Below are 66,622 nucleotides of genomic sequence, written 5' to 3' on the forward strand. Positions count from 1 at the left end.
ATAAAGAAAAAAAAGTTAAATAAACCTAAAAGAAAAAAAAATTAAATTGCTAAAAAACAAAAAAATATGGTGACTGATTGTATAAATTAACCTAAAATTTTTGTTTAAAATGATTATTTAACGTACCATGTCATCTTATCGTTACAACTTTATTGACAATTAACAGCTCAGTGACTAAAATATTTATTACACTGCAATGAAGTTTTTAAACTCCAGCTGAGTTGAGATTAACAAGTGTTTTATAAAAATTGTTAGTTTTTTTTAAATTATTTGTGGAATAAAAAATAAAATTATTAAAACAAAGTTAAATAAGTTTTATTTTTAAAATTATTTTTGGATGATATATAAAAATTATTAAATTTGAGTTACAAACTTCAAAGTGTTGGCAAGGGGTAGTTGATTCTTTCGTCGTCGTCAAGCATTGATGAAATAGGACAGCAGAGAGTTTGAGTATATCAATGACGGAGCTAGCAAGGCAAACCCTACAGCTTTGAGTTGAATTTATATTACCAAAGTTTCAAACTCATTTATATATTTGGTGAATTGACTGCAATGAATGAATGAAGGGAAATTGGAAAATATGTGAAAATTAATTATTAATAAAAATATGTGAAAATTAATTATTAATAACGTTGTTTTCTCTTGTAGTGGTGACTGGTTAGCAAACCTTATGCTGGAAAAATTATTTAAAATAATTACATCATAAATTTAGAATAATTAAAATAAAATTGACCTAAACCATGATTTATCTCTAAAATATATTATTTTTCTTTATTTAATTATTTTTCAATATATATTTTTTATATTTTTGCAAAAAACTTTTAAATATTTCAAATTTCTAGACTATATAGATATTAAATTTTGAAATTTTCTAAAATTTAACTAAATTCTCCATTTATAATTTTTTAATTTTTAAAATTATATTGAGATATTTTACAATTTTCAATTTTTTGAATTTATATATAGATATTAATCCTAAACCCACGTTTTGCATTTTAATTGGGAAATATGTCAATCAATTTTAACACCATTAATGTCAATTAGATTAAATTCATTAGCAAAAGATAGCTTTAGGGACCAATTTGAGTTAAAAAAAAAGAACTTTTAAGTACTAAAGTGCAAAGAACAATATATTTTAAGAGCCAAATCATGTTTTAAGCTAATAATTTTTTTAAGTATAAAAATTAAAATTTTGAAGCGAATAAAATGGCAAAAACCCGAGGCTCAGACTTGGCTCTCTTCTTATGCTCCTAATTATTATCGATTAATAAAAAGAAACAAATCTAAAATTTCAAAATTTCCAAACTCCTCCACCTTGCCATTAAATCTAGATGTTTCTATCCAAATAATTTTACACTTAAAAAGCATTTTATTCCTATGGGTTCAATTATTTGTCTAATCGAGTGGATTTAGATAATAGGCGAAGTTAGAAAATTTTTTAGAGGGTTGAAATTAAATTTTTATTTTTACGATAGAAAAAAATAATTTTATTATTTTAATTATCTTCATCTTTTAATTTTTAAAAATTAAATTAAATTATTATTATTTTAGGAGGTTAAAGTATAATTTTATTTTTATTAATTTAAAATTTTAAAATTTTAAAAGATTTAAATAAAAAATTATTTTAGAGGAACCGGACGTGCCAGCCCAAAGTTTAGATTTAATTATTAAATTTGAGATAAATTTTAATTATTTATCAATTCAATCTAAATTACTAGTAAAATAATAGAGAATAACTAAATTATAATAAATAATAAGGAACTTAACAATTATTGGAGTGGGCAGTTAGTTTATGGATGTGTTGCGGAAGAGTCTTTTACATAAACAGATTTATCCATCGGTAGAGATATTCGTTGAGCGAGTGAACCAAAATTCAAAGACACGTGAGTTGGACTAACCAAGCCAATACCCCAAATTTCAATAAAGCAATTAATGTCACATCCATTACACTTTTCTAGTGTTCTAATGACCCCACACCCTTTCCCTTCACACCATTTGTCCTTTTCAACTTCATGTCCACTTGGATCTCATTTTCCTAATGGAGGAAATTGTTTTCCTTTTCCTTTTCCCTTTCCCTTTCCCTTTCCCTTTCCTCCCACTTTATTGCCCCTTAAGATTTTAGAAAATATTATTCATTTTGGTTTTAAGGTGTTTATTAGAGTGAGTCTACTATTTTGTAAGCCTATTAAAAGAATAGATACTAGTAATAAATTTAAAAATTATCCCATACCTAAAACGAGAATCGAGCCTTCAACCACTTATTAAAGTAGAAGAGATACTTGTCATTCACTTCCATAAATTTAACTAACTCAAATATAAACTCTATTTTTCACAAAGTGATTGTCTTAATCTTTAGTGTTAAGAGATTACCTATATTTATTGGTTTATGATGTGATTAACTGAATTCATGTCACGGGTTAATTTAACATCAATTTGAGAAAAAGAATTACTTAAAATATTATTTTTTAATAAAATAATATTATGTACGTATAACGTGATTGATTGAGTTGATATCACAAATCAATTTGATACGAAATCAATTCAATTAAAAAAATGAGATCCAAATAACACTTTCTTTTTTTTTTTTCCTTTGATGGTTCATGAATACCCTTATCGAGAATACTATTTCTAAGACGAGATATATTTTTAGTGTAAAATGTTCCTTATTAATCCACTTAACATATGTTAGTAAAGTTCCCAACTTTAAGCTATACTATAAACATATATATATATATATATATCAAAGAAAAGCTAAATTTAATCTATTTTTCTACTTTTAAATATTTTTAATTTATTTTTATTAAATAATATTTTAGTAAAACTAAATAAACACTAATTATTATCATACAAAAATTAGTTAGATAAATTTTAGAATCTTTATTATGAAGAAAATTTAGAATTTTTGAAAAAAATTGTATGTAAAATAATAATAAGAGAACCGTTATGTTAATATATAAATATTATAATATATAAGTTATGAAATTGACGCACATGGATGGTACCCACGATATTGACATGTGCTTACTTGTTAGTAATTATATATTTATTTTTAGTATAATAATTTATTTGGTCCTTCAATTTTATTTTATTTTTTTAGTCTTTAAATTTACGTTGCTTGACAGATTATCCCAAAATTGATGAAGAATTTAATGTCGGTTAACCTTATTAACTTGGCATCCACATGTATGCCACATAAGCTATTATTTTAAAAAATATATAATTTTATATTTTAAAAATATTAATAATTTTAAATTTTAAATATTAAAAGTTTTTGATAAACAACACAAATTTAAAAGTTAAGATAAATAAAAATTAAATAAAGAGTTAAAATTAATTTTATAAGTTGAAGGACCAAATAAGTAATTATTCCTTAATTTTTTTTATAAAAGTTGATGGTTTAAGATATAGTTGTTATGATATTATTATTTATTTGATGAATTGACGAAACAAGTTGCCCACCGCCTTGGAAGCATGGAGGGCTGCTACTTGAGAGTAGGACAAAATAAGTTACAGCTAAAATGAAGTTAATCACTTTTTTTAATTATTCTTGAAATAAAAAAGATTTAAATATAGGACTTCACCATTTTATTTATTTTACCGACTTAAGTTTAGATTATCTTAGATATTTATGTTTTGCCAATCTTTCGGGTCAATGTCTCCATTATTTGGTACGTCGTCATGTGAAGTGCCACATTGATCGATTAAGGTAATTAATTATTAACCACATTAACAATCTTGTTATTAACAAATTATTAGTATCACTTGATATATTGTATACACAAATAATTATATTAAATCAATATGAAAATAAGTGTATGTATCGCTTAAATCAAAATCAAAGTTTTGTATATATAATTGCACCGGATCAATAATCTCATTTTTAACGAGTCAATAATACTCTATCGTAAAAGAATACTCATAATTTCTTTTTTTCTTTTTAAATTTATTGTGAAGGCACTGTTTATATAGAAAGAGATAAATTTCAAAACTATACATGAGATATAATTTAATATGCAATTGCATATATGAAACTTTATTTGATCTAATTATTGTAAATTATTAACACAATTATTGATATGTTATAATAAACGTTAATAATAGCAGTAGCATTATCGTAAAGAAAAAGAAAAAGAAAAACACTGAACACTTTTTTTACATGGAAACACTTTTCGAAAAAAATCATGGGCAGAGGAGAAGAAAATTCACTAATGTTGAAAAACAAATGATACAAGAGAAGTTCTGAATATATTTATTTAAAGGTTGAAAAATCATGTTCTAATTAAAATCAAATAGAAGAAGAACAGTTTTATACAGATTCAACTAGTGTTGTATGGTCCGTATATGCCCTGCACCCTCGATCACAACCCCCACCCAATTTTGTGCTTAATGGTGATCTATGGCAAGCGAACTTCAACAAGTGACGGGATTTAGGCCACACAATCTTTAACATGATACAACATCATTTTATGTTTATATATTGCATACTTAAATAATTAAATTATCTAATATAAAAATAAATTGATATATTTATTTTTAAAATACGTATGATCAAATCAAATTTAAAGTTTAAAATATATATTTGAACTATAATTAGAATTTTACGTGAATAATTGTATCAAATTAAAGTTTATATGTACAATGGCATATTAAATTCAATAATACATTGAAAAAAATTAGCATTGGAAAAATATATATAAAAAAAGGACAAATTGCAAAACTATACCTGAAGTTTAATATAATGGGTAACGTGATTTTGTATATAATTGAATTAAAATTAAAAATTAATTTTATATACATAATTATATATAAAAAAAATCAAAGTAGTTTGAGTTTATGTTGTATTAAACAAATTACATTTAAAAAAAAAACAGAAGACAACAAAATTTAAGGTTGGCAAAACAAAAATTGTTTATGTTATAAACTTCAAATTAAGATGTGAATCCCAAGCATGAACGTGACCTTAATGTATAAATTAACAACAAAGTGTATTTGAATAATAGATACATACACGAAAATAGGCCAGCTAGCAGAATCTCTCTATAAAGATTGTTTTCAACTTCTATCTGACTTAAATATTATGTTTTTCTTAAGACCTTTTACATAATGGTCAATAAAGTTATTTTTTAATCAAAATTTTAAACCAAGCTAGACATGATTTTATATTGCACGGAATTGAATTTTAAAATTTTTAAGGGGTTAAATTACAAATTTTATCATTTTATTAATTACAAAATTGTAAATTTTAAGAAATTAAAATACAATTTCACAATATTTTTATATTATGCTCGTGGTGTAAAGATAAAAGAATTCCTATTGATAGAATACTCTAATCGACATAAGGTCTTTGCTTTGATCTCTGTACATTTCGTATCCTCTCCCATTATATAAAAAATATTAATCTAACTGAGTAGTTTCGTGATAACTTTTTACTCTTTTTACTCTTTTCATTCTTTTCATGATATTTTTTATAACCTAACATTCGGGTATTTATATATATTATCATAGTTCATGATTTGACTTTACTGTTCGTGAACTTGATCTCACTATTCATATGACTGACATTCTAAGCAGACTTCGGGTATACTAAACACGTGTATTGTTTTGGGTCGCCTGTTAGACCTCGCGACCTTCTATATTAGAACTCTTTGGGTATATGCGAACTGAGACTGCGAGCTCTCATAGCTGTCCTCTCGCTGTATGTCTCTCACACTTCCATTTGGTAGGGCCTAGCCGAGTCGTGGATAGGCGACCTAAATCTTACCTGGGTTTCGAGTTGACGATCATTGTTGTCTAATAACTACCAACCTTTTTTTCTATTGGAATCAAGATATTTATTGTCAATAACAACAATTAATCTCCTTATTATAAGTGTTCTCTAAAGAAATAAATCGACTACCAATATTAATTTATTAAGAATTTCTCTTCGATTTTTCTAACATCATTTACCGCTTTTAACTTATCTCATTTTATTAATATTTTTTTTTTTATATTTCCTAACTCATTAAAAAGAATATTCTACACTTACTAAACCCGTTTATGATTGTGATGACATAACAATTTTTTAAATCCATTTGTCCCTTAATCCACAGCTTGGGTTAACGTTTTTAAGGGGACATCCAATATAAAATAAAATCATGCAAATGATAATATAGAATAATAGCATATGATACAACCCCAAGAGTTTGTTCTAAATATCTAACTTGCTTGTTAATCGGTCAAATTATGATTTCATGTAAGTAAACAAAGTATCAATTAAAAATTGAGTAAAAGAATCAATAATCAAGTTCTATGTGCTTGACTTTTATGGTTTCAACATTGAAAAGTTACATTTGCTAGTCCAATTGTGCACTTAAAACAGTCAAATTTCTTCGTCATCTATTTTATCTTTATTTGGACAGTTTTTCTACTAGAGAATACTCAACAAACATTTTTACTTAATGACTTTTCTCCATCAACTTTAAGACTTTTAAAATAATTTATCTATTTTTATAAAAGTTATTATACCCAGAATTCTCTTAAATTTCTAAAATTTTTGAAAATTTTAATTATTTCCCACCAAAACTTAGTCTCAAGATCCGCTAGTGATTATGCCTTAAGAATGATATTACATATTAGAGTTTGAGTTCGAGTAACCTCATTCCCTTTTTCTAAATTTGTAATATTGGATTTGGATGTTGAATATATAAGACTAAGGACATATTATGGGCGTGTTTACCATTGAGGTTAAAAAGTAATTTTCGACTCAAATCGTTATTTCAAACAAAAAACTTTGATTAACAAGTAACTTTTCAAACCAAACATTAATTTTAAACTAGAATTTTAAGTCAAGCTAAAATTTTAATTTATAGCTTTTGGCACCTGGAAAAGTGCTTTTCAATAAAATTATCTTTTTATCCCCTCATTAAATTTTATACATTACAACATCATGTCTAAAACAGACATTTTATCTTCTCAAAAACACTTACAGACAACAATGGTAAACATTATCAAAATTTTCAAAATTAATTTTCTAAAGCATTTTTTCACACCACTTTTCAACCTCAATGATATTCATAGTCCCTCCCCAACCTATAATTAGCAGGATAATGCGTTTCAATACACTCGAACTCACGTCTTCCTACATTGACAACAATACCCATGCTAATCGAATTAAGACTCAATCGACTTATATTGATATTTTTTTAAATATATTCGATGTTTTATTTTTGGGCTTTTTATAAATTGTTTTGTCCTTCACTTCATGTGAATGTTAAATATTTAATTAATAGTAGACACATAATTTTTGCTTCTCCTTTACAAATACATATTCCTAATTCCTTCACGTTGAAGAAACAAGAAAGTAATACGTTTAGTTCACGTTGAATAAAAAAACCAAATTATACGTGCAAACTTGTAAATATAGTTAGGAAATATTGATGAAAAATAAGAATAAAATACAAAGAATTATTGAAGAAGTAAGCAATTTGCAATAAAGGTGTCCTCTCTCAGTATAATTTTATATAGAGGGCTGTCTTTGTTGACTGGGAAATTATAGGAACAATAATTTTGGGGGTCACAATTGGACAAATTGGTGGAAAATCATTCCAATTTGCTGCCCATGCCTCCTTCCTTTCCTAGTTGACTTGCTTGACTTAATATAAAATAAAATAAAATGGAATAAAGGAATATTTTAATTTTATATAAATCTTTTCATATAAATTTATTTTTACAATTTTGATTTATTATTGGAAACGATATGTTTTAATTGATATAAATGCCACTGATACAAAATTAATTTATTAGTATTATAGAGGCATCTGTATTGAGAGTCAGGTTGTATTTTGCTCTCCTTTTATTAAAAAAATAGGTAAATTAGCCATTGTACGATAGATTAAAGAGCAAACTAGTCATTTCTGTTAAAAATTTCATCCGTTTTTACTATTCAAAAATGATATTATAGATGAAATAATCAGACAATTAGATGTAGCATGCCACATGCACTTCATGCTGACGTATAGGGACCGGTTTTTAATAGTAGAGATGGATGAAATTTTTAACAGAAAGACCCATTTGCTCTTTGAATAAAAGAGATAAAATGTAATTCAACTCCTAGTACAAAGACTTCCATGATACTTTTACTCATTTCTTAACTACTAAAAATATTTAATTATAAAATAACTTGAATATTAAGTAATTTCCTATCCATGGATTATATTTTAATAAAAAAATAACAAATATGAACACAAATTTTCCAGAAACTAGCTGGTTAAGAAATCTAGGCACAACAAAAGCTATGAATCAGAATGCAACATATGTTTTAATTAATTATAATTATGGGACTAACTAACTAATAATTTGTTTAGAAACTTAATCGAATTTTAAATCAACACATATATCATCCAATAATCAATATTATTAGAATCCCATTTCACAACATGATGGTTAGGTATTCAACGCCCCAGGCAATGACATATTTAGAGGGTTGGCAGGTACCCCAACTCCCCTAAAATAAAAAATTATTCATTTAAACCCTTTAAAAATTTTAAAATTTAAATTATTAAAAGTAAAATTACACTTACCCTCTTAAAAATGATAAAAGTTTAATTTAATCTTTTAAAATTTAGTTTCAACCCTCTTAAATAGCTTTCTAACTTTATCCCTAACCCTACATATAATATGAGTTTAAATCGTATTAATCATATTTATTGTTCAATTTTATCTTATTTTTATAATTAAAAAATAAATAATATTATTAATTATGCTAGCAAACAACTGATACTTCGGTGACCTAGACGAAACAAAATATTGAAAGTTACTTAATTTGGTTGATCTTCCCAAAAAAAACTCGAAGTTGTTGACTTTTTTTATATATAAAATGTTTGAAGAATAATAATTAACTGCATAATGATTGATTTTTTTGACTTTCAAGGCTCATTTGATATATATATATATATATATTTGTCATTAGGTAGTTTTGATTACTTTATTTATTTATTTTTCTAGTCATTTTCCATTACTTTGCATGGTTAATCCATAAATTCAATAATATATATTTTAAATTGTCTCTTTTTTCCATCAATATGAGTTAACTTTATATCAATCTGATTATAAGAATTACATTTAAAACCATTTTTTAAGGAAATAATGAATATTATTATAACAATATTATTGTCTTTATATGAAATGTTTAAATAAAATATTTTTAAAATAAAAATTAGGAAATAAACTCAGGATTGATATATTTTTATAAATATATTTTTAACATAATTTTGGTGATATAACCTAGTTATAAATTATGTGTGTTTATTTGTGTGTATTAATCAAGCTAGGTTAAGTACATTGATGAGAAGAATCTTTTGGTACACATTTGTTGTGGGGTAGGGGACGTAATAAAATTTTATATTATTCAAATAAATGTAAAGTTGTAAAACAAATTAGATTTATGGTACATTCACGATGTTGATGGATATTTTATATAATAAATATATTTATTAAAGTTTAATGTAAGAAATAAAAAATTGTTTTAATTCAAATTGAAAAAGAAAAAAAAATCATATGCATTGTATCTTTAGTACATAATGATCATAAATTTTTATTAATTTATAAAAATATTAAAAAGATAAATCATTATAATCATACAATTTACATTACAAATAAAATTATTTTTTATTATAATTTCCTAATTGATCCGGGACCGATGGGTGATATAAACTAAGCAAGGGCCTTATAAATAGTATATATATATATATATTAAATTTGAAATAAATGAGATATTTTTAAAAATGAATGTTATATTATTAATTAGAATAATAAATATCTCAATTATGCTATGGCAAAATATAGTTAATCTTACCTAATAATATAACACAATTATGTTTAATAACTATATTAATATTAATATTAATATTAACAAGTCGATTGAGTCTTTAATTGATTGGTATGAGTATTATTATTATTATAGGATAATGAGGTTTAAATGCACTGAAACGTATTATCTCCGTATTTATAAATTAAATGGAATATGGTTGTAAGCATAAAGAAAACAAATATATGACTATTAACAATGGAGGAATATAAACCCATATATGACTATTATTACAACATGATGAGACACAAATCCAATAATTTTTGTTCTTAGGCTTTAGCAAGAACATCAATCATTATATCAACAGCAAATGGCAAGTAATGTTCCATCTCATTCTTAACCCACACATGATTCATCATACATATTAATAAAAATTTTCAGTTCCACAAATCGAGGAAGTAATTAATGCTTATGGAGAATTTTTTTTAAGAACATCAAATAATAAAAGAATTAAAAAATATTAAATTTACGACATATTTACGATGTGGGTTAAAAATATTGTGCGATAAATATACTTACTAAAAGTTCATATTAAAATCAAATTATGCTTTAAGTGTAATGGTAAATTTTAAAAATAAAAATACATTATGTCGTTTTATAGAGTTTCATTGGTTCAAATCTAATTATAATTAAAATTTCATTGATTTTATATAAAATATAAAAAAAATGTTCATATAATATAACTTATTATATATATAATGATATTTTGTAATTTCCTTCTTGACTTGGTGTTCGATTGACTTGTAATACCAAACTTAATCAAAAGCTTAAAATAAGTAAGTATAGATATACAAACAATATGACTGCTTATACCGTGATACAACAAGGGAGACAATGGGAAGATAGTGATGGTGGCAAGGAGGTTGGTTCACTTGAGTCAGGCGAAGAGTTGGAATAAGCAGAGGATGAAGGAGGAGAGAAAGTGTGATGTTAAGCTATAAAACTTAAGGGAGTTGAGAGCTGGGAAAAAAGATCCCTTCCTCGTCGTGCCTTGGGGGTATATATAGGAGAAGGTCCCCACACTTGATAGTGCCATGTCACCAACTATATGGGTTGTGGTCTTCTTGTGTGGTTGGTCAAGTGGTAGATTTGTTATGTGTTAACTGTCGTCAAGTGGGGGTCTGCTCTGACATTCCTTTTGTTAAAATAGTATGAGGTTGTTAGGTCTCAATAATCTCTTAGTAGTTTCTTCTTGAGGACAAATGCGCACTTGCTAATAACGGGAGGCCTAGAATGATTGGCCATATGGAAGTTCCGAAGCACATGAGTGGTTGGTCACTTGATGACTAACTGGGTAGCGTAAGAAAAAAAGTTGTCCATAAATACTTCTCAAATTGTTTTTCACGTCACCTTTTGTCGAAACCATGTAGAAATATAATAATAGTAAAAAAAAAATTATGTAAAAAAATTTAAAATCATATAAAATATTAAATCAAAACTTCTTTGAGTAAAAAAGAATTAAAGGTCGAAATTATTATCCGACAAGCAACAAACAATGTTGAAATTCTTGATAAGAATATTTTTAAAACAGTAAATTTCTGAATTTCCATTTTCACCGACATTTTTTTACCCCAAATGTCGTTTTGTGGTGATGGTTATTGTTCTTACCACCCATGGTAACTCAACCTGAAAAAAAGAAAGCGAAGACAATAACTAAAAACACGTTCCCACTAATAAATAAATAAAGGACACAATTCTGTCACCACTTAGGACATCCATAAAATCTTTTTAAAAATAAAAAGGAAAATAATAAAATATATAAAATACTACACCTTTAATTGTCTTTTGACAACTTGTGGCACCAAATTTATTAAAATAATAAGAATTTATTTATTTGGTCAAACCCACAAATACTAATGATAACACCAATCACATTAGTAATTATCCTTCAATCAAATTTTATGTATAAAATTATACTTTTTTAAATGATAACTTTTTCCTCTTCAGTTTAGGGTATATATTGGTTCATTTTCACTTTACGATTTATGAGTTTGTGATAATCTCTCTAACAATATTAACTTCAAATTTTGAACATAAATTCCTTCTTAAAAACGTAATATACCTTATTATTACATCTAATCTGATTATATATTAATTTTAAAATTAAATATTAAAATTTTGATTAACATTTGTAGAAAGAAATCTAACGTACCACTGTTATAACGACAGCTAGCTTGCACATGAGCTTACCCTAAGACAGCGATACCGATGTGAACAAGGCAAAAAAAAAAGAAAAGGTTTTAACGTAATGGGGGAAGAGTGTTCAATTCATAGAGTATGGACCGCACCATATTGACGTAACCCATTGGTCTATTTAAGCAAACTCTGCATCTCAACAATGGCTTCTGCATAGCAAACGTAGGAGAGATTCATGGCTGCTTTGAATCTCTAATCACTATATATGAGTATATTCCTTCTAATACAGACAACTCAGTTTTCTCTTCCTTTTTTCCATTTCCTTTTCTAGGCTAACAAACATGGCTAGTATGGGGGAACAGAACGGTGTGGTTTCCACTCGACCAGTTATGGCAGACAACAGAAATTTTGCAGATTTTGAACCTGCAGTAAAGAAACCTAAAAGAAACAAGTTTGCTTTCGCTTGTGCTATACTTGCTTCTTTAACTTCAATCTTACTTGGTTATGGTAAGTAATGTTCAAAAGTTTGGGATTTTGGGTAAGTTTTTATGTATTGATTTTTGCATGATTTGAATGTGCAGATATTGGGGTAATGAGTGGAGCTATTATCTATATACAAGAGGACTTGAAAATCAACGACGTTCAAAAGGAAATCCTCATGGGTATACTTAACGTGTACTCTCTCGTTGGTTCATGTGCGGCTGGTCGGACTTCTGATTGGGTTGGCCGTCGTTACACTATTGTGCTCGCCGGTGCCATTTTCTTCTTAGGGGCACTCCTTATGGGTTTCGCAACGAGCTATGCTTTCTTAATGGTTGGTCGTTTCGTTGCCGGAATCGGAGTTGGATATGCTCTTATGATTGCTCCTGTTTACACAGCTGAAGTCTCTCCGGCTTCCTCCCGTGGTTTCCTCACCTCATTCCCCGAGGTGGGTCTTCCGAGTTACGTTGATTATAATTTTGATTCATTAATATAAACGGAGCTGATATCGATCGTTCTTTCTTTTTTCTAAATAGGTGTTCATTAATGGTGGTATATTACTGGGGTACGTATCCAACTATGCATTTTCGAAGTTACCAACTGACTTAGGGTGGCGGTTTATGCTCGGCATCGGAGCAATCCCGTCGGTTTTGTTGGCTGTGGGTGTTTTAGCTATGCCCGAGTCACCGCGTTGGCTGGTTATGCAAGGCCGACTCGGTGAAGCCAAGAAAGTTCTGGACAAAACTTCGGAATCCATTGAAGAAGCTCAACTTAGACTAAGTGAAATCAAAGAAGCAGCCGGAATCCCACAAGAATGCACCGACGACGTCGTTAAAGTCCAAAAGCGAAGCCACGGCGAAGGAGTGTGGAAAGAATTATTCTTATACCCAACACCCGCCGTTAGGCACGTGTTGATTTGCGGCATTGGGATTCATTTCTTCCAGCAAGCTTCCGGCATAGACGCCGTCGTTTTGTACAGTCCGACGATTTTCGAAAAAGCTGGTATCACTTCATCTGACGGGAAGTTACTCGCCACCGTAGCCGTTGGATTCGTGAAGACGATCACCATCTTGATCGCGACGTTCTTACTCGATAGAATCGGACGGCGACCGTTGCTTCTCAGCAGCATAATAGGCATGGTGGCGTCATTAACGACACTCGGGTTCTCACTCACCATCATCGACCATTCACACGAGAAGATACCGTGGGCTATCGGACTGTGCATCACGATGGTTTTGGCTTACGTGGCGTTGTTCTCGATAGGGATGGGACCCATCACATGGGTTTACAGCTCGGAGATCTTCCCGTTGAGGTTACGCGCTCAGGGAGCGAGTATGGGCGTGGCGGTTAACAGGGTGACTAGCGGCGTAATCTCCATGACTTTCATTTCGTTGTACAAAGCTATATCGATCGGCGGCGCGTTTTTCTTGTTCGCCGGGATCGCCACGGTGGCGACTTTGTTTTTCTACATGTTCTATCCGGAGACGCAAGGGAAAACGTTGGAGGAAATGGAAGGGCTTTTTGGTAAATTCATTGGTTGGAGGGAAGAAGCTAAGAAGCTGAAGATGAAGAAGACGATGGAAGTTAACGGTGATGGAACGAGCAACGGTCAGATTCAGTTAGGAAATACTACTACTAAATAAGGGTAGTTTAGTAAATACATTTGTGGTTTTACATATGAGGTGAAGAAAATAGTTTCTTTTTGAATATTTTTATTTTCCTTTCTTTTAATAAAAAAATATCCCAAAGAAAATGGAGTTGGAGATGTGATCCTTTGGATTAAAACATGATGGGAATTGTAAGGGTGTGACAAGAAAAAGAAAAAGCTTTATGCAAATGCAAACAAAGAGAAAACTTTACAATTTATCTTTCCTTTTGTTATTAAAATTATTAATTTAATCGTTAACTTATACGTTAAATCTTATACTAAATTTTAAATAAATTGAATATTGTTATATAACTTTTAAAAGTAAAAGTTAAAAACAAAGTAAACTGAAAAATGAATGAAGTAAACGATAAAGTTTTTATAAAAATTTTAAAACCTCAAAATTAAGTTTTTCAAAGCATTTCTTTTTACAATGTTTTTTTTTAATTTTCGTTTTGAGTTGTGTCACACAAGATCTAACGTATCATTTAATAGTTAAATTAATGATTTTAGTAAAAGAAAGACTTAATTAATATAACATTGATAGTTTAGGGCTATATATTAGAATGCTTTGAAGTTTAGGGATGTTTGTTGCAATCAACTCTTTTTCTGTCCAATTTTATTTTTATAGGGTTAATGTATCATCTTGTACCTAATTTTGGTTTCACTATTCAATTTGGTACCTATCAGCTACAATATTCAATTTGATATCTAAACCAAACGACATCATATGATACGATGAATGTTTGACATGTATGCTCTAGTAAAAAAAAAAACATAGATACTTAATTGGGACAAAAGAAAACTAAAGTACCAAAGTTAATTAATATTAAAGCTAAACTCAAGTATCAAATTAAATATTGAACGAAATTCAGGGACCAAATAATATATTAACTATTTTTATCATGTTCAAGAATTTAAATTATTCTTTAATACATTTTTAAGAAGTGTATAATTGGTGGATATATTTGAAGTCATACACTTCATTTGAGGAAACTCAAATAATTGGGGACAACAAATCTCTAATGGTACATAACATGTTGGTGAGATGTTATTCTCAACAAATCTATTTTTTGAGATTACCGTCACCTTAACTAACAACTTATTGATAACATACTTATCCTTTTGATAAATTAATAATTTAATATAAAATTTTTAGCTTTGACATCCAAATTTTATAATTTTATCTTAATCTCCTGAAGCCAAACAAACTTTTAACAAAATATGGATCAAAACGAATGGGATAACGAACCCTAGTACTATCCTAAAAGAACCAATATTAAGCAATAACAAGCAAGGAAAAACATAGCATGCATGTAGGGTCTAACTTTAAATTGCATTAAATGTTGGTTTCAATTGTCAAGATATGCAATAAGTCTAACATGTGCCAAGAAAGAAATATATTTCATTGTATTAACTACTTGTTGATACAATGTAAAACAAAGAGGAGGATGAAGAATGGGATGTGACAATGTTCAAAAGGTTGATTCATTTTAAAAAGTGGAAAGCTAGAAAAAACAAAAAGATAGGGATAAAACTGGGGAAAAGGTTGAGGAAGATAAGCGCTTAAGAATTGCTTAAGGACTCAAAAGATCTATTTTCTCATCTATTGGGAGGGCATTTATAGAGAAATCCTCTTGTTTGTTAGCGTGACATGACAAGCCATTGTAAATGAGATAGCCATCATGGAGTATGTGAAGGGCGAGCATCATAAGAACCATTATGTTATTCATTCAATATGAGGTTGTTAAACATATGTAGGTCTCATTGATTGTTGAAGAGAGTGTTCACATTGAAAAGCAGATTACTAGACCATAGTGAACGAGTATATGTGTAGGAAGGTGCTTCCCGTGTTTAGTGGATGGTCTTCATCAGATAGGGATGGTGGATCATCTGAGGACAATCGAGTGAACAGAGAGGTGCAGGTTACTTTTTGTTGTCCACGTGGGGTTTTCTGGATCTACCATGTGTTAGGCCAGGGTGGTAAGTATGATAGTTTTTTAGAAATTTCATTCAAAGCCTCTATTAAGAATTTCATTCCAAAAAACTCAGATCCTTTAAAATAATCTTTGTTTAGGAAGGTATGCTATGGTTGATAACTAAAAATCTATAACTCAAAAGAACACAATCTCAAAACATGTTATTCACACTAAACAAAGATCAAAACCTTTCAGCTAACCAAGCAATTACTTGTCTAAGGTTCGAGTAAACCTTGCCGACAAGGGAACCTAAAATGAGGCTGTAAAGAGAATCTCCAACAATCTTGATGTTGGCAAAAGATCCCAATATATCAATCTTGGTGTCAGCAATGACAATCTTGGTTTTGGTTGCATTTTCGATAGCAAACTTTGTTTTACCACTTTTATCAGATAGCCTTCCTACGGCACGAGACAAGTGGTCTCCTCTAAATGACTTGACATCCTTGATTTTGAATAAATCGTCATATAGTTTGTCTAATCCCAAATTGAGCAATGGAATTTGTAATGCCAAAACCCAACATGAAAGCTTGGATAAAGTCTACACACTTCTATAGGTTATTGATGTCGGGTGTGTCTGGTCTCGTTTTCAATTCAACCTTCCAAGCTTTGAGATTCATATGGATGTCGATATTCATTTGTTTGTAAATTGGAATATAGATATCCATCCGTATTTCTCAGGAGGCAAATATCAATGAGTTGGAATGAAGACCTGTCTAAACTAGACTCGATCAACCAACATCTCATGAGCCTTTAATGGCTAGGATTATAGACATCTACGTCACCATTTAGCTCAAATGTATTATATCTTATAAGTTTATTGACATTAGGTATCTATATTTGAAGCTCAAAATTCTCCTCCAGCTTGAAGTGAGACTTTGACACTCCTGCTAAAAGCCAAATATATAGATTAGGCAGATACAAAAGTGATCTAATTTTAGTGTCACAAATTTAACCGTCGTAATAAATAACAACTCTAAGTATTTTAGTCATCTTTAGAAACAAAACCTCTTTAACACACTATAAAAAAATACGTTAATATTATACAAAAATAAATATTTATTATTTTCTTATAAAAATTATTATTTTGATATATTGTTACAACATAAATATGTAATATAAAAACTTTTAAGCAAAATTGATAAACAAAGTAATAATGACAAATAATTATTTACTTACTTGAACTAAGTTTTTCGGATCAAGTTTCCAACTTATATTGCAACAACTATGAACTTTGTTTGAGTAAATGAATAAAATAATTTCAGAATTTTAATATCAACACTCTTCTCCTCAACATGTAAATTTTCTCCTTGAAATTAAACTTTAAAAAGCCTCTCCATATCAACTCCATTTTATAAAAAAATTCTACCACCAAATATTAAACATATATCAAAATATTGGAAAATATAAGATATGACTAAAAAAAAAAACCCCTTCTAACAAGAAGTTTTTTTTCTGAAAAATTATGCCCAACATTCCCAACATCTATTTTACAGGAAGATTTTGCCATTTGATATAGAAAAGACAAGATAAATTTAAAATGCTTCTTTAGAAGCGTTTTACTAAAAAGTTATTCTAAGATTCTCGAGGATAAAAATCATCATTTTTTATCGATTTTTTAATATTTCAATCCAATAGTTATTTTTCTTTTTAAAATTTAATCAAACAGTTCGATTTTAAAAACCCTAAATGGCGCAAGCTACTAACATAACACCCCATAGTGCAAAAGCTTGTCATGTAGGACATGTTTTTCAGTAAAAACACGCCTTATAGAATGCCACATTAATAAAAATTGCTCTTTGTTGAACGTACTTTTTCAACGATTTACCCAATCAAAATTTCCCTAAATAACTGAAGAAGAGGCCTATTTCCCATATATATATATATATATATATATTAAAATTGACATTTATGTGTAATTTTGCCTACGTACGTTACTAGTAATTATAGTTTACTCATAAGAAAATATCCCGCTTATCCTTTTAGCTAGAAAATAAAATATGAATTATAGTTCACTCATTAGAATCTCACGACTTTGTATAAACATAAAATATGAATAGACATAGACAGTACAAAATTGCAATATTCATTTGATAAAACGGAAATTACAAAGATGTTAACAAGGAAATTCCCTACCATGTTACAAAGAGAACTCAATTCTTATTATTATAAAATTATTATATTTACAATCTTCTCCTCATCAACAACATCACAATGTATGTGTGCGTGAGGGAGGCTGTTATTATGCCTGCTGTTATTATTATTTCCTATCATTATTTTGGTGGGAATTTCCTCAAGAAAAATCGAAACCATAGAAGATTTAAAGAAAAAAAAAGAATAATTAGAAAATTAAAAATATTTACGCAAATGCAAAAAGATGATTTTCCCTTTTCCCTTTTACTTTTCAATGCCTTGTTGCAGATACTGTATGAGATCATAGCCGGCAGTGGTCCACTTATTGTATGCATCTACGCATACACTTTTCATGAAATTGGCTGCTTCACGCTCGGACATTTCGGGATGAAATCTCTTGCGAAGATTTCCAATGGGGTCTCCCCTACTGAAGCATGGCAATCCGCTGTCGAGCATCAGCAACACCGTGTTGATAATCCCGTTCATATATCGACGGGAAGCCAGGTATCCTTTAATACACAAGCTGCCAAGCATTTTCACAAACAACTCAAAATTTAGATTGATGAGGATACAATAAGGGGATAAAAAAAGATCGTATGCAAAGAAGGTCATTTACCTTACAAAGTTATCCCATGTTTCACTCTTCATAACCCCAGATGGGTCGAGTAATTGAGTCATCTCGTGGCTCAACTTGAAATGTGCACTCTCGAACCGCATATTTCCACCAGGTGATATTTCAAAGATGAAACCAAAATCTATGTGAACAAGCCTCCCCGCACTGCATTCACATGCATATCACACTGGTTTGAGTATTTGGTTCTTTTAGGCCAAATTCTATGTTACTCGGACTCGGATATAAGTGTTGGATACTGGTATTTATTGGAGATGAGTATGGTCAGAGTTTTCTAAGTTTTTCACATATTTGGAGGATCTTTGGGATCATATTCTCATTTCCATGTTTCTGACATGAGTGTTAGACATAAATACTTAAATAAAAATGAAATGTCCAAGCAACATAGGCCAGATTTAATCTTTGGTATTATTGCTAATCAAGATAAAGGTGATGGCTTATTAAGGTGTAGGACCTGTAAATTTGTTGTAGTTTATAAATGGGTCCAGCTCCCTATTCATCTGAAAAAATCCTAGCACTAATAAAGCTTTTAATGACCAATAAAAGCTTATTATTCCAGTCACTCATATTCGAGTTTTTGACTAATCCTAAGAGCTTTCTAATTGGCATCCACATTTTCAAGTTTTCTAAAAGCAAATCAACTGAAAACACCAGGTCTGATTCAAATTTTTGTTGTGATTATGTGTTCAGGTAACTAGGTCCACCAATCATCTGGTTATCATGTTTTTAATATTAATTATTTATACTTAAGTGTTCTACCAAGCACAAGATACAATTTCTAAAGTCAAGGAAATAGCAGAGCCATACCTGTCAAAGAGAAGGTTGCCATTGTGTCGATCCTTCGGTTGAAGAAGAAGACTAGCTACAGCATAACCTGCACTGCTAACTAAAAAGTTTCTGCGGGCGGCTTCAAAGCTAGGAGAGCCAACGGGCCCAAAATCCTGTTGAAAAATCTCATACAGACCGCCATCAGTTGTTTCACCCATTTGGCTTCTGCTTCGTGTGTTAGGCACAACCTACGCCAAGGGAGAAAAACGAGAACTTATTAAGTAAAGACTTCATTGAAGTACCCTATGAATGGTTGTCCAGTTCCTTTCCAGCAACATGGCACATGCACAAATGACTTCAGTAGTAAATTAAATCATATTGTCATATTTGTCCATGTGCGTATTATTGGGGGAACAAGATAAAAATAGAAATGATACTCCCTATATTCTATTTACACCAAAATTTTTTTAACCGGACCGGTGGTCAGTTCGCCAGTCTGACCAGTCCTACATGTCCAATTAAAAAATTCAAAAAAATTAAAACATTCCCATTCAACTGCTAGTTCAACCGGTTTTTAGCCGGATCATACCAATTCCTGGGCTAACCGGTTTAAAAGCACTTTCCGGACCGGTATCTCGGCCGCTTCCCTGTCCAACCCTCCAATCCGGTCTGGTTCAAATAACATTTATTTACACAACCTTTTTTAAAAACCATTGTCCGTTGTGATGGTAAAAATCTTCAAGACAGACAAATGCAAGAATGAAAATAGTAGTAGTGTAGACCACACCCTAAAACTCCTTGGCTGTGAGAGCATTATATTCCCTCAAAGTTCCTTTTTTCATCATTTTGTTTAGCTGTTCTAGATTAGGTATTTCCGAAATAATCACAAGAGTAAGCAATCCTTAGATAGTGTTACAGTATTAATGTATTTAATGAAAGAACCAGAACTTGAAGCAAAATGAGCAGAAAAAGCTTAACAGAATAGAAGATATACTCACCTCAATTATACCTCTTCCTGGGCCAGTTGGGAGAACACCATACGGAAATAAATATAAATCAAGTCCAACTGCTCCAAATATGTCTCTTAGTTGAGCTATAACTTGAAGAGCAAGAACATCTTGTCGACAATCATCTCCAACCTTGAATAGAAAGCCAATTATATAGGAAAATGAAAACATTATTTATATAAGAAATCAGGACTCTAAAATTTTGACCAGAATAACTAGAAAGTTAAACAAAGTACAATTTTGGAATCTGGGACCATATATAAGAGGAACTGAAAATCCAACAAACTGGAAAGTACATAAATGCAACCACCATCTTAATAAGGTTATGTGTTATTATATCACATCTACTATGTATAGAATTTCTTGTGGTAATATACAAGTCATGCTCTCAACCTCTTAGAAATTATTTGAGGTTATATGCTTAACAGTGTATCAGAGATCAGGTGTATTCTATTGTTCATTCCTTACACAATGTGCTGCTGGTGACCCTATGAAGTGCGCACATGTAAGCCCTTGTTTTTCCCTTTTTTTCTTTTTTTAAAGTTACAACTAGCTACATCAATAGTCCAACCAGAATCAATCATTACAAGCACTGAATTGAATAACTTAACTAACTAACTAACTAACTAGCACTCTCATAATTTTCACAAGGTAGGACTTGAACCTAGGCACTAAAAATTCCAAAGGCCTCAGCCTTTGCCAACACAGCCAAGGCTGCCTTTGGTGAGCTACAAATGACGCAGAGTTTTAAGTGGTGTTGTCCGACATCTGTTAAATATTGGTTTCCTGTGATCTTATATTCGAGTTAAGTCCTCCTTCGATTACGAATTGGCTTTAGTGTCCTCCTTCTATTACCAATTGGATTTAGTTTGGATACTCAACAATAAGAGAAAGAGAGTTCGGGTTTGTGTCATCCAGCAAAATCAGAACATAAATTTAGAGAAGCAAAACTAGCACAGCTTCTGAAAACCAAGGAAACCCTCTTTCAGTGCTGGAGGATGCGCACAGTGAATCCCACTCCACAGAAATAGTAAGAGAGCAGCACTACAAAGGTGGACACAGAACCTAAGAGGATTTTTGGGCTTAAACTTATTGGTAGAAGGAAACAATTGAGAAGGCAATTTGAACCAGAATTTCTGTCTACTTGCGTCCAACTCAGATACAAGTTCACCTTGAAAATACAAGCCTGGGGCTTTATGTCATTCTCATCACCATCTCGATCAATGACATTGAATGTGATCATGATAGGAACTTTTGCTGCCGATTGTAATGGTATTCCACTATCAACTCGAATACCCCTAACAAGCTTATTAGGAGCAGTTGGCAAATAAAGGTCTTTTCCATTCACTTGAATTTTCTCCAACTCCCTGTATCAGTAGCAAGCATGTAACCACCAATTTTAACTGCAACATAAAAAACAGACATGACACAAGCAAAACCATTTAAGAAATAGAGATATACTTCCGGATGCCAGCCCGGCGTTCCTCCTTTGGAATAGGAAATAGGACGCCAGAAATGGATGTAACTTTGTCAAAGAAGTCAAATTCTCTTTCAAACACGTCTTGGGCCTCAGGTGAGAAACCATCAACAATACGTTGCCGAACAGCTGGTAGCATTGCTTGAAACGCAAGATTCTGGAATGAGAGAATGTACACAAGTCAATGGCCAGAGAATGGAAGGCTATAAAAAAAAAAATAGAACTTTACAAGTTTTCCTAACAAATTAATGGTATCTGAACCATTTTGTTTATGAAAATTTCAACATTAAACTCAAAGCTATTAGAACATTTCCTAATCTGAGATAAGTCACCAGACACTCTTAACATGATCAGATAATGCTCACTCTTAAGTCTTATTAGACTATATCGGTTCCCAAACTGACCCAATTAAAGGCTTCTCACTAACCATGATCAACGAAAACCTAATTCTAACAAATGATTTTCATTAAGTAATTAGCTCTTTCTTTCTTTCTTTCTTTCTTCTTCTTCTTAAAAAAGAAGAAGAAAAGAGTAAATTGGGGATGGGGGATTTAACCTTGCTCTAAGTAAAACAATCACTACTTCTTCACTTAGGTATCGTTTTGTTGTTGTTTCTACTATTTATTTATATTTGTGCCTCTATAAGGTTAAAAGTAAAACATGTTTGAATTTTAAAAGCAAATAAAAATTAAGAATTAAACGGTGTAATTTTAAGAAGAAGATGCATGATTTTACTTTTTATAAAAACAGTTACTTTAATTTATGTCTCAATTGAATGTTTTTCTTTTGGCATAAATTGAATCATTTTTTAATATTTACCCAAAAAGCAAAAAAATCAAAAGCAACAATCAAACAAGGCCAATGACTTTTTCTCTTTGGTAATTTGACTTAATCAAGGGTACTTGAAAAAGAGAAGCAGTGACTTTTTCTTTTTGTTATTTCTAAAGGATTACCATTTTTCTTTTTGGTCTAAAGCCAGATTTCAATTGTACCATTCTGTATATATATGTCATCAACAAATAAGCAAACTTTTTTTTTTTTAATCCTCCATGCGACAAAGCATTTTTTTAGTCAATTTCAGGTATATTTGCAAATAAGAGTTTTAATTGTTTCTTTATATACCTTTCTCTAATTTTCTTTCTTATTTTCTTCTTATAGATTATATGAACAGGATAATTATAACATCAGATCTGTTGTGATTCAACCCCGAGTAACCCACCTCTAGCCCACAACCCAGCCACTTTTCCAAGCCAATGTACAGTATTACTCCCAAACATTAAGGCAAGTTCTAACATGCTTTCACGAAAAAGAGAACACTGAGATAGACAAACCTTTTCTTCGGCTTCTTGCCCTTCTTCAGGTTCTTCACCCTACAGTTACAAATTCAGGCTCAGGAGTTTCATATGATAATAAAGTGATGTAATGAAAAGAGAAGTTGGTCATGTGTTTCATCACAAGCTCATTGAAATAGCATACTATCTAATTGAGGAAATTTATAAAATTTTCACACCTGAAGATGCCATATTAGAATATGTGCAAATATGTCACTTTTTTTAGTTGCTCTAAGCAAATATCCTTCTAACCTCTGCAAAAAAGAACAATCATTAATGCCAAAAGTAAGAAGTGTTAAAAAGAAAAATAAAATGTACTAGACAGTGTAAGCAACAGGATAATTGGGCTAATCAGATTAAGGTCATTTAGGTGGTGACTGGGTAGAAGGAGCAAAATCAGTTTCCGACCAAATGCTGAATTTTGATAAATGCACAATGCTGTTGTATCCACATGATGTTTAATTGCAGTCATGGAGGCAGTATTGATTAATAACTTTTAGTTGAAAGGATATATCAAACTCAAATTGACTTGTATTGCTGAGCACCTTGTATCAAAACATAACCACCAAGCAAATACACCTAAGACCCATCCTGTTATCAGGTTAACATCCTAGCATTGCACCTCATCAATAAAACACTATAAATACATGTCCAAATCATCATTGATCACTCACCCCTTCATCATATCTCAGAGATTGCACAAGTTGTGGCATGTAGAAGGTTACATGATCAGGAGGATAGGACTCCAAAACCCTTAGAACATAAGCCATGACACGTGGATGGCCCTTATATTGAGGAGTAAGGAATTCAAGAGCTACTGTAATTGAACAAGCAGCCCAGTGGGGCAGTTGTTGCAAAAGTGCTGAATTCTCATCAACTGCCTTTGGGGTGACAAAATACGGCAGTGCCTCAGGTATTTCACGGATGTCCAATATATTTGACTGTATGAGAAATGACAACAAATCAAGTAAGATCATGCCATGATGGTAAAAGAATATAACAATGGAAGCAAAAGAGAGGAAAGGACAAATCAATGAATGTTTCTGGAATGCTCAGCATAAAATCCACAATGACAACGTACAATCTGAATGAAGACATCTCCTTACTACTTGCATCATAAATAGCAACACAGAAGTTTCAAATTCTTCCATTCCAATTCCAATAACTCCATGCAAGCAAAGCATACCTGGACTAGCTGGGTTATTTCAGTCTTTAGAGACACGTTTGTTGGAAACCTTGAGGCCAAGGCAAAAGCAATCCGAGGATCCACTGAGAAAGCAATCCTGGCATGTTCAATCCATTTCTCTGGGGTGAGTTTGGGCCGAACAGGCATGGGTTCCCTGAATATAAATATAAATACAAGCAACAAAATTTTATTAAAACAATGAAGACACTTGTGCAACAAAAGGATCCCAAAGAATAAAGTCACATCAAATATCAACAAATATATTCTGCTGAAAATACTTTGAAACAGGATGTGCCCAAACTTCAAGCCTATCACATTCATTCTGACACAGCATTAGAAGCAGCTGCTTTCGCTTTTCTCTTCCCGCAGCATAATTATCCATCTGGCCCCAGACTGGGTGATATTCCTCATTCTGGAAAATTTAACTTTAGGAATAACCAGAATAATCCAGAAACAGAATATCTTAATCAAGGTTGAAACATCTGAAAACTAAATGATGACCATCTTACCGCATGAACCAAAGTGTCCCCTTTCTCAGGTGCTTGGACCTTGGAGTCAGTTTGAGATACCATCTCATTACAAAAATACTGAACAGATTGAGCCTCACTCTGAGCAAAATTCATATTGTTCATGTCATAGAACTGAGGTTCAAAGGCAAACCAGCCCAAACAGGCCCTGCATGAACCAAAAACAACTTTAAATAGAACTGCAAAAGTGTGCGAGTAAGCTTAACTGAATATTGGAACACAAACGTAAATAGAATGCATGTTGCTGCAGCAACGCCAAACATGTGCAGTAAAAACAGTATCATTGTATATGTGAATATATATATTGTTTAATTCATTGATTTACAAGAATTTAGTTCACTGAGTTTTTCCTTGTAATCAGAGATTAGATTTAGGGCAGATTCTAGGACATTATATTAATTACTGATTATGGAAATTTTTTGCTTCCATAATTAGCCTCGATTGTAGACTATAAGTATGCACACTTATCGGTAAGATACGAAAGAGGTTTCTCTTTTCAGCTTTCCTTATATGGTATCAGAACCCATATCCAGCATTCTTTGTTTCAGCTTTCATCACTGATTTATTTTTTTCCTTCGTTTCAGCATTCATTGTTGAATTGTTTGTTTCTTCGTTTCAGCCTTTATCCTTGAATTTCAGTTTTCTTATAGAAAACAGATTAACCTCTTTTTTTTTTTTTTTTCTTGTTTTGCTTCCCTTGCCTATTTTTTCATCATGCCTGAAATCTTTTCAAGTTCCACTGGAGCTACCAAAGCCAACCCTATTCGACTGTCTCACAATGAAATCTTATTCAGTCCACAGCACCATCATTCGCCTCAATGGGGGAAATTTCGTAAGTTGGTCTTAATATGGCCAGATGTACGTTGGGAAAGAATGAAGAGGGGCTACTTGACAGTAAGACTCCAACCCCCGAGAAGACAGATCCAGCATGTGCTATTTGTGATGCAAATTCCATGATCATGGCTTGGTTGGTGAGCACAATGGATGAAAAATAAGTGCAAATTACATGTGTTATTCTACTGCAAAGGATTTCTGTGATAATGCAGTTGGCATGTAGTTTGACCTTGGAAACTATTTCCAAATGTAAAATCTACAACAAAAGATTGGAGAAGTTTGGTGTGGAGAAGGTAGTGTGACAAGGTATTTTAATGCTCTTAAGGGTCTTTTGCAAGATTTAGATTTATTTAATAATGATGTTCATATGACTATACTCTTCATAAGAAAACTGTAGGGAAAGGTAGAATTTTCAAGTTTTTGGTTGGATTGAATGTTGAATTTGATGAAGTGAGGGGGAGGATACTTGGTAGAAACCTCTTCCTCCCATTGGAGAAGTTCTTTTTTAGGAGTATGGAGACAGTAAACCAAACATTATGCTATGTTGGGGTGAAAAGAGACAATAAGTTCAACTGAAATGTTTGTTGCGGATGCCAAGAATCATACAAATCCAATTGATAATCAGGCTGCACACTGATCATTCCAAAACAACTAGCGAATATTTGATGAGAAATCCCAGGCATGGTGTGTTTATTACAACAAACCACATATACTCGGAAATTTGCTGGAAACTTCATGGAAAACCAGCAAACAGGAAGAGCAACATACCAAGGGATAGAAGCAACCATGGAAGCTCCTTAGCAAATGCAGTTAACACCTTTAAGAAGAAGCAAATTGAATTTCTCTTGAAACTGCTAAACTTCAATCCATCATCTAACATTCATAATGTTTCCTTGGCTCAAACATGTAGTGATTCAAATCCTCTATCTTATTGTTCAATTCTCACCCTTCTCCATGGATCATAGATTTAGGAGCTATCAATCACATGATTAGTATTTCACATTTATTCATGATATAATCTCCTTGTCCTGGCAATGAAAAAAATTCAAAGTGCAGATGGTAGTTTCTCACCTATTGCAAGGAAAGGCTTAATCAAACTCGCAGAAAACATAGACCTTAAGTTTGTGCTTCATGTTTCTAAACTTGCTTGCAATCTCTTATTTGTTAGCAAACTATCCGAAGACTCTAACTATTGTATTGTTTTCTTTGAATCTCATTGTGAATTTTAGGACCAAACTCAAGGAAGATGGTTAGCAGCTAGGATAAGCGATGGTCATTATTATTTTGATGAGAGAATTTCCGGTAATAAAAAGGCTCAAGGCTTAAGCAATATTAGTTAAAACACTACTTATGAACAAGTTATGCTTTGGCATTATACATTAGGCCATCCTTATTTTCCTTATCTTAAACATTTATTTCCCACTTTATTTTAAGGATTGCTCTTTTCTTTTTCTTTTTTTTATTGTAAAAGCTATTATTTATCTAAGAGTCACTGCTCTACTTATGTTTCAAAACCTTATTATCTTTCTAAACTATTTTATCTCTTTCATAGTGATGTACCTTCAAAAATTACAACTTTGTTTAGGAAAAAATGGTTTGTGACATTCATCGATGATTATATATGGTCATACTAGGTTGATCAAGAATGAGAAGTCTGAAGTGGGAAAATTGTTTAAAGAGATTTATAACATTATTGGAAATCAGATTTAAATAGAAATCTGCATCTTACAGTCTGATAACGAAATTGAATATTCTAATGACATTTTGGGAGTAAAAAAAAAAAAAATGAGGATTCAACATTAGTCTACTTGTCGTAACACTCCAAAATAGAATGAAATTGCTGAAAGAAAGAATAAACATTTCCTTGAGGTTGCTTGCACTACTATGTTCTCTATGCATATTGCTAAGTGGGAAAAGACTGTTTTAACTGCATCATATTTGATTAATAGGATGTCCACTCGAATTTTAAAATACATCACGCCTTTGAAGTGTTTTAAACCTTTTTTTCCAGAATGTAGGATCTATTTGGATTTACCGATCAAAGTTTTGGTTGCATTGTTTTTGTCCACTTACCCACCAAGATTCACTCAAAACTTGATCACAGAGCTAAAAAATGCGTTATTGTAGGTTATGCTCCAAATAAGAAGGGATATAAGTAGTATAACCCTCAAACTAGAAAAATCTATATTCACTCAAAAATGATTTTTGTAGCATTTCAAATTCTTCGAATCCTTTATCAAATATAATCTACGACTCCATGATGCTAGAAATACTTAGGAAAAACTTGCTCAAGATGTTGGAAACAGAGGAAATCTGAGTCTATTATTGACAAGCATAAACAAGATGCAAACATAAGAACTATTACAATAGACTCAAAATCCGTATGAGTTTTTGGCTTATGCTAGGAAAAATATTCATAAAGTTAATAAAGATCCGTCTACTGCTCCAATGTTAGATTAATCAAATCTCCTAAGGGATGGCTCAAGTAATAGATCAATCAAATCTCCTGAGGGATGGCTCTTGTAATTGTCCAAGTAATCCTATCCGTCAATCTCCTTCTATGCCTTTTAACGAGTCTTCAGATCATGATATTCTTAAAAACATTCCTCTTATACTAGAAAAGGTGTCCGAAAATGTACCAATCACCCCATTGCCAAATATCTATCTCATCAGACTTTTAGGCAATCATGGAGCTTTGACCTTTAAGATTACTCACTTGTTTGTTCCTAGAAACATTCAGGAAGCACTAGATGATCATAACTGAAAGTTATCAGTTATGGAGAAAATGAATGCACTTAACACAAACGGGACTTAGAAGATTGTTGACTTGCCAAAAATATAAGAATAAAGGGAGGTATAAGTGGGTGTTTATGGTGAAGTTTCAAGCAAGTTGTAGCATAGAAAGAACAAGATTAGACTTGTGACAAAAGGTTTCACACAAACCTAGGAATTGATTATCATGAAACGTTCGGTCCAGTAGTAAAGATCAATTCTATACGGGTTTATTATTCCTGGATGTGAATTATACTTGGCCCTTACATTAGCTGGGTGTAAAAATTGCATTCTCGAATGAAGATTTAGAATAGGAAGTGCTCACTAGTCTACCACCCAAATTTGAAGAGAAGCTTGGAGAGGAAAAGAGAGCAAATTAAAAGTCTCTATATGGACTTAAAACCTAGAGCTTGGTTTGAACGCTTTGGGAAAGTTATAAGGATTCATCACTATTCTCAAATTCAAGCATATCACACTGTGTTTTATTAACACTTGAGGGAAAAATGGTGTTGCTATTTTGATTGTTTATGTGGATGATATAATTTTGACAGATAATGACAGTGCAGAATTGGAAAATCTGAAGAAAGAACTTGCAGCCAATTTGAAATATAAGGCTCGAGGAAGGTGAAATATTTTTTTAGGATGGAGTTTGCTAGGTCTAACGAAGGTATATTTGTTAATCAATTCAAGTATACACTTGACTTAGTGGAACAAGTATGCTTGGTTGCAAGGCAGCTGAGACACCTATGGAACACAACTTAAAACTATAGCCAACCAAAAAAGAAAATATGTTAAATAGGGAAGACTATCAAAGGCTTGTTGGCAGATTGATGTACTTATCCTATACATACTCCAACATAGAGTTTGCTGTGAACTTAGTAAGTCAGTTCATGTACTCACTAGGAAAAGAACACTTTGATGTTGGATATTAAATCCAAAGATATCTAAAGGGGACTCCTGGAAAGGGACTGTTACGTAAAAGGCGTGAACATCTGCAAATTAAGGTTCAAACAGATTTTGGTTGGGATGGAAATAAAACTGATAGGAGGACAACTTCTGGCTACTGCACCTTTGTTGGAGGAAATCTAGTTGTGTAGCAAAAAACAAAGTGTAGTAGCAAGGAGCTGTGTAGAGGCTGAATTTAGATCCCTTGCTCGTGGAACTTGTGAGGTAATGTGGATTAAAAGACTATTAAAAGGTTTAGAGTTGTCAGATTCTTCACCCATGAAGGTGTATTGTGACAACAAAGCAGCACCTCTATCACACGCAATCAAGTTTTAAACGAGAGAACAGAAGATGCACACGTGGACATGCATTTTATCAAGGAAAAACTCAATAAAGGACAAATTTGAATGCCATACATTCCTACCACCAGTCAAGCTGTTGATATACTGACAAAGGGACTTCATAAGAAGCAGTTTTGATGGCCTATTAGCAAGCTATCTATGGAAGACATCTTTCATCCAGCTTGAGGGGGAGTGTTAAAAATAGATCCCTTGAAGGGATTTAATTCATTGATTTATAGGAATTTAATTCACTTATTTTTGCCTTGTAATCAGCGATTATATTTTAGGATATTTTATTAATTATTGATTATGTAAATATTTTGTTTCCTTAATTAGCTTAGTCGTAGAATATAAATATGTACAATTCTTCACTCATTAGTAATATACGAAAGAGGTTTCTCTTCTTAGCTTTTAGTTTTCTCTTTTTAGCTTTTCTTACTAACTTAATATCTTTTGTTACATATGAGGAAAACCTAAGGTGGAAGCAGGTTTCGGACCTTAAGGACCTTACCTCCTAAGAAGGGGTTACAACCACTACGCTGAACCTTGGTTGTTGAGTCGTCCTTAAGCACTCTCTCACCCCTACATATCAAACGCCCAAAGTCCTTGATCGTTTTGGAGATGAAAGAAACCTAAGATTTTTAGAACCCAAACTCTATCTTCAATTGCATTTCTTTCCAAATTCTTGATATTTATTGCACCTTGGCAACTTCTCACAAATGGAAATCATAAGCATTTCTAAATGTTAAGACATGGAAACTATGTAAATTGGTATAAATATCTTGGAAGACATATGTAAACATGGACCAAGCGTTTGAACTCCACCATCATTTGGCACAAAGACTTCTTAAAGGTGAAGGCTAAATAAAATGGGTCTCAGTAATTGCCAAACAATAGCCCGATTTGGAAAATGAGAGCAGTTGCCTTTAAAACACCAACCTTTTATCAACATTTTGGGCTGTTAAAACTGCCATAATTCATGTATAGTCTTCATCCTAAGAGCCCCTATAACATGTTCAATGGCGCACAATTTTTGAAAAGAAAAAACAAGGGTAAGTTATGTTTGTATCTAAGCAAAAACTGAAACGATCAATCTTAAGTTTTTTACTAAGGGGCAAAAAACAATTTTAAGATAATTTGCTGAACTTAAGTGTTGAGATTCTGGAAACCAGGACATGCAAGTCATTGACTTTCCCAGAATGAATCAAAAGAAAAAGAACTAAAAAGGTTTAGGTTGAAAGTAAAAACTGAAAAAATTAATCTTAATTTTTTTACTAAGGGACAAAAACCAATTTTAAGAATAATTTGCTGAAGTAAAGTGTTGAGATTTTGGAAACCAGGACATGCAAGTCATTGACTTTCCCAGAATGAATCAAAAGAAAAAGAACTAAAAAGGTTTAGGTTGAAAGTGAATGAGAGTCTCCAGAACCAAAAAATAAAAGTCAATAATCCAAAAAGAAAAATCAAATAAAAGGAACTAAAAGGATGCAGATCCAAAGTGAAAGAAAGAAAGTCAATGGCAGTTACCGGTATATTCTATCTTCTAACAGCTGAATCCCACTTCTAAAATTCTGCAAATTCCCTTGGGATTGGCATGAGCAGAACTTAAGACCGAGAAGCATGAAGGTGAAAAAGGTGCCGGCTGCTGCTGGGTGACGTGAAAAGCTCCAGGGAAGTCTGGTCGTTCCTTGTAACATCCGACCAATGAGCAAAAGTTGCTCAACACTATTGTGACGAACTACCTATACAACTCAAACAAGAAAAAGAGATGTAGCCATAGAAAAAGGAGTAGCATCACATGCCAGAATGTGCATAAACATAAAGAGATATTGGCACTGTAGGAAACAAGATAATAAATGTCAAATGCACAATCATTGTAAGGTGAAAAAGCACACATCTATACACACATACACACATGATATGCCATGTATGTTCAAATGCTGTTCAATGATAAACAAACAGCACAAACATCAGGACATGGAATAGAGTTGTCTGAAAGAGAGCATACAAAATTATCAATTACCTCAAAGCGATCAATAAAAAAACCCAGCCACAATCTATGAGCAATTATTTGGTCAACAGGATTGATATCAGGCAGTTCCGCTGGTTCCCCAGCGGACAAGTGGGGCCTTAATTTTGCAGTAGGTCCAGAGTATTTCCAATCAGATGCAAAGAGACCTCGTTTTGTATCAATTGTCCATAACCATGCATCAACAAGTTCAGCAAGGACAAGAGAACCCCACTGCGGAGCAGCAGAAACCAGCCAAGTCCAGATGAAAACACCAGTTTCCATAGCATCAGGGGTAGCAATATAAGCTGGACACCAGCAGAGAAGACGTAGAAGTTGTGAGAAGCCCTTCACATTTGATTTTCTGTCAGAACCCTGGACATGAACCATTTTCAAAGGGTAGGACTGAAATGGGTCTCTAAATAATTTTCAGCAGAAAAAAAAAAAATATATATATATATATATATGAAATACTGATAGTTCTACCAGATTTGACAGAAGCAATGCAGTTGCCTGACAACAAGTTTCACGGAACTGTGACTTATCCAGTTCTCCACCTTTTTCTGCAGAATTAACAAATTGTTGAAGGAGACGCACAAACTTTGAAATTGAAACCTCATTGAATGCCTCATCCTCAGTCTGCTGTGGTTGAGAGAATGCTCCAGAGATCAGCCTTTGGAGGCCACCACCAAAACCTTGTTGTGGCGCTGCAGATTGAAATCCACCCATGCTATTATACAACCTTCTCATGCCAGCAATTTCTCCGGCATAGTTGCTTTTAACTGTTGCACTGACTATACCAGTACTAAGCACCTCTAAGATGAAGGCTTCTGACAACTTCAAATTCGCTCCTGATGCAGCAGCAGCAGAAGCCATGACTGCAGGAATATTTGCAGTCCGTATTCCAGTCCAACAATCATTTTTTCCTGTACCAATCCTTATCTCAGACAATAAAGACACCACATCAGTTGTATGCTGTGCCTTCTGCCATGTGTTTGCTTTACAAAGCTTTTCCTGTGGGATATATTTGGAACCACAAACAATTAATTAGAAGAACCATGGAAAAAAAGAACAAATCAAAGTCAATTTAAGAATGGGAGAAACCAAAAGAACAGCCTTGATACCAAAAAATGAAAAAAAAATGTTGATAATTGAAATTTATTGGCCATCACCCCAGAAGGTGTGTCCATATATGAAATTTAAGACAAATCTAAATTTTAATGAAAAGAAGGCCTACACAACGCATTCTAGTAGTAAATGACAGAATATTCAAAACTCAGTGCATAAGGAAAAATGTACATTAGCCATGAAGGATTCCATACTAAAGGAACGAGAACAATAAGCAAAAGAGTAACAATAACATATACAGTCATTCATTCAGCAACCTGGAGTAAACCCTGGGTAGTACATGGAGCATATGAGAGTGATTCAACAGTCCATTCCCGAACATTTTTTTGGTATAAAGAACGGACAGCTGCTTCCCAAGCAGGATCATTGACAACAGAAGTTGTCTCATTTTCAACAAAAAAAAGCAAGGAATCCAAACAAGATGAATTCCACAAAACCTGCACATATTCAATTCCATTTGTCTCAAATATGCGATTCAGATTATGGAGCAAACTGGGAAAATAAAATGTAGAATAACCATTAGATGAGAAGGATATCATCAATATATAGCTTTACCTGAGGAAATTTTTCTCTAAGCTGAACCAATAGTTTCACAGCTATATCCCGAATGTGTTCTTCCCTCTGCGACATACTATTTATTAGAAAGCATGCATGTGCGAAAAGGGTTGATTCTCTAATTACAGCTTCATCGCCTGTTTTAGTTATTCGGTCTTCCTGAACACATGTCAAGAAACTCAAGAGGTTCAGTTAGCAGGATCACATGGTACAAATACACACAGTGTTACAAGGAAGAGATAAAAGAGCAGGACAGTAACCAGTATTAAACTGGTAGAAAAGGGGGTTACGCACTTGTCCCATTTCAGGAAGGTCGTCCAAGAGAATTTAACTTAATTGGTAGGAATTATAAATTACTTAAATGACACCAAATTTGCCGTACTTTGTCGAGAAATTGCACTCACATGAAAATTCACAAGAAAAGCAAGAGAATGCTTATGGGATAAGATAATAAGATAGAGCTACAGATGATCAAGCATATCCAAAGACAGCACTATAAAGGACGAGCAAACCTGAAGGAACAACACATATTGTACACTTTTCAACAGTCTGTTTTAGGAGTACATGAAATATTTAAAGTGATAAAGAAAAGAAAATATGGAATCCTCTCAACTTTGGGTGTAAATATATTAAAATCAAATTAATGTAGAAAACCAAATCTAGGATAAAGGTAACTTTCCTAAAACCAAATCATTTGCATTCCGGTGTGCATATATTCGGGCCATTTATTTATAATAGTGCTTGAATCCTCTTGTTGCTTTGGTTTATTGAAACCTTTAGTGTAAGCTATAGATATAAAACAACACAAATACGCAAATTTAATTCATTTATATGTAAAGAAAAGATTGATATGAAAATTAGTTCCTTAATAGTTAATCCATAACTCATAACATCATTTAACATGGTATTTCTATATTATTATTTAATCATGATAATTTTTTATTCAATGCCTAAATTTTTTAAAAAATACTTCATCTCATATTATTATTCAATATTTTAATTTTAACCATTAATTTTTGATACATTAATTTTATTCAATAAACTAAAAACAAATTGGGACACAAAATTGAGCTATTCAAATAGTGTCACATAAGAACACGACATGGATGGACAACTAAAATAACAACTCACAAAAAGTAACATATCCATGATACAAATACATGAACATGTCTAAAATTATAATTTTTTTAAATGAAAACAAGACAATACAGAGAAATAACTAAAACACAATATAAAGAATATAATACCAACAAGATATGAATGCTTTAATGTTTCAAAATCTATATAGCACGACTCACTTGTCAAATTTTAAATATAATTCTGAATATGATTACGACACAAAAGGTTAACATAAATACAAAATATGCTGATTTCTAGCCACATAAGGCAACAATTGAGGGGATAACTTTCAACTTATGTTATGTGGCAAATTCGAAAATGACAACAATATAGAAAAATGACTAAAAAAGACAGCACAAAAAAAAAAGTAAAAAGAAAAATAACACTAACACTACATGAATGCTCAAACATGTAAAAATTTGTATATTTGTAAAACCATGAATATGATCGTAGCACAAAAAAGGGGGGGGGGAACAAATACACACATGGTAATTATTTAGAAGAAATTGAGAAAAAAATGAAGAAGAAGATAATTTGGGAAAAATCCAGGGAACCAATTTACTCACTTGGGTGACATCTTTTATTCCAAGTGATTGTTGAATTCTTTTAAAGCCGATTGGAAACTATGACTGGACAATGTGTAAAAGAAGCTACATACTTGTATAGGTTGTAGGATTTACCAGAAATTCTTCAATTTCTTCTAGAAATAGATGAAAGGCATTTAGGGAATTGGTCTAATTCTATCTTTGTTCATTCCTTTTGAAGAAAGAAAGGATCCCAAATAAGTAAATAACTGATTTTCTTAAGCGTTTGGGTCTAACTCTGGTGCCATTTACAATAACTCTTTGCTAAAACTCGTTTTTCATATTTCTTACTGAAAAGGAAAGTAAGCCATGAGAATGAAGTGTAAGTGTATAATTGTAGACCAAGACAGTCACAAGATTAGCCACCCAACATCTTAAGCAATTTGTTCTTATTAAAACAGAAGCTAGTTGATTGTACAATTATTAATTAACTATAATTTTAACAACACCAAATTAGTGAAAGATGCATTAACACCTAAAATCTCCTTATATGAAGATTGTATTAAAAAAACGAATAAAACAATGCTCCAAACATTTCAAGAAAATTGCAGACATACCAGCCATGACACTGCTGTTTCAAATGCCCTGTGCACCATTGCTGTCAAACACTGGGAAACAGCAGGCATAAGATTTGGAGTTTTCAAGTATTCAAAGGCACAACTGAAGGCGCTTCTAGAAGCGGTAAAACTAGTGCCACCACTAGTGTCACCATTAAGGATGCCACCATTACTGATGAAACGTATTATCTCTAGGAAAGCCACAGCAAGAAGATAGGTTGCTTTTACACCTGTAAAGAAAGCCAAAAGGAGTCAATGAAATGAGCCTACTACAAAAAACAATGCCCCCGTCCCCTCTTCTTTAATGAATAATAAAACAATGATACAGACCAAATAACAAGATGTTATCACACAAGAAATTATTGAACATGGAGATAAAATAGGTATATTCACAATCAACTCCAAGAAGCTCACTAGACCTGAAATTGTGCTCATTGCACCAACATCAACTCGCCCACCTAATGCGGCAGAAAGAGCTGTTCTTTGGCTTACAGCAGCTTTCTCATTGCCGCTCCCTTGACGACTGCCAGGGTTGTGAAGGGCATTCAGTTCCAGCTCATCTTCAAGCCATTTCACAGAGCTCACAACCTGCAAAGAAACACAATGTCAATGAAAATGGCACTTTACTTTTGGAAAAGCCTCACAATCATTTAGACAACATACAAACCTAGGTCAACTGTAGTGGGAAAAAAAGCAGGTTTTTGTTCAGAATCAGAACTAAAACTGAGTTGATGTGAACACAAGCTAAAGACAAATTAAAATGGGCAACCATATTTCAAAATAAAACTAGAAGCATAGATTTATATGGAAATAACTGAATAAGTTGCAAAAGCCTAGAAGAGGCATTGCGCTTCCTAGTCGGTCCAACAAGAAAATTTTTAAATGTGTAAAAACTCCCAACATTCAGCAGATTATGTAGCCATCTCAACTAGTGATTGCACATCCAGCTGATCAACAACATTTCCACTTGACAATTGCAACTTAATCAATGTCTTAATGTCAGATTTATTAGGAAATTAAACATAAACCAGTCTGATAAATATAATTAGCACAAAAAAGAAACTGATTTAGAAAATGAAATGTGCTCATGGAAGAATTCTTGAAAATCAACTTACAAGGGGAGGTGTCCCCTGAGCAATACGTTGGACAGCAGAAGACCATTGTTCATTCCACATATATGGTCCTGCCACTGCTTGAAGGGCAATAGCACTCATGCTTCCTGAACTGCTCAATGTTGAGGAATCTGATTTTTGAGTCTTCTGAATAGGAGGTGCCAGCCCAAAAAGAGCAACATAGAACCACAAGTTGCGAAATAACTTCAGCAGAGAAGGTTCCAGATCTACTGTAGGATCAAAATCAGAACATACTTCAGCAACAGCAGGAAGTAGGGGCCCCAGAAAATCAGCTCCACTCCTGCAAGATTTGAGATACTGGAAATAAAATATTTGGAACATGTATTATGAGGATAGCAAAAAAAGAAGTTTGCGGAAAGCAAGCCATAAAACAGAGAACAGCAAAATACATAAATTATAAGGAAAGACAAATATATTGCTAATCAGAAAATATTTACCTGCCACTTTTTGATTCAGCTGCCAAGCCTACATCAGAGCACAAAGATAACAAGCGATGCCGATAGTCTGAGCGCAATTTAGCATTCTTAAGACCAGTGGCAATCAAAAGAAATCCCGCAGGAAGAGTCTAGAATGTGATTGAACGAGTGAGCACCAAACCAATAAGAAAAACTACCAGACAGCTAAATTGTTACTTCTATCTCACAAATAATGCACACCTCAAAACGTTCTGTGGTGGCCTCTGACTCCGAAGTTTTGTTTTCTCCAGACCCTCCACTTGAAAGTTTACTCAAGTAACTTCTCGTCATCAGAACAACTGTTTCCCTATATGACTTCTCGAAACCTAAACTTGCCATGCGAGATACAGCATCAAGAAGCTGCAGTAAATTGAGTACATGTCAAAGTTGAGAAACCATGCCGTGTGATCTAAACAAGAAAGAGTATTAGTCAAATCTTTCAGTTACTTGTATACCTAAATAGCAGAAAAAGAAATTTTTAAATTTATAATTACAAAATACATACTCGAAGTCGCAATAAGCTTGGAGTTATAGCATCACCCTCTTCTAAGCTTTCAATAAAAAGAGGAAGTATCATGTCAACCACTTCAGGCTTGCTGACAGCAACATTTAGATCAGCCAACAAACGTATTACATTAAGCTGTACTGCTGGAACTACCTGTTTCTCTTTATCATCCTGAAATTTGCATGACCATGTAAACATAGCGAAGAAGTAAACTTAAACGGGGTAATAGCTATTTGTTAAGTATAAGCATAAATAAAGGAAACATGCCTACCACCTAAACAGGCAAATAGCCTACTAAGATCTCATAGGCAACAGATAACATTACTGATCCATATTAAACAAAAGTAAAAGCAACCTCTATACATGCAAATGCAGAATGCTCTGGCAAAAAGATATGAAAAGAAAAGAAAAAGAACAGACTTTTAAACTAAATTGAGAACAAAGACTTTAAACCACATATCAAGAGAAGGTATGTTTGTATAAATGTTGCATGTATAACTCTGTTCAGTGCATTAGGCCCACACACAAGCACATGCAGTTCTCTGTTTGACTTAATCATTCAATGGTTAATATAATACCACCGACCTGCTCCCCATAATCATTTCTCTCACGAATGCTTGTAGCTAATCCCATGATAAATGTATCTATTGGAGCTCGGTCTTTGGCCCAGCCAGTTTCAATAATCTCACAACATGTCTTAAGAACACCATCAAACATGACTCCTTGGCTGCTGCCCCAGGTATCAGCCTGTTACATTCACATTGTTACGAAAATAAAAACAGAAAAGGGAAAAAAAATCTATCTATAAGTAAATTTTCGAGATTTAGAATCTAAAACCCAGCTACAAAACATACCTGCATACATGCAGCCAGCACAAGGGGTTTGAGACGAATGAGCAAAACACGCAGCGGCTGCCCTCCTCTAGAGACAGCAACTTGTGCAATTCCAGAAAGCAAGGAAATGAATAGCTCCTCACAAGCTCTCAACTTTCTCCATACAGAGAGCAGACAAGCTTCAGCAGCATCTATCAACAATGCAAGAGTCTCAAGCACCAATTTCTTAGAGGTCTTTGCGTCCACATCAAGACAGACAAGACTTTTAATTTGCATCCTAGCAGCAGCTTGAAAAGCTGATAGTTTTGCATTAATTCTGGCTTTTAAAGGTTGTCCTTTTTCATTCCAGTCACGCTTCCTAATCTGGATACCAAATCAAAAGTTGTGACCATCTCGTTTTTCATTATACATTGCTTCTACAAGGTTCAAATGCTAACTTATTCTACAAAACGAGTACAAGTTACCCATTTCTTCATACTTTTCCAATAAAATGCATTACTTAGGTGCCTTAATTTAACGGAAATAAATAGAACAGCACAAGGCTTCCGTTGGCATTTACCTTTAGGAATGCAGACATAGATTGAAGCTGCTTCTTTGCAATTAATCTCACTTGCTCCAAATGCTTTTGATCAATGCTCACCTTTTCCAAAGTATGAGCAATCAATTTAAAAGCAACTTCTTGCTTCTCCAAGCTCTCCATGGACTCGTCCTCGAATGAAGCAACTTGTTGCGCAAACATAGCCCCACCTCCATCGATACTGAAATTCATGTGATCAGCATAACTATTCCAATAAACACTACTTCCATTGGCTGCAGCCTGAGTATCGAAGGTTCCTGGAATCTCCCCCTGTGACGCCGTAAGTAACGTAGATAATTGATCGAAAAGGTGATCTATCAATTGATCAGCATCAGACTGTAAAACTGGCGGGAAGTTATTTGACAAAGCCAGCAGGAAAGCCCTAGAAATTGCCGTATCGTTTCCGTTTCCTTCCTGGTTACTGACGGAGGTAGTAACTACCTCCCCGAAATACTCGGCGATCTCGGAAGCCAAATCGGGAGATGCATTAGCGGTTTCAGAAATGTATTTCAAGAAATCAACGAAGAATGAAGAAATTGCATCGTTGTTGTAAGACTGCGGCCAAAAAGAACGATGAAACGATGACGGAATGGCCCGAATAAACTCTAGCGTCACCGATATAGGTCGGTCATCCCTCGAATGGGGACATTTAGAAAGAAATCGCGCGACGCCAATCACCGCATGGAGTTGCGACCTTGATGCCCTAGGCGAGTCGTTCTGTAACGTCTCCGGCTGCGGGCACCTACCGCAAATCCAAGCTAGTTTGTCTCTAAATTGCTCCGGACGTCTCGCTATAATGTCGCACAGTTCGATCATCGGATCCATGTTCGGTCCACCAAAATTCTTAGAATCCACTCAGATTTCGTCACTTAAAATAATAGCAAAATGTTTTACCGAAAAAACATAAATGTTAACGTTTCGGATTGTCATTTCTGAATCAAGAAGCTCCTTCCTAACACCGATAGCGTTATCGCTTTCGTTTTTGTGGCCGTTGCTGCCATTGCCTCCTTATTTTTCCTTTTTTTCTTTTCTCTGCTTTTTTTTTTTATTTTTTTTTTATTTTTTTATTTTTTTGGTTCCGTTATTTCTTTTTAACAGATTTAAGAATGATTGAATGAAAATTTTGTTTCCCTCCACAGTCTTCGCGCCTCTCGCTCGTTCGCAGCCTTTCCTTTTTTTATCTTTTAGTTTCTTTTCTTTTCTCAGCGTGTTTTTATCTACGCTGTGTTCCTCCTCCAGTACGTGGCCGTATCGGCGTTACTTAATCTTAACAAGTCACGTGACTCCGGACAACTGAGTGCCACTGTATTAATGTGATGCGGTATTAATTTGATTAAAATAGTGTGCCTTTCCATAATTAGAATAAATATTTTTATTTTTATTTTAAAAGTAATAATATACATAAACTTGAATTCGCTTAAATTACATTAATAAAATTTTTAATTTACTATTTAGTAATAACTTTATTTTAATATTTATACATATTTTAATTTTATTATGCATACTTTATTACTTATATGATTTGTATATATTAATAATATATTTAATTGAATTTGTATTACAAGTTAACTCGAGATTAATGATAACAACATGATAAAAATTTAATCTATTTTTTATTTTAATATCGTATATATGTCATATGTTATTATTAATTAGTTTCAAGTCATACTTTTATTATTTATTGTATATTATTTTTGCACGTGCATTTGTGTTTTATATTTGTAGTTTCACATATATCTGGCGTGCGATATAATTTCTAGTATTACTAATATTATTAATGAAGTTGGTGTTACAAGTCAACTTGACACTAACCCACAATTGCCCACAATTGTTGTCAAAACCATGATAAATAATTATAGTGCATTTAGTATTATTTATCTAATTTATTTATGTGTTTAAATTTTACTTTACTCATAATTTAATCTATTTTTTATTTTATATCATACATATTACATATTTTATTATGATTAATTAGTTTTAAATCATACATTTCATTATTTATTATATATTATTTTTAAACATACATTTATATTTTAAATCATGATTTTCACACGCATACACATGTGATAAAAATTTTAATATATTTTAAAAATACTTTAACCAAAACCCATACCTAAATATATTCCTAAGTACAAACCTAAAATAAACATAATATAGAAAATAAATAAACCCACCAATTATACAAATTAAAATTTAAATACATTATTCATATTTATATATCTTTCAAACTTAAAAAAATTATTTTACTCTTTCACTTAAATTTTCACATCTTTTAAAATTAAATAGAGCGATAAAATAATATTTTTTATAAAATTTAGAGGTCAAATAAATTATTATACGATATTTTTAATTTTTAAATGCATTTAAAAGAAACTAAATCGAATATTGAGTTGCAACTTGAACATTTTTCATACTGGTCCCTTTACGTGAGTAATCCGCGCTGCACTAGCATGTTCATTTAGAATTCATAGTTGTACCACAAAGAATTAAATAAAAAAAGGAACATCATTTAAGCTTATAATTGAATTAGTGTTACCCTCAACCGGGTTATCAATTTAGTTGAAAGTTTATAGAAACACTATTTTATAATTTAAATAAACAGTATCATTCGATGATATTTTATATTTTCACTTAAAACTAATAAAATATACAGAACCCAAGCTAAATGTATTGGTAAAACATTTAATTTACCATTAAGATGAAGTTTTTATACTTTAGCAAGTTAGGAAATGTTCTTACGTAATTAAAATAATTACGTAATTAAAATAATTAATATTAATCGAAAATATTTTAGTTTTTCACTTTAAAAATCAATAAAAGATATAGAACCCACACTAATTGCATTGATAAAACATTTAATTTATCATTAAGCTAATCAGTTGCATATCTATACTATTGGTTAAGCTCCTGATTGAATCTATGTCATCCTTAACCAGGTTACCAACACGGTTAGAAACTTACGGAAATATTCTTCCATAATTAAAATAAAAATATCATAATTTATTTAATTAAATTATATATTAATATTAAATGGAATTAATAGAATAATAATAGAATTTTCTAATCTCTAATTGAATTTTACATCCTTAAATAAATAAATAGAGACTGTGATTTTTAAACAATTATGCGCTTCAATATAATTACTAGGAGTAAGCGCTTAGAATCATATTTGAGAGTTTTCACTAAAATATATTTATGGTGAGATTTCAATTCACACCAATTATATTAATAAAATTTTAATTTACCATTTAGTTAAAGCTCTCTTTTTTATATTTTATACATTTTAATTTTAAATGCATATTTTATTACATTCACCACTTGCACATCTATACTACTTATAATATATTTTATTAAGTTGATGTCACCTCAACTAGGTTACCAACTCGATTAAGAAATTACGAAAATAACATTTCATAATTAAAATAAATTACACTATTTTAAGATATTTTAATATTTTTATTTTAACAAAAATCAATTAAAATATGTATACGATACGATTTCAACCTGCATCAATTGAATTAGTAAAATCTTAAATTTTCACTCAACCAAAACTTTATTTTAATATATTTTATAATTATTTTTACTTTAATTTAACTTTTTCATTTTAATAATTTAGATATTCCATATTTTATTATTAATTAGTTTCAAATAATATATTTTATTATTTATTGTATATAATTTTTAACAAATAATTGTTTTATAACTTTATAATTTTAATACGTATACGAGTCTAGTATATTTAAAAGAGTTTAATTTATATTTAATTCGCAGATTAATTAAAATATTTAAAAATAAAAGAGAAAATAAAACAAACTTGCTTTTCAAATAAAAAAATTAAAGACTTAAAATATCATTTCCACTCTAAAGTACATCATTACTTTTAATTTAGTACCTAATTTTTATTTTTTTCCAAATCCATCATAACTAAAATTATGTTTCGATACCAGGTTTGCTCTATTCCCGATAAAAAAGAGACCCTAGAATTTTAGTCTATAATTTATTGACAAGTAAGTTAATTATAGAAATAAAGTGAACAAAAGTTTTTTAATTCTTTATATTTTTAGTGATAAAAGTTTAAATTATTTTTTAAATGACTAAAACTCCATTTTCTTCTTTATAACTTAGGGTTTGCAGACAATATTTATCTATTTCCTCCATTGGAGTTCAAGCTCAAAATTCAACAATAATAAAAATATAATTAAATTATTTAATAAATATAGATTTCAAATTATAAAAATTATATTTTACATTTTATTTTTAAAATTTTAAACAATATCAAATTTTTAAACGTAGAATTTTTAAAGAATAATATAATATTAAAATAAATAAAATAAAAAGTAAATAAAAATTAAAAATATATAAACTTTAGAAAATCTAAAAACAACCTTTAAGTAATAATGTATAAGAAGTTGTGAAATCTCATCTGTTCTTACATTCAATAAACTGAAAACTATATCATCACTATTTTTAAAATTAACATAATCACTAAACACTTGAAAAATAAAACAAGGATGGACCGTCACTTTGTGTTTGGTCCTCACGAGCGCCACCTCTCCAAAAGAAGATATAAATTCTATAAAATAAAAGAATTCTGGATATTAGTAATATATATATATATATATATATATATAAAGTAAAAGAATTCTACAAATTATTTCTACTAACACAAGAAATACATGCTGTAGCCATTAATAAAACAGTGAAGTTAATGTAGTAACAGCATAAAATGAAGATTTAAAATGCTTAAAAAGACAACCTGCGGGATCCTAAACTGAGTTACCTTGTCACCTCAGTTTACATGAAGCTTTTATCGGCTAAAAGGGCCACTAGGATCAAGTTGTTTGCAGAGTCCAAGATAAGTAAGATAAAGAACCCGATCTTTAGCACCAGTACGATGATTCTTGGTATGTTTGCAGAAATACTTTAACTGCTCCAAAGTACAGCATCCCAACAGCTGTCCCAAAAACAAAAACAGCCAGTTTATATCTTTTTTCTTGTCGGCAATCACCGGCTTAGCACTGTTTTCTTGGTTGCAGTACTTGCATTTGGGTAGTACAGGGTTCAACCATGAAAGAAGGGCTCTGTCGTGCATGGAGTTCTTGTTTTCAGCTATAAAGCTCCCGATTTCACTGAACTTTTCTTTCAAATCGAAATCCATGGAGTACTGTTTCTCGCATTTCTTGCATTGAACAAAACCGGTTATTTTGGATATGTTTTTTTCGGATAACAAATAGTTAATGTTATAGACCGTGGCTCGGTGGTTCGTGGCCCATGGGAATGGTGGTTCCACCGTCTCGCTTTTACCTTCTCGTAGGTTTTGTGTAGGGTTCCTCCGAACACGTGAAGGTCGAGGAGAACTGCTGCTAGTGACGGAAACAGGCGCCGCCACGGCCATCGAGACAGGTTCTTGAGGGTAAGAAAGGGAACCAGGAGACAAAGTTTGGGATACTAACGATGAGTTGATAAGATTATGAGGGGCAGCCGCCGGTACCGATAAGTCCGGACCCTGAGACAAAGATTGAGATAATATAGAGGAGCTGAGAACAGCATGAGAGGAAGACCCCGTCACCGACAAGGCAGGTTCCTGGGAATAAACGAAAGAAGCCGCCGGAGGTGACATAAAACCAGGGTTAAAAAGGATATGAGAAGTTGATAAGGTGAGAGGATGAATCGGTTGAGAAAGCAGCGTTTGCATTGACAATGAAACTGCGGCTGCGACTGCTGCTTGCTGTTGAGGTGATGATTGTTGCGGTGGCATCACCGACAAGGATGAGAGTGGAGGAATACTAGAATCTTCTTCCGACAATCTAGCTCCGGTCCTCCTTGTATCATTAGACAATGATAGTCTAAGCAAATCCTCATCTTCATCATCGAAAGCTTGTGAGTTGCTTCGATGATCATGAGTGCCTTTTCTTTTCCTCATGATATCGTGTTCTTTCATTTCTATAAGATTTCAATTTGAGAGTACTGATAGAGTGTTAGCATTTCAAAGGGTTGAAGACTAAAAGATTCAGAGTGAAATGGAATAAATTATAGACTAATTTGGATGAGATTATACTTCTTTTGAAATTTTGAAAAGTTTCTTCTGATCGTATTTATCAAGTCAATCAATTTGATTTTAAGTTAAAATTGTTTTAGGGATAGAATTATCGAATCACGTTTTTTTTTTTTATAAATAAATTTAATTATATATTCCATAAATTTCACTGGTTTTATTTTTAAAAGTGTCATTTCACTGGTTAAATTGAATTAATAAATCAAGTAATATCAAATTTAATATCACATAACTAATACAACATTGAAAAGTATATTATTTTATGTAAAACAGCGAACATGTTGCAAACAGCACTATTAGTCCTCCATTCCTGTCAAAAGTCAGTTTAGCATTAAAAATACTACAGAGTTTAACATTAAAAATCAAACATTATCTCAACCTTCTATAAATCCAATTCTAATACCGAAAATATTTAAACTATGTTAATTGTTATCTAAATGTCTTATGAGTTTTGACCAAATAATAATGTCAAACGATAACTCTAATTGTTAAAATAGTCACTCCTTGTATAGTTGTATTATTAGACAATGATAGTCTAACCAAATCCTCATCTTCTCCATCGAAAGCTTGTGAGTTGTTTCGATGATATTCTTCGACATAAGTGTGCTTTTTCTTTTCCTCATGATATCGTGTTCTTTCATTTCTAGAAAATTTCAATTTGGGAGTGATAGAGTGTTAGAATTTCAAAGGGTTGAAGACTAGAAGATTCAGTGAGATATGGAATATAAATTAGAGTAATTCGGATGAGATTAGAGTTCTTTTGAAAAGTGAGGCATCAAATCTTTCTTCTGGTTGTATTTATTGTTAGGATATCGAATTTGTTGGGATTATAAGTAAATCAATTTGATTTACAACTGAAATTTTTATTTTTATTTTATAAATAAATTTAATTATATATTCCATAAATTTCACTGGTTTTATTTTTAAAAGTATCATTCCACTGGTAACACTTGTTTTTTTTTTAGGAATTTTACTTTTTAATATTGTTTTAATTATGTGATATTAAATTTGATATAGTGTATATTTACATAGTGAAATTTTGATTATTTTAATATTTATAAATATTTTTATTTTATATTAAATTTTTGGTGAATTATAAAAATATCAAAGTAAAATCCTAACAACAATGCAACTAGTGTTATTTGAACCTAAACCACGTTTAAGATGATGAACATCATGATTATCAAATCAACATACAAATTCATATTTTAATTATTTTATTATTTTTAGTCAAAATGATTGACTTCGAAAATGTCCCTAAAGGATAGTATTATTAATAACGTAGTGTATGATTAAATGTTGCAAACTGTAAGCTAAAATTTTTACCATTTTTAACCATAATTTTTTTCTTTACATTCCTCTGAACATGTCAAATATATAATTAATTACGATTTATAATATTAAATTATGTAATATTCTTGTTTATTTAGATTCATTAGAACATGTAAAAAATATAATTAAACTAATTATATTAAATTTATTAGAAATTAAATAACAAATTGGATGACATTAGATTTCTTTTAGTTTTCAAAATGTTTTAGAGTTGCCCATGATATCTAAAGATTATCTTAAGATATTTCCGGATTCCTTCAATCATTTTGCAGTTTTTAAAAATATTTTCATATGTTCTATTAAAGCTGAATTGTACTTCACTAGTCAATTTCTTTTACGGTGTAAAGGAAATAAAAAGGAATTTAACGGGTGAAGCGATTAATTTGATAATTTTTTATTAATGATTATATTTTGATTTATCAAAATAGAAATAATTTAATTTTAAAGTTTATAAAACAAAATTAATTTGTCAAAAAATTGTCATGTAACTGTCGTGCTAGTATGATTATGGCTTAGTTTGACATTACTTCTAAAAAATACTTTTAGAGTTAAAATCGTTTTAGAGTTATAAACAATACTAAATAAACAACTTTTAGAGTAAAAATGCTTTCGAAAATTACTTTTGAATCCAAAAGTAAAAGTAATTTTTTAGCGTCTACTTTTGGTAAAAAAGCTTTTAGGAACAAAAGATAATTTTAACCATTATAAAGTATTTTATATAATATTTATATTGGGTATGTAATTACTTTCCTATTGAAATTTATTTTAAATATATGATATTATATATTTTAATATTTAAAATATGTTATATTTTAATGTTTAAAATATAGTTTATATATTTGAATTAATTTTATAAATAATTAATATTAATTATTTAAAATATTTAAAATTTATATTTCAAATATTAAAATATTAACAATAAATTAATTTTTATATTTTACTAAAATATTATAATTTTAAAATTATTTAAATTTGACAAATTTTGACAGAAAATACTTATGATTTTAATGTCTAGATTGACATTTTAAATAGAAAATATAAGATTTAATTTTAATTTTTAAGTATGGGAACTAAATCTCGTATTATCAAAGTATAGAAGCTAACAACATATTTTAACCTTATTATTATATTTATGAAAACTTTTGATCTAAGTAAAAATATTATATAATAAATATATGTATTAAAAGTTATATAAAATCATAAAAATAAAAAATTAAATTTTAAAAATAAAAATAAAAAATTAAATTCTAAATATCTGAAAAGAATAATCACCTAAAGCTATTTTAACCAAACTTAGTCGAATTAAACTGTCAGTGTTGTAATGATATACATGATCCATGTTTACAAAAATTGATATGGTATCAACATTGCATTTTGTTTTGATTTTAGTATGAATTTATATTATTTTAATATTTTTATAATTTCATTCAAAAATTAAAACTATGTTCATTAATTTAGATTCATAAATCTGATTAATAATTATTTAATCTAGAAAAATAACAATTAAGCTATTTCACATTTTTAATTCATAAAAAATTTAAAACTGTATTTTTTTCCCTACTAACCAATTAAGAGTTCCGTACAGAGGCTCGAGATTTATTTTGGTTTAAGTCATATTATTTATAAATTTTATACATATTGATTCTACTTTGTTTAAATATATCTTTACAATGTATTAATTATAATTGTAATTGTGATTATATCTATACTTATTATATAATTTTGGATTAAATTGGTGAAATGGATTAATCGGCATTAACTTAGTTGTGAAAAGACGAAAATATCCTCATATTTGTCATTTTATATAGGAAAATAGAAAAATAAATACATAATTCCGTAGTAGGAGTTGAACCATGCCTCTTTAGTTTTTTACATTTGTACTTTTATCATTCAACTAAATCTTCATTTATTATTTATATTAGGTATAACTCTTAATGTTTATATCTTTTGTCAAATTGACTATTATTCTTTTTTTTTAGTTAAATTTGACTATTGACATTTGAAAAATAGTCAAATATGATCATAACCTCTTAAAAAACTAAATTATTGTTTATTTAATTTGAAATATTGAATAAAATGTTAAAATTTTAAATATGACCATTCACATGATAACCCGTGTAACTCATGTTATTTTAAAAATTTATGAACTTTTATTTTTTAATATTGTTATAAATTTTAAATTATTTATCAATGTGATATATAAGACAAATAGTGTCATCTTGGCATAAATTATATGTGAATCTGCCATGCAGGTTGCCATACCAACATAATTAAAACATTAATGTTTTAGTCAACATCCTATTAAAAAACTATTCAACTTTTTCTAAAAATTAAAAGTCAAACTTAATTAAAAATAAAATCAAATAAAAAGATAAATATTAAATATTAAATTATTCATTAGACCAGTAATTTATAATTATTGTGTAACTTAAAATAAATTTGGAATTGGCAAAAGTAACGAGTACTTACCATATATGAAGAAAAGGCCAAAATCCAAGTATTGCCAAAGATCCTGCCTCTTCCACTGATTTCAAGTTTAAATATCTGCTTTTTCCTGCATTTTTCCTCGACCTTTTCGACGGCTTCTCGATTTAAAGGTAATTCATGCAATTTCTTTTACGCTAAATGCGCTTATCTGATCTTATTCTAGAACAAGTTTATTCGATCTTTTTAGTTATTAATCGATGAAAATAAGTTTTTTTTGGTTTTTGATTACGGTTTAGGGATTTTGTTCGTCGATTCAATTTCCATTCAATCAAACAAAGAATTAAATAAATTATAATGCTATTTTTGAATTTTGATTGTTGGATGGAAGAGTGATGGAGAAGGTTGTGGATTGCCTAGAGAATGCGTACCAAGAATTCGTTGATGCCGCCGCCGCTGTGTTGGAAACAAAGGCGTCTTCCGATTGTGAGCGCACGGCGGCAACGGATACTGCATTGGAAAATTTCAAAAAGAAATGGGAAACGTTCAAAGCGGCATGTGATCAAGCTCAAGAATTAGTTGATTCCGTGAAGCAAAGGATAACGGCCAATACGACGTTTCCTGTTAATGAGGACATAATCGATATCTTCGACCATTCCATTGTTGATTTTGATGATTAGAGAAGGTAACTCCATTTTCTCTTCTTTTTATCTATTTATTTTTCTTATCATCATGTTTTTCAGCAATATAAACATGTTTGGTTTTCATTTTCGATCTTTGGATGGAATTTAATGGGAACAAGTGAGAGTTCAATTTTTTTTGGTTGAATTTATTTATTTTTTACTGTTCAATTTGAGAATTATAGTTCTTGAGCTCCTTTGAAATGAAAATTTTGAGGGGAAAAATATTTTTTTTCGAAGATTTTGTTTGTACAGATGTTAAGCATGCATGTAGACGAGATTGTGCCTTTGCGTGTTGAATCTTGGGTCTTCGACACTAAAACACAAACACTCTCGTACCTATTCAAAGCATGGTTCATTTGATCTCCCGCACACTTTGTGCGCTTATAATTTTTGTTTGAATGTTGTTGTTAAATTCTTTTCGATAAATTATTATATTAGTAGTGATTTAACTATGAAAACTTATAAAATGATTATTCAATTATTAGTAAATTTATTTTTTAGTCATTAAACTATTGAAAGTTACAAAATGATTACTCAATTATTCAGTTTTGTTGTTTTAGTCACCCAATTATATTGGATTTTTTGTGTCTCTATTTTTACATTAGCTAGTTTGTGAAAAGAAAAAGACAAAATTTAATATTGATATTGATATTTTTGAGCCTTAGGCAAAATAATAAATTGGAACCCCTTTTACAAAAAATTATAAAATGTAATATAATAAATTGGGCTCCTTTAATAAAAAACAAAATTAAAAAAAAAATTGTACCACTTCCAGTTTGGACCCTAGGTGGCCGCACTTTCAAATTACCCCCAAGTTCGTGCTTAATTGAATAATTAAATAATCATTTTATAATTTTTATAGTTGAGTGACCAAAAATAATTTACTAATAAATAAATAACTATTTTATAAATTTTAATAGGTGGATGACAGAAATAAAAATGGCCTTTATTATAGTTTACTTATTTCTTTTATTTTTTCCCTTTCCTTTTCATTAGAAAAGTATAGTACCAAAATCTATGCTTATCAATATTTGAATATGCATACTCACTTTAGAGCATATTCTAGGTCTATACATATATATACTTATCAATTTTTATAGTGGGTGAGATGCTTTCACTTTACTGTATATTTAGGTGCAAATGAAATTTTACAAATTTTTCATAAAACTGACATCATTATTGGTTCTCAACAGTGTTACCTCTTCATTAATTTAGAAACGTGTTTCCAAGCATTCTTTAAAGATGAAAAGCTTGTGGCTAAAATTAAATATGGACATCCAAAAATATAATACTAAACATGCTATTAGTAATTAGGGGCTAATTTAGGGGTTAGCAGTGCACGGACTCCTTAAAATTAATCATTTAAAATTTTTAAAATTTTAAATTAGTATTTAACCCTCTTAAAAATAATAAAGTTTTGATTTAATCCTTTAAAATTATATTTTTACTATTGTAAAATTACAATTTAATTTTAGCTCCTAAAAAATTTCTTGACTTTACCTCTGTTAGTAACCTTCTAATATTATTACATATGTATATTTATCAAATATAATTTATTATTTAAATAAAATATATCTTAATATTGAAGTTTATAACTTCTAATATTTAGTACAATAATTTTCAGTAAAACAACACTTCATAAATGGGGGAGGTTGGCCAGGTCCCATGTAAGATCAGGCCCAAACGTAAGCCTAAAACAAATAAGTAGATGGAGTTCACGAGTTTTAATTAATTAGTAATTAAATTAAAAGAATTTCAACAAATCAAATTAAAACTTTATTGATAATCTGGATAATTCTAAACAATAACACAAAAATTTAACAGCATATAACATTTGAAAATTTCTTTCAAAAAAAAATAAGAGATTAAAAATTATAATTTTAAAATATTATATTATACTATTATATTTTTTCATTAAATTTTGAAATTTTTATAATTTTTTATCTTTTTGAAACTTAGATTTTTTATGAAAATCAATATAACAAAAGGTCCAAAGAAAGCCCAAAATATTATATATTAGTCACTAAATTATTAGTAAGTTTTTGTTTTGGTTATTTAATTAAAAAATTATAATATGATTATTGAACTATTTTAAAAGTTTTCATTTAAATCATTGAACTAATCAAAAGTTTTTATTCAAGTCATTGAGTAGTTAATTTTTTTTAAAAAAGTATCATTAATGAGCTTTAAGTGATGATTTGACGATCGGTATGGTGGATCAATACCAGTTAACGAGTAAAAGAACATACAATCAGTGTCAGAGATCAGAGAACAAAACTGTTTGAATTTTGGTTCATAGGTTTGTGATGTCCAAAGCTATTTCATGAAAAGAAAATTTAAGTTGAATTATAAAAGAAAAAGGGGAAAAACTTATGATTAGCGTAGACAATACGAACAGAGAAAATCATATAGCATTGATTTTAACACATCGATAACTTAAATATAAAATTTTGAATAATTCAATTATTAGTCACTAAAACGAACTTATTAATAATTTCAGCTAATAATACTTTGGTGTAAACTTTGTTTGAAATAAAAGGTGTTTTAAAACAACTTATCATTGGGACAAGTCTCTTGCATTTTGTTTATAAGCTATAGAAAGAAGGGGTTCGGCTCACACGAGAATCTATGGACGAGTTCGCTGACATGCAAATTGAGCTCGAAAAGTCCTTTGCGAGTGAGAATATGGTGAAGTAATTGTTTGCAGTTGTAAGCAAACCGAAACAACGAAGTATTCTGACCCAAAATAAGCACAAACAAATAGCAAAAAACGAAACCCAAATATTGCAAACAAAAGGCCCATATCATTCTTAGTTACGCTCTCTTTCTCTTCCACGATCGGCGGGGGGCTGCTGTGGTAAAAAAACTATTCTCTATTCCGCCTCAACCCGAAACAGCTTTCTCAATCAACGACCATCTGCGAGTAATGGATAACATAGTAGATTCCTTAAACAAAGCCTACCAAGAATTTGTTGCAGCAGCAGGTAATGTCCTCGAAACTAAGGGATCTTCGGCTGCCCAAAAGACGGAATCCACGGATACGGCATTGGAAAGCTTTAAACAAAAGTGGGAAACCTTCGGACTGGCTTGCGATCAAGCTGAGGAGTTTGTTGAGTCAATCAAACAAAGGATAGGATCCGAGTGCTTAGTCGATGAAGCCACCGGGAATTCGTCGGAGCCGTCGACTGGGCTGCCCCCCATCAGTGCCGTCCGTTTGGAGCAGATGAGTAAAGCTGTTAGATGGCTTGTGATTGAGTTGCAGAACGGTTCGGGAACTGCTTCCGCCCACCCATCGACACCTTTCGATGGTAGGTTCTCGGAGGATGGTGGTCAGTAGGTAGGGTGTTTGTCTTTTTGGATTCAATGTGCATTTAAATTGCCAAATGATGAAAAATCCATAGTTTTATATGCGTTAAATTAATGAACTCGTTGCTTTAAGTTTGTTGTTGTAGAATTTCAGAGGGATGGCATCTTCTGTATTAATTATGTAAATTATAGTGCAAAGCCATTGTTTATGGGAAGCATCCCATCTCCAAGCTATGTAATTTTTATAACCACAGGTTGAATAGTAGTTTGTCTTTTTGTCTTTGTTTATGCATCATTGGACATTTACAGTCCTACAAAATTAGGGTCATGGGTGGATTGAATTGGGATCATTTAGTGTTGCAGTTGCTAGATCATCAGGGAGCTTGTTGTTTACTTATATTTGGGTGAATCTGAATATCCAATATGAGTATATATATTCAGCATATTTCTGTTCCTTTTAAAAAAAAAAAAAAGGAAATGTATAGGTTTTTAGATGATCTTAACACCATATCCATATTATTATATGTTTCAATTTAATGTATGTTTCATACATGAAGGTCCAAACACTGAACTGTAGAATTTTTGTAGGTTAAATTCTGTTTATTATAGATGTAGTCCTTGTATTCTAATTTATCATATGTAAACATTCAATATCTCCAAGTGATTTTCAAAAAGTTACGGACTTTTAGCTAATGAATTTAATTTTTACAATTTGATCATGATAGAAAGAGCTAAAAATAGTTAAATTCGAGACAACTTGAGCATGGTGTGAGACTGATAGCAAAATGAATTGATCGAATTACAATATATAGACTAAATTTGTAGCAGAATTTTAACTCTTCTTTTTTTTAAGTACTAAGTTTGAATCGATTAGGCATTGAATCATTGACAGAATTCATGTAACTGTCAGTGTCATGAAAATTGATTCATTTTAACACACAACTTTTACTATCCTTTTAAGAGACCGAAACAAAAATCATAATTTAAAATACTTGGCCTGTAAGTCTATACATGCCAATTCATAACAATGTTAAAGTCTCCATTAACTATGAAAGTAAGCTCTAGAATATCAATTGTGGCAAATGAATTGCAGCATTGCAATGGAGGACATAAAAAACCCCCAAACTGAGTTCAATATTCTGTTTCAAGCACACCATCTATGAGTCCAAACTCCATAGCCTGTTAGAGAAAACATCACAGCAAGATAGCACACTCGTTAGTTAAGTCTTGGCTTCCATTTAAACATACAGGGAATATGGGCCCTTAAAAATGGAAAATCGATTTGAACTCAAGGTCATTCGTGTTTTCTCATGCTCGAAAGAAGCAAGAACAAGCATCATGTTTTTTTAACAAAACCAGAAAGCAACATTACCTCGGAAACAGATAAGAAGCGGTCCCTCTCTGTGTATTGTTGCACTTTTTCAAGTGGTTGGCCGGTGAAAGCCGTGTACATTTTGTCAATTTTCTGCAAAAAAAAAAAAAGTACCAGTAAAAAGGCTAAAAAGGTTTGGTAGAGTATTTTGGTGCTTTGAGTGTATTCGTATTAGCATAGAGAACACAGTTATAGGAATGGGGAAATTCAGAAAGCATAAAACGGAGTTTGATCCACTTGGTTCATTGGTGGTTACTCAGAAAAAAGTGCAAAATTAAAGAAGAGGAAATTACATGGCGAGATTGAACTGCTTCATTCACTTGGCGCCTGACATCTTCAACATGACCCTTCAAGAAAAAAAATATTGCATTATGAAATCAATTTTGATAAGAAATAATGTAAGGTCCGATCAATTTCAATAAATGCACGATAAATCAGAGAGTTCAAGAACTTCAAAATCATTATATAATGCCACAAATTTAGTCACAAGAAACGAGAGTTTATCTTCTACAGCAAAACATACACCTAAATACAAAGAAAGCATGCATTTATCAAACCAATAATTAAAAGCTTTAATCATAATAAATAATGCAATGATTAAATTAGAGTTTTTGCATGAATATTTCGACAAATTAATGCTTCTGTCATAGTAATAACCATTCCTATTGAACAAGTCAACCAGATATGTATTATCCATTTCAAATCTTCTTATCTACTTCACCGATTGTTCTTTTCAAAATGTAGCAACTAAAATGCAAATAAAGTTAAATCATACCCCACATCCACTTTGTGGTTGGTGTATCATAATACGAGCGTTAGGCATTGCATAACGCATGCCCTTCTCTCCACCAGCAAGAAGGAGAGCTCCTTGGCTTGCAGCTACTCCAAAACAAACTGTGCCCACCTTTGGCTTTATCTGAAATAAAGACGATTTGATGCTTGCAAAATAAGACTATTTGAAAAAAGTATGCAGCACCCTTTTCATTGGAACAAGTACTAATATTTCATACTACAGAGTAGTAAGGAAAAATACAGAAGAATGGGATAAAAAAAGGTTTAGAATCTTACCCAAGACATGCAATCGTAGATTGCCAAGACTGAATAGGTGCTTCCACCAGGGCAGTTCAAATACACCTGACATGGTATAGGTTAAAGTTATAAACTAAGAGAAGGTTCTCAAAATCTGGATATAAAGAAGTCCTACAACCTACTCAAAAATGGAAAAATAGAGAATGGAAACAGAATTAGTAAAGCTATAACCACACCAGAATATCCGCATTTTCATCAACAGTTGCCAAAGTCACAAGCTGTGATATAACTCTTTGAGCAACCTGTGAATTGACTGGTTGCCCGATGAAGATGATACGATTTCGGAATAACACAGTTGAAAGGTCCAAAGGCCCCCCTGGAGTCATTACAGCTGGCATCACAGGTGGATTCCCCGTTTTAGCTTGTATTGAATCGTAGCTGTACATTAAAAAGTACTATGATGCCTAATATAATATAAACTGCAACTGATGGTATGTTTGGTAGAGGGGTGCGAACATTGTCTCATCCAATAGCTAACATACAATATAGCTTAGAAGGTAGCAAAATCTTAACAATTTGATCAAAGGATTTTCATTCCAAATTTGACTTTTTGTTCCTAACAATGTATAAGGGACACCTTCGTTAAACCATCAACGAATTCATCCTTCAAAACCAATACAGACACAAAGCAGTAATATGCTAATTACAGCAAAAAGATAAAGAAACCTTGGATTGGATTCAAGTAAGCCCTTCTTGTTGATCTTCATAGGTAGCCCAGCAGTTCTACTAGATAACCCTGAAACAAAGGTACACAATTTATATGTACAAAGCAGATATCACAAGCAATTCAAAATATCCAAAACTAAAAACCTTGAATATAAATAAGACAAAATTATAGTCTACAAAGCACTGACCAAAGGGTGCAACTTAAATTAAGACAAGATTAAAGGTCAATAAGAAATTAATTGAATTTCAAGAATAAAGAAGTTACCCATTGTAGAAGAGTCTCCATAAGGGGATGGCAATGCAGAGACTATCAACTTCGTCGAGTTTCTGAAAATTAAAATTATTTTAAAGTAAAAAGAAAAAAGAAAACAAATTTCAAATTCAGAGAAAACATGTACCTGGGAGAAAGGAATGAAATAGAAGTGGGTCTGGTTTGAGTACAGAGAGAGATATTGAAAGAAGCTGAAACAGCCGAAGCTACCATTCTTGTAAATATATATATAATAAGGGAATTTGAGATTTTTTTCAGAGAAATTCGGAGGAAGGGAGGGAGAGTTATTTGCAGGTGATAGCAAGGGCAACGAGAATCGCGGTTACAGGCTTACAGCTAAAGCAGGTGACTTTGTTTCTGGGTTACGATTTGACCCATAGTTTTTTCTAGGAACTTCTATTTGCCGATAGCCCGATTTCTTGGATTGTTGGACCAATCTGTTCGCCTTCTTCTTTCTCAAATTTTAGTGTTTCAATTAGGCCTTATCCAAAAGAGTAGTTAAATTGGGCCAATTGAACTTTTTACTTTTCTTTTTATAAAAACACCTATCCTCTACTTCTTAATTTTGATATTAAACAAATAAATATCTTAATAATTTACTCACTGACAATTTTAAAAGTTTATTTTTTTTTATCAATTTATTTTACTTTTGATTAGTATAGTAACAACTTTAAAAACGAACTAGATCAGGATCATGCCCTAAATATTTAAATTGAGCTTAATATATATTTTAAACGGGTCTAATTTATTTATTTAAATTTATTTTTTAAATTTAATATTTTTACTCAAATCTTTTTAAAATTTAAAAAAGATGTTCGAGTTTGGAGGAATAGGCTACAGGTCAGATCTAGTTAAGTTCACGGACAAGGTGTTTTAGGTTTTTTTTTTTTTTAATAATTTAAATATATATTCATCCAACATTCTACACAAACAGGCTGCTCTGATAATTGAGCGTTTGTTTATGTAACAAGATTTCCTTCTCTGAAACATTGGCGGTGACTTTAAATCGCAATAGTCTGAAGGTTAGGCTCTCTCTCTGTCTTTTCATGGTGTTCCATTTTATTGATTTTCGTGTAAATATTGTCATATATACACATTGGGAATTTGGCATTTCTATTTTACATTGCTTGTAAAATGTTTGTGAAAATGTCTAAATGAAAGAGGAAACAGAAAAACTAAAGCCTTATTAACAGCTATGTTGCCAAGACAAACTCGAATCATGACGAAGCTGCGGGAACTAGCTTTGCGAAATTCTTCCACGAACTCAATTGTTGGAAATCAGTTAAAGCATCGGTATGGGTTCCACACTATTAGACAGACTTGCACAGAGTTTCCAAGGAAGCTCAAGAAAACAGAGAGAAAACCGTGGGTGACAAATATTAATGAATTGAAACGTATTGGTAGAGCAGAGAGGAAAGAAAGACAGATAGTGCGTGAAAGGATTCTACAACCACCCCAAAATGGGTTATTGGTTAACGAATTAATCCCAGTTGCTCATCAAGTTAACGCTGACCGAATCCAACTATTCACTTGTGTTTCTAAGGTTGCCCAGAGTATTGCCATATATTCATGCAGGTAAAAACAGACTAGAAATATGTATATGTATATGCTGACAATGGCTTGTTCTAGGTGGATTATAAATATCAAAAGTGAACTATCATACCGTGGAAGGAGGCTAAACGTATTAAACCCAGAAATGTCTTTCTTAAATATGTAGGCTTGTTATTTTCATTCTGGCCATATAGATATTGATGAAGTTTCTATTCTCTGTCTTTCTCTCATGGTGCAGTGTGTGTGGTGAAGTTCACATTGGCCATCGACCGCATAAGATCAGAACCTGCAATGTTATGGGTAGTGCAGCAAGCAAGGAGCACTGTTGGAGAAGAGGTGCCGTTGAACACGTCTTGCCTCCGGTGGAATCTTTTCATCTCTATGACAGGCTAGGGAGAGCTGTCTCTCATAATGAACGGCTTCAAGTGGATCGGATTCCAGCTATTCTAGAATTGTGTGTCCAAGCAGGCATTGATCTACCTGAGTATCCAACTAGAAGAAGAGTCTTTCCTGCTTACAGTATTTCTGGTAGGGTAATTGACTTTGAGAAGAGATTCCCCAAAGAAGATGCACCTGGCGAAGATATTTATGCATGTGGCTTTTGGCAGAAGAGAAACAATATAAGTGACGATAACAAGTCTGTGGACATGCAGCCTTGTGATCTACAAGGTCAGTTATTGTAGTTATTATACTTTCTGTTCTCAACTTATGATTGATTTCTTATTTATCTGAATAGTTCTGCTTCATATTGTCAAATATACTCGAACCTCTTGGAAAACTTCTCCGGTTAATCGTTGTATAATTATTCTTGAAATTTTGGATGAAAACAGGAGCAAGGTAGTTTCAAATGTAATCTGTTATACGATATGCAAATTTGGCATGGATATAACCTTATAGTTTTCTATTTGGCTACTAGGCTTGATCAAAATTGTTTGATATCTGGTACAGCTACTGCTGTTCGTGGGATGGAGGCATGGGAGAGAATGCGCTCAGGAGCCTCAAGACTTATGGAAACATATGCTGCCCAAACTTGTGGATACTGTTCAGAAATACAGGTAGGACCTAAAGGTCACAGGGTTCGAAATTGTCAAGCCTACAAGCATCAGATGAGGGATGGGCAGCATGCATGGCAGGAGGCAACGATTGATGATGTAGTTCCTCCTGTGTATGTCTGGCACGTACGAGATACTCAAAGCGAGAAACCACTAGTAAATGAGTTGAAGAAGTACTATGGTATGTTGCCTGCTGTGGTGGAGATGTTTGCACAGGCTGGTGCTAGTGTGCCCAATGATTATGTTGTTATGATGAGGGAAGACGTTGCTGTACCTGAATGGGATGAAGAAAAGTTGGTTGTTTAAAGCATTGCTCTGAATTGCATACATGGATAGCTGAAGCTTTTGTGTAGGTTAAGTTTTATGTAGCAATGACAAATTATATTCGGAATTGGGGTATCTAACTGGCGGTTGCAAAGAAATGATGAAAGTTTGTCAGAGTTTTCTCACCCTAATGATTAGTTAGTTAACAAATCGGAAAAACTCTTGAACTTTAACATCGTTCTTACAGGATGGTTCATTTGTGAATAGATCTCACGGAGCCAGATTGTGAAGTTCTCCAAACTCTCTCCGGAAATATCGATCTCATCTCTGGGTCTAAAGTTATTGCTAGTATGTTCTTCAAACTTTTTAATCATGCTCGTCCTATCATGCTTTCTTGCTCATCTTTTTCTCTCTAAAACCTGGTTCTTTTAGCCATTGGTAAGCTTAGTTTGATTTTGGTTCTTCCTGGTGGAATCACTAACGCTTTTATGTTTCAGGCTCTTCAAAGCTTCAGTCTTTGCTCCAGCGGAGGAGTTGCAATAATGCAGAAATATAAAACGATGCGGCTCTGGAATTTCTATCATCAATTGAAAGAGAGATACTGTTTCATTGCTGTTGCTTTTTGTATTAAAAAGGACGTCTGAAAGCTATAAACTGTTTCAACTAGACATTAAAGCTATTTATCAGAATCCGATTTGGTAAAAGATTCGTATCAGTGAAATTCCATTTTAATTTGTTGAACATACTTCATTCAATGTAGAATCATAAATTTTTAGTTTCTGACTTTCAGTTCAGTCAACTCAAAGCTTAAATTTTGTTTACATAAAAGGCATTTCATAAAACTATTAGATATGTATTCATTGACAATGGTAACATTATTTTGTAGGAAATTGCAAACAGCTGCTGATGGTTCCGGACATAGATATAAAGGTATAATCATTTAAATATCTAGAAGAACCTTTAAAATTTTGAGTATATCCGAACACACTTCTTTTGAATCTCAGTAACAAAGGATCGCTGCAATTTCATGTCTGAACTATGCACCAATCATTGCAGTAGAACTTTGTCAAGAACATTTGGTTAGTCTCATTTGAAGCTTTTTGCAGTAATGTTTTGATATTTTAAATATATTTCATTATGTAAGAATATGTTGTTCTGAACTTCTCTTTTCTGGGTTCGACACATGCGTCCAAATTTCACCAATGATGGAACAGCAGATAAGATTGTAGCCATGTTTTAAATAAGTCAAACCCCATAACCAAAAGACTCCCAATTATTAGGTGAGAATGAAGGGGATGTGTGCATGAATGAACCCCCATTAATGGCGTTGAAAATTGAAGTGGCAGTAATTAAAATGGATGCAGGATAAATGCTTTTGACAATTAACGGAACCGACACGATGAAGTGAGACATCTAGATTTCGTGATGTTGATATCATCTTAGGAAATAAAATGTTGCTTATATTTATATATGTATATATATAATATCACATCATCTAAGTAATTTTTAATTTAATATTATAATTTTTGTTATATATAATACATATATAAAATATGTCAAATATTGTTTGGTTTGGTTGTGATATAAGTTATGGTACATGTTGAGTGTTTTTGTGAGTATCCTCTTCATCGTCATGGAGGTTAAAATTTTTTTTTTATAAGGTATGGTCTTCGGATGTAGCGTACTAGGTAAGCCTTTATGCATGTCAACACGTATCCTATTCTAAGGTTAACACGTGCCTCTTGAGTGTGGGATTGCCTACATGATGGTGTTGAACCCATCATATGCGAACCCATATAAGCGAACTGTATGGTTTGGTTACTAAAGAATAGAGAATTAGGTTAGTCTTAATCGAGTAACGAATCAAGAATGACGAACACAATAACAATACACAATAACATGAAAAGCACATTGGTAATGCAGTTCGATACACTATTTTCTTCGACGAGACTTTGATAAGATAAAAAAGAACTAACAAATTCTAAATTACAAATATAACCTTTTTATTTTTATTTTTTTTAAAATTTTGGTGTCTACTAATTTTGAGGTTTAAAGGTTGTAACTTATTTTTTTAGTGTAGGGATTTTTTTTTATAGAAATGAATAGCTTTTAAGCAATTACATTAATAAACAATCTTTGTACTCGCATTCCTATTAGCATGTAGTGTCTATTGAATTGTACTTCGCGAACTTAGTCATTTGATTCGTAACCATATTCTATGACCTTTGTACATGTCAAATTTTATTTTCCAATTGAGATTAAAGTGACAACTAATTAATTACATTTTGGCTAAACTACTAGAACCAGCTCCATTAACTAACAAAGTCTCCACTAAAATAGTATTATCTGAATTCTTTCGCCTATACTATGTAAATTTTAGAAATAGTTAAATTAAAAATATTAGAACTAATTAAACCTTAAATGAGAAAGATGTAAACTTTAGAAAGAGGTTAATTACAAATATTGAAATGATATTAAAAGGTTAAAACAGATGATGTGTACACCTTATCGATTTAATATTTATAATTATAAATATTGTATTTGTTCTTTTCTCAAATTATTTTACTTGTCAACTTTTCATACTTTGCACAAAAACCAAAAGAGTAGTTTTATTTTATTTATTGCAATATATGCAAGTGAGAATTGGAGAATTGTAGAAGTTCGACACATGTCCTATTGCCCAGGACAAAGATTTGGGACCCACATGCCACGTGCAGCATCATGGTTACAGTTAGCACCATGACCAAAGTGAAATGAGAGAAAGGGCGCGTGGATTGTTCAGTGCCTCGCTCTGTCAATGAAATGGCTGGGCCCCACCGACACTCCCTCAAAGTCTTGCTGGCCCCACTAGGCACTCTCCTCTTCATCCTATCATTCTCAATGCATGCCACCTGTCCCGGATAAACCCTTAAACATCCACGCCCATATGTCGCAGCACACAATTCCCATACGCTTATCCGTCATCATATCCCCTCTCCCCTCTTTTCCCTCCATACGGCAGAGGATTATAGATTAGTCTCTTGTCTTCATGGATTCTCTGTGAAGTGTAAGCCTTACTCTTCTTCTCAGTAAGCCCTCTTTTAATTTATTTTATTAATGGAGAATTACTCTTATAACTCATACCCAGACTCCGGCAACTCTTCGCCACGGTCCCGAGAAATCGACTTCGAAAACCCGCCGCCATGGGACGACCAACCGCAACATGCTCAAAATTACAAGGCCAAGTTTATGTGCAGCTATGGAGGCAAGATCCACCCTCGCCCTCATGACAATCAGCTGTCTTACATCGGTGGAGAGACCAAGATCCTAGCTGTTGAACGCACTATCAAATTCTCCTCCATGATCTCCAAGCTCTCAGCTCTTTGCGGCGGTGGCGACGGTGAGGTTTCGTTCAAGTACCAGCTCCCCGGTGAAGACCTTGACGCCCTTATTTCTGTCACTAATGATGATGATCTCGAGCACATGATGCATGAGTATGATCGGCTTTATCGAGCCTCGGCTAAGCCAGCGAGGATGCGGCTTTTCATATTTCCGGCGACTGACTCAGGGAATTTCGGTTCCGAAGGGGCGAAATCGGAGCGGGAAGGGTTCGTAGAGGCATTAAATTCCGGCACGACTCCGGGTGGAGTTGTGATTCCACCAAACAATGTGGATTTCTTGTTTGGGATTGAAAAGGGGATGCCTCAACCTCCGCCGGTGAAAATCCGTGATCCCGTGGTGGAACCGGTGAACCCACCTCCGCCTCCGATACCGGAAGTCGTGGGGACAGATCATGTTTTGAATCCCGTTGAAATTCAGAGACAGTTACAGGAATTGCAAAGACTTCAAATTCGGGATCAAGAACAGCTCGCTATGTATCGAAAGAAGACTGAAGACGCTGCTTCCATGGCTTATACTGGGGAATACTACGCACAGAAGATGCCTGAAAAAGCACCGCCGGTGAACATACCGGTAACTTTCCAACAACATGTGCCAGCTACAGCTGGATTCTGGTCGGATAAACCAATTTCTGCCGGAGGTTTCCCTGCAACCATAACTACAAACCCCGGCCCACCTCCGCACTCTGAACATCCAGTCTACATGATCCCAGCACAAGGACATGCTCCGGCCACCGTCTACCACGCGCCTCCACAAGTTCCAGCTCCAGCTTCTGCACCAGCAACGCAACAAATGGTTCGACCGGTAACCGGACAAGCCGGTCAAGGCTACTACACCAACGTACAGAGAATTCCATCCGAAGTCTATCGGGAGCAACCCGTTTACAACATGGTGGCACAACCTCCACCGACACAACACCCGCCAATATCCGGCATGACACAGCAAATGGTGAGGCCGCAAAGCGGAGGGGTACCAGATTCTACATACGCACATATGGCAGCGTACGACAGGCGAGTTTATTATACTGCCCCAGGGGGTGTTATGGTGCCGCCTCAGTATCAAGGCGTTGGTGTGGCGGTTAGCGGTGAAATGAGAGGCAGCGCCGGTGCCGGCGGCGAGATTAAAGTGGGAAATAAAGGTTCACAAGGTTCAGTTTGATTTTTTTTTTTTTATTATTATCAAAGGTTCAGTTTGATTGATTATCAAAGAATTTGGAAGTATATTTCATTAGTTTCAATTGGTATTACAATACCTGTTGCTATACTAAGTATAATTTAAGTTATTTCCACTTGAATCACTGTGTTTTTTGTTTTTTGTTTTTTTATGCTATACGAGATTATGATTTTGTGAATATCATTATGCTGTTGCTTTGATTTTACCCATTTTCTTTTCTTTTTCCAAATCTTATCAATACTGATGTTTCAATTCAGAGTTTAAGCAGCTGCAAATTGGGATTGTTCTATTTCTTTCTTATACTCACTGTTCCACTTTCATCGTGATTGGCGAATCAATGCTTGAGGAAAGTATGGAACTTCCTTTTTCCCACTTTTTCTTTCTTCTGCCTTTCAATGGCGACTGTCAACGTTGATTGACCTTTTCTTTGTTAAGGAATATTTATAACTTTTGCTATTGTTTTACTTTTTTTCTGATCCACCATTCCAGTGATTATAAAAGAACTCATAACTTGAATTAAATAAAAAGTTCAAAAATATTTTTTTTATTTTAATTTATCTTTTTACATTTACTATTAATTCACCCACAACAACTTTACCCATGAAATAAGTTTTGGGAAAAATATGTAGTGGTGTTAGATTCTAACCCATTACTTACTAATCATCATCACTCCATTTTCTTTTCATGAATGGCAAGCTATCAAAGAAAAAGAAGGCAGGGTTGAAAATTGAATTTTCAAGCTTAGAGTCCCTTTCTCAAATTTATTCACTAGAAAATTCATTTTTATATGTATTTTTCTTAGTGTTTATTTGAATAAAAAATTCAATTCAACGAGAAATTAATTAATTATTTAAAAATGTATTACTCTCTTTTAAGAAAATATCTTTTCTTTTATAATAAGAGTTTTACTGACTGAATTTTTTTTATACTACGAACATGACATAAGAAATTATAATGTAATTACACTCGGTTAACCAAATACGTCTAGAGAATTATAATTATTTGTAATTACAAGAGAGTATAATGTAATTACACTTTCATTCCATTATTATGTGTTGTTCAAACTGACCTTTAATATAACTCAAGTAATTTTGTGTGAATTTAATAATTTTAAGTATCTCACAATAAAACTTCTAGTTATATATGCACTAGCGATGAAAATTTTTACATCCACAAATGTGTTGTGATTTTATCACATGTCCTATTTATTTATTTATTTTTAACGGATTGTTAAAAAAATTCAAGTTAAGATGATTACATGTCTATTTTTTAAAATAAAAATTCATTTAACTTATTCCATAAATAAAATCATACAATTCATGGTGGGTGGTGGGGGGACAACAAACACCTATCATAGGCAATGAAGGATAAGCTTCATAAACACAATAAAGGTTTTAGCCTCAGCATCAATATAATGTTGTAGCACGTTGACAATTAGTTTTGTCACAACTCAAGCACGACGTATTTAGAGTAATTGCAAGCACTAAATACGATAAAAAAACTAATTTCGGATGATCCCAAGTTGTAGGTAAAAATTAGCAAAAGAAGCAAGCATCCACCAAATTAAAAAGGATAACGACAAAACTATCCTTAAAATCAATTATAAAAGCAAGAGTAAACAAGATACTATGAGAGCACACAAAACTTCTAAAATTAAATATTTATTAAACAATGAAAAAAACACAAAACTTAAAGCAACATAAGTCTAAACTTATGAAATCATTCATTATTTTGAATTACTCTCAAAATAGAAATAAATTAGAAAACCAACAAAGAGCCATCCACTTTTCAAGAGAAATTACTGGAGGTCGGTGAAATTTCAAAGACGACAGACACTGTCATCTATCTATCACGACTTATGAAGACAACAAAGATACTCATAAATAAATATGCAAACTAAAAAGCGAAGAGACATGTAAAGTTAATGAAAAGAAGGAAAATAAAAAGAGAGTTAAATGGAAAGAAAAAAAAAAAACAAGTTAAAAAATTATCTATCTATCGCTCTCCAGGTGACTTGTACAAGGAAGTTGCGGGTAAGTGAAGAAAGCCCCGTTATGTTAGTGATTTAGAGACAAAGCATATAAGGAATTTATTTTTATTTTATTTTTAACTGATTGAAATTTTAATTATAGATTTTTTTGTCAACAAGTTGATATGTTTCTCAAAGAAAAGGGACCTACATGAGATTTTTAATCAAGTTGAAAGCTATAATAGCATTAGCCATTGCCTTTTTGACAAGCAATCTTCAAAAAAACTATTGATGAGGACAAATCGTTTGTTGATACTTGAATATTAGTTGGTAAATTATTGTCCTTTCTCTATTTCTAAACCATGTCTCTATCAATTCCCACCCAAAACAAAAATAAATCACTTAATTACTTAAATATGTTTAAAAATAAAATTCGATTGATAAAATAGGTTGATTTTTTTTCATATTTAGGAAATAAATTATTTTTGGGAGAATGTGAGAAAGTGCGTTTAAATCGTAATTTTTATTTTTTAATATAATTAATTTTTTG

At 31.9% G+C, this 66,622-nt stretch overlaps 8 protein-coding genes and 1 pseudogene across 11 annotated transcripts; 5 read left to right on the plus strand and 4 right to left on the minus strand.

Annotated features, from left to right (window-relative positions):
* The first annotated feature begins 12,036 nt into the window (after positions 1-12,036).
* On the plus strand, positions 12,037-14,326 carry LOC108474427 (polyol transporter 5). The gene is made up of 3 exons (XM_017776339.2): positions 12,037-12,487; positions 12,562-12,908; positions 12,997-14,326. Exons 1-3 carry the CDS (start codon positions 12,322-12,324, stop codon positions 14,101-14,103), a joined length of 1,620 nt encoding a protein of 539 aa, XP_017631828.1. The 5' UTR covers positions 12,037-12,321; the 3' UTR covers positions 14,104-14,326.
* Positions 14,327-16,265: 1,939 nt separating this feature from the next.
* LOC108475284 (uncharacterized) lies at positions 16,266-17,591 on the minus strand (annotated as a pseudogene).
* Positions 17,592-18,145: 554 nt separating this feature from the next.
* LOC108474856 (phosphatidylinositol 4-kinase alpha 1) lies at positions 18,146-40,753 on the minus strand. Its single transcript, XM_017776884.2, has 26 exons — positions 39,470-40,753; positions 38,932-39,273; positions 38,663-38,824; positions 38,078-38,248; positions 37,774-37,932; positions 37,555-37,682; positions 37,100-37,397; positions 36,404-36,572; positions 35,985-36,214; positions 33,725-33,883; positions 33,427-33,606; positions 32,528-33,055; positions 32,057-32,416; positions 31,561-31,775; positions 25,124-25,289; positions 24,893-25,026; positions 24,615-24,768; positions 24,103-24,369; positions 23,608-23,682; positions 23,429-23,467; positions 22,082-22,254; positions 21,792-21,987; positions 20,612-20,752; positions 19,653-19,861; positions 18,831-18,992; positions 18,146-18,737 (listed from the first exon to the last, which is right to left on the minus strand). The coding sequence occupies exons 1-26, from the start codon at positions 40,310-40,312 to the stop codon at positions 18,479-18,481; spliced, it is 5,919 nt and encodes a 1,972-aa protein (XP_017632373.1). The 5' UTR covers positions 40,313-40,753; the 3' UTR covers positions 18,146-18,478.
* Positions 40,754-44,294: 3,541 nt separating this feature from the next.
* LOC108475283 (uncharacterized) lies at positions 44,295-45,428 on the minus strand. The gene has a single exon (XM_017777253.1). The coding sequence runs from the start codon at positions 45,426-45,428 to the stop codon at positions 44,295-44,297; it is 1,134 nt and encodes a 377-aa protein (XP_017632742.1).
* Positions 45,429-49,322: 3,894 nt separating this feature from the next.
* Positions 49,323-50,115, plus strand: LOC108475716 (mediator of RNA polymerase II transcription subunit 32-like). Its single transcript, XM_017777699.2, has 2 exons — positions 49,323-49,471; positions 49,690-50,115. Exon 2 carries the CDS (start codon positions 49,694-49,696, stop codon positions 49,976-49,978), a length of 285 nt encoding a protein of 94 aa, XP_017633188.1. The 5' UTR covers positions 49,323-49,471; positions 49,690-49,693; the 3' UTR covers positions 49,979-50,115.
* A 2,329-nt stretch (positions 50,116-52,444) lies between these two features.
* Positions 52,445-53,606, plus strand: LOC108475463 (mediator of RNA polymerase II transcription subunit 32-like). Its single transcript, XM_017777429.2, has one exon. The coding sequence runs from the start codon at positions 52,908-52,910 to the stop codon at positions 53,316-53,318; it is 411 nt and encodes a 136-aa protein (XP_017632918.1). The 5' UTR covers positions 52,445-52,907; the 3' UTR covers positions 53,319-53,606.
* Positions 53,607-54,212: 606 nt separating this feature from the next.
* Positions 54,213-57,177, minus strand: LOC108474734 (ATP-dependent Clp protease proteolytic subunit 6, chloroplastic-like). The gene is made up of 9 exons (XM_017776744.2): positions 56,813-57,177; positions 56,680-56,741; positions 56,415-56,484; positions 55,925-56,126; positions 55,728-55,793; positions 55,435-55,575; positions 54,953-55,006; positions 54,660-54,752; positions 54,213-54,466 (listed from the first exon to the last, which is right to left on the minus strand). Exons 1-9 carry the CDS (start codon positions 56,896-56,898, stop codon positions 54,419-54,421), a joined length of 822 nt encoding a protein of 273 aa, XP_017632233.1. The 5' UTR covers positions 56,899-57,177; the 3' UTR covers positions 54,213-54,418.
* A 66-nt stretch (positions 57,178-57,243) lies between these two features.
* Positions 57,244-60,698, plus strand: LOC108474630 (APO protein 3, mitochondrial-like). Of its 4 annotated transcripts, none has more exons than XM_017776616.2 (7): positions 57,244-57,707; positions 57,879-58,260; positions 58,475-58,905; positions 59,185-59,900; positions 60,050-60,250; positions 60,439-60,482; positions 60,557-60,698. In XM_017776616.2, the coding sequence occupies exons 2-4, from the start codon at positions 57,881-57,883 to the stop codon at positions 59,592-59,594; spliced, it is 1,221 nt and encodes a 406-aa protein (XP_017632105.1). In that variant the 5' UTR covers positions 57,244-57,707; positions 57,879-57,880; the 3' UTR covers positions 59,595-59,900; positions 60,050-60,250; positions 60,439-60,482; positions 60,557-60,698. The 4 variants fall into 4 exon arrangements, with proteins under 4 accessions (XP_017632105.1, XP_052881375.1, XP_052881374.1 ...); XM_053025415.1 differs by having other exon boundaries at positions 59,185-59,718; positions 59,800-59,900; positions 60,050-60,482; XM_053025414.1 differs by having other exon boundaries at positions 59,185-59,637; positions 59,800-59,900; positions 60,050-60,482.
* A 1,763-nt stretch (positions 60,699-62,461) lies between these two features.
* On the plus strand, positions 62,462-64,281 carry LOC108476347 (uncharacterized). The gene has a single exon (XM_053025416.1). It carries the CDS (start codon positions 62,649-62,651, stop codon positions 64,086-64,088), a length of 1,440 nt encoding a protein of 479 aa, XP_052881376.1. The 5' UTR covers positions 62,462-62,648; the 3' UTR covers positions 64,089-64,281.
* Positions 64,282-66,622: the final 2,341 nt, after the last annotated feature.

This window comes from Gossypium arboreum, chromosome 3 (genome assembly GCF_025698485.1).
Source record: "Gossypium arboreum isolate Shixiya-1 chromosome 3, ASM2569848v2, whole genome shotgun sequence".
NCBI lineage: Eukaryota > Viridiplantae > Streptophyta > Magnoliopsida > Malvales > Malvaceae > Gossypium > Gossypium arboreum.

Coding starts and splice junctions, on each gene's coding strand:
- LOC108474427 (XM_017776339.2), top strand. CDS start 12,322: ATGGCTAGTATGGGGGAACAGAACGGTGTGGTTTCCACTCGACCAGTT. Junction 12,488..12,561: donor TTCAATCTTACTTGGTTATG/GTAAGTAATGTT, acceptor TTGAATGTGCAG/ATATTGGGGTAATGAGTGGA. Junction 12,909..12,996: donor TCCTCACCTCATTCCCCGAG/GTGGGTCTTCCG, acceptor TTTTCTAAATAG/GTGTTCATTAATGGTGGTAT.
- LOC108474856 (XM_017776884.2), bottom strand. CDS start 40,312: ATGGATCCGATGATCGAACTGTGCGACATTATAGCGAGACGTCCGGAG. Junction 33,056..33,426: donor CTACCCAGGGTTTACTCCAG/GTTGCTGAATGA, acceptor TATATCCCACAG/GAAAAGCTTTGTAAAGCAAA. Junction 18,993..19,652: donor GGCAACCTTCTCTTTGACAG/GTATGGCTCTGC, acceptor ATGTGAATGCAG/TGCGGGGAGGCTTGTTCACA.
- LOC108475283 (XM_017777253.1), bottom strand. CDS start 45,428: ATGAAAGAACACGATATCATGAGGAAAAGAAAAGGCACTCATGATCAT.
- LOC108475716 (XM_017777699.2), top strand. CDS start 49,694: ATGGAGAAGGTTGTGGATTGCCTAGAGAATGCGTACCAAGAATTCGTT.
- LOC108475463 (XM_017777429.2), top strand. CDS start 52,908: ATGGATAACATAGTAGATTCCTTAAACAAAGCCTACCAAGAATTTGTT.
- LOC108474734 (XM_017776744.2), bottom strand. CDS start 56,898: ATGGTAGCTTCGGCTGTTTCAGCTTCTTTCAATATCTCTCTCTGTACT. Junction 56,742..56,812: donor ATTTCATTCCTTTCTCCCAG/GTACATGTTTTC, acceptor TTTAATTTTCAG/AAACTCGACGAAGTTGATAG. Junction 54,753..54,952: donor AAGCAGTTCAATCTCGCCAT/GTAATTTCCTCT, acceptor TTTTTTTTGCAG/AAAATTGACAAAATGTACAC.
- LOC108474630 (XM_017776615.2), top strand. CDS start 57,881: ATGTTGCCAAGACAAACTCGAATCATGACGAAGCTGCGGGAACTAGCT. Junction 58,261..58,474: donor ATTGCCATATATTCATGCAG/GTAAAAACAGAC, acceptor CTCATGGTGCAG/TGTGTGTGGTGAAGTTCACA. Junction 58,906..59,184: donor GCAGCCTTGTGATCTACAAG/GTCAGTTATTGT, acceptor TATCTGGTACAG/CTACTGCTGTTCGTGGGATG.
- LOC108476347 (XM_053025416.1), top strand. CDS start 62,649: ATGGAGAATTACTCTTATAACTCATACCCAGACTCCGGCAACTCTTCG.